The sequence below is a fragment of the Ranitomeya imitator genome, chromosome 4 (genome assembly GCF_032444005.1).
Source record: "Ranitomeya imitator isolate aRanImi1 chromosome 4, aRanImi1.pri, whole genome shotgun sequence".
Classification (NCBI taxonomy): Eukaryota; Metazoa; Chordata; class Amphibia; order Anura; family Dendrobatidae; genus Ranitomeya; species Ranitomeya imitator.
This window is the reverse complement of record NC_091285.1, coordinates 587,583,728-587,655,816: the sequence shown is the minus strand read 5'-3', so window position 1 is coordinate 587,655,816 and position 72,089 is coordinate 587,583,728. Positions and strand designations below refer to the sequence as shown.

The window sequence follows — 72,089 nt, the reverse complement described above, 5'->3', positions numbered from 1 at the left end:
ATTGTACTATGAGGGACCCAGTGGCAGTGCCGTCGACCAAAAACAGGCACACCCACCTCTTCAAACAAACGGCACTCTCACGGGTGCTTGCGCCAAGTGGCGAGACCACGGCCCCGAGGGGGGAGTTAGCCCATTTAGGGAGGTGTAAACATGTCGTATGCTGGACAAACAGCTGCTGCAAATTAAGAGATTGGAACAGTCAGTAAGACCAGTCCCCAAGCGAGACCTTTTTATAGGAAAGCTAGGAGTCAGCCGGGAAAGGTGGGGCAAAATAATTCGAAATCCATGAGTGGTTCATTTTAATGAAGGTTAGATCATCAACATTTTGGGTAGCCAGACGAGTCCTTTTTTCGGTCAATATTGAACCAGCAGCACTGAATACTCTTTCTGATAGCACACTAGCTGCTTGGAAAGCAAGCTCCTGCAATGCATATTCTGCCAATTCAGGCCAGGTGTCTATTTTGGATGTCCAGTAATCAAATGGGAATGACGGTTGAGGGAGAACATCGATAAGGGATGAAAAATAGTTAGTAACCATACTGGACAAATGTTGTCTCCTGTCACTTTGAATTGATGCTGCAGTACCTGTCCTGTCTGCGGTCATTGCGAAATCACTCCACAACCTGGTCAGAAAACCCCTCTGTCCAACGCCACTTCTGATTTGTGCACCTCTAACACCTCTGCCCTGTTGCCCCCTGCAGCTCGTGTGAGAACCATCACCGGCGCTATGTGCTGGGAATGCCTGAATCAAACGGTCTACCAGAGTTGCTTGTTTGGTTGCTAATATTTGTTCGAGGTTCTCATGTGGCATGATATTTTGCAATTTGCCTTTATTGCGAGGATCAAGGAGGCAGGCCAACCAGTAATCATCATCGGTCATCATTTTAATAATGCTTGGGTCCCTTTTGAGGATACATAAGGCATGTGGGCCAAAATTCCAGTTGTCAAATCTGCGGTTGTGCTGGGTTGAGGGGCAGTTTCAGGCAAATCTATGTCACTTGTCTCCCTCAAAAAACCTGGACCCGGCCTTGCAAAGCCACCAGTTTCTATTGGCCCCGGAGAAGCTTCCTCATTCAAAAAATACTCATCCCCATCATCCTCCTCGTCCTCCTCCTCTTCGCCCGCTACCTCGTCCTGTAGATTGCCCTGACCAGACAATGGCTGACTGTCATCAAGGCTATCCTCTTCCTCGGCTGCAGACGCCTGCTCCATTATGTGCGTCAAACTTTGCATCAGCAGACGCATTAGGGAGATGCTCATGCTTATTATGGCGTTGTCTGCACTAACCAGGCATGTGCATTCCTCAAAACACTGAAGGACTTGACACAGGTCTTGTACCTTCGACCACTGCACACCTGACAACTCCATGTCTGCCATCCAACTGCCTGCCCGTGTATGTGTATCCTCCCACAAATACATAACAGCACGCCTCTGTTCGCACAGTCTCTGAGGCATGTGCAGTGTGGAGTTCCACCTTGTTGCAACGTCGATGATTAGGCGATGCTGGGGAAGGTTCAAAGACCGCTGATGGTTCTGCATACGGCTGGAGTGTACGGGCGAACGGCGGATATGCGTGCAAAGTCTGCGCACTTTGAGGAGCAGGTCGGATAACCCCGGATAACTTTTCAGGAAGCACTGCACCACCAGGTTTAAGGTGTGAGCCAGGCAAGGAATGTGTTTCAGTTGGGAAAGGGCTATGGCAGCCATAAAATTCCTTCCGTTATCACTCACTACCTTGCCTGCCTCAAGATGTACAGTGCCCAGCCATGACTGAGTTTCTTTCTGCAAGAACTCAGACAGAACTTCCGCGGTGTGTCTGTTGTCGCCCAAACACTTCATTGCCAATACAGCCTGCTGACGCTTGCCACTAGCTGTCCCATAATGGGACACCTCGTGTGCAACAGTGGCAGCTGTGGATGGAGTGGTTGTGCGACTGCGGTCTGTGGACGAGCTCTCGCTTCTGCAGGAGGACGAGGAGGAGGAGGAGGGGGGGCGACGAACGCCTACAGCCATCTGTTTCCTAGACCATGGGCTAGGCAGAACTGTCCCAATATACAGTGGGGCAAAAAAGTATTTAGTCAGTCAGCAATAGTGCAAGTTCCACCACTTAAAAAGATGAGAGGCGTCTGTAATTTACATCATAGGTAGACCTCAACTATGGGAGACAAACTGAGAAAAAAAAATCCAGAAAATCACATTGTCTGTTTTTTTAACATTTTATTTGCATATTATGGTGGAAAATAAGTATTTGGTCAGAAACAAACAATCAAGATTTCTGGCTCTCACAGACCTGTAACTTCTTCTTTAAGAGTCTCCTCTTTCCTCCACTCATTACCTGTAGTAATGGCACCTGTTTAAACTTGTTGTCAGTATAAAAAGACACCTGTGCACACCCTCAAACAGTCTGACTCCAAACTCCACTATGGTGAAGACCAAAGAGCTGTCAAAGGACACCAGAAACAAAATTGTAGCCCTGCACCAGGCTGGGAAGACTGAATCTGCAATAGCCAACCAGCTTGGAGTGAAGAAATCAACAGTGGGAGCGATAATTAGAAAATGGAAGACATACAAGACCACTGATAATCTCCCTCGATCTGGGGCTCCACGCAAAATCCCATCCCGTGGGGTCAGAATGATCACAAGAACGGTGAGCAAAAATCCCAGAACCACGCGGGGGGACCTAGTGAATGAACTGCAGAGAGCTGGGACCAATGTAACAAGGCCTACCATAAGTAACACACTATGCCACCATGAACTCAGATCCTGCAGTGCCAGACGTGTCCCACTGATTAAGCCAGTACATGTTCGGGCCCGTCTGAAGTTTGCTAGAGAGCATTTGGATGATCCAGAGGAGTTTTGGGAGAATGTCCTATGGTCTGATGAAACCAAACTGGAACTGTTTGGTAGAAACACAACTTGTCGTGTTTGGAGGAAAAAGAATACTGAGTTGCATCCATCAAACACCATACTTACTGTAAAGCATGGTGGTGGAAACATCATGCTTTGGGGCTGTTTTTCTGCAAAGGGGCCAGGACGACTGATCCGGGTACATGAAAGAATGAATGGGGCCATGTATCGTGAGATTTTGAGTGCAAACCTCCTTCCATCAGCAAGGGCATTGAAGATGAAATGTGGCTGGGTCTTTCAACGTGACAATGATCCAAAGCACACCGCCAGGGCAACGAAGGAGTGGCTTCGTAAGAAGCATTTCAAGGTCCTGGAGTGGCCTAGCCAGTCTCCAGATCTCAACCCTATAGAAAACCTTTGGAGGGAGTTGAAAGTCCGTGTTGCCAAGCGAAAAGCCAAAAACATCACTGCTCTAGAGGAGATCTGCATGGAGGAATGGGCCAACATACCAACAACAGTGTGTGGTAACCTTGTGAAGACTTACAGAAAACGTTTGACCTCTGTCATTGCCAACAAAGGATATATTACAAAGTATTGAGATGAAATTTTGTTTCTGACCAAATACTTATTTTCCACCATAATATGCAAATAAAATGTTAAAAAAACAGACAATGTGATTTTCTGGATTTTTTTTTCTCAGTTTGTCTCCCATAGTTGAGGTCTACCTATGATGTAAATTACAGACGCCTCTCATCTTTTTAAGTGGTGAACTTGCACTATTGCTGACTGACTAAATACTTTTTTGCCCCACTGTAGCTGTCCCCTGTGGACCCTGCATCCACCACATTAACCCAGTGTGCCGTGATGGACACGTAATGTCCCTCGCCATGCCTGCTGGTCCATGCATCTGTTGTTAGGTGCACCTTTGTACTCACAGATTGCCTGAGTGCATGGACGATGCGGTCTTTTACATGCTGGTGGAGGGCTGGGATGGCTTTTCTCGAAAAGAAGTGTCGACTGGGTAGCTCGTAGCGTGGTACAGCATAGTCCATCAGGGCTTTGAAAGCTTCGCTTTCAACTAACCGGTAGGGCATCATCTCTAATGAGATTAGTCTAGCAATGTGGGCGTTCAAACCCTGTGTATGCGGATGCGAGGATGAGTACTTCCTTTTCCTAACGAGAGTCTCCTGTAGGGTGAGCTGGACTGGAGAGCTGCAGATCGTGGAACCAGCGGGGGTGCCGGTGGACATGGCAGACTGAGAGAGGGTTGGAGATGGTATTCTTGCTGGTGCCCTACATGCAGTGTTTCCTACTATGAAACTGGTGATTCCCTGACTGCTTTGGTCTGGCGACGAAACCTGCACATTTACTGCAGGTGGTGCGGGAAATGGTGGGCTTACAGTGAGGGAAGGGATGTAGCGTTGCTGACTAGCTTCATTGGCCGAGGGTGCAACAACCTTAAGGGACGTTTGGTAGTTAGTCCATGCTTGCAAATGCATGGTGGTTAAATGTCTATGCATGCATCTTGTATTTAGACTTTTAAGATTCTGACCTCTGTAGTTGAACATTTTTGACTGATGACTTTGCGCTGATCATTTAGATGTTGTTTAAAAAAATGCCAGACTGCACTCCTTCTACTATCAGATACCTTTTCAGACATTGCAGACTGAGCTTCTTTAACCGGATGGCCACGCTGTCCTACAACTGATTTTGGTTTTGCCACGCGTTTTTGGCCAGATACGGGCCTGGCAGATGGAACCTGTTGTGATGTTGATGCCTGCTGCGGCTCCTCCTCCCCCGCTTCAGAGCTACTGCTGCCTGCACCCTGTTCCCCCAATGGCTGCCAATCGGGGTCAACAACTGGGTCATCTATGACCTCCTCTTCTATCTTGTGTGCAACTTCGTCTGTGTCACCGTGTAAGCCGGTGGTATAGCGTTCGTGACGGGGCACCATAGTCTCATCAGGGTCTGATTCTGGATCAGTACACTGCGAGGGCAATGTTCTGGTCTGAGTCAAAGGAACAGCATAGTAATCTGGCTGTGGCTGTGCATCTGTGCACTCCATGTCCGATTCAACTTGTAATGGGCATGGCCTGTAAACTGTTTCACTTTCTAACCCAGGAACGGTATGTGTAAAGAGCTCCATGGAGTAACCCGTTGTGTCGCCTGATGCATCCTTCTCTGTTGTTCTTGGTGAAGAAGACAAGGAAGCGACTTGTCCCTGACCGTGAACATCCACTAACGACGCGCTGCTTTTACATTTAGCAGTTTCAGAAGAGGAGGCGAAAGAGCTAGAGGCTGAGACAGCAAGGAAAGCCAAAACTTGTTCTTGCTGCTCCGGCTTTAAAAGCAGTTTTCTGTTATGATTGGGTAATTCAGTACCACAATGGACATAGAAGTCAGAGCACATACAGTGACCTGACAATAACCCAAAAACATAGAACGAGCTCTGAGACGTGGGAACTCTGCTGACCGCAATCCCTAATCCTCTCCAACAACACTAGAGGCAGCCGTGGATTGCGCCTAACGCTCCCTATGCAACTCGGCACAGCCTGAGAAACTAGCTAGCCTGAAGATAGAAAATAAGCCTACCTTGCCTCAGAGAAATACCCCAAAGGAAAAGGCAGCCCCCACATATAATGACTGTGAGTTAAGATGAAAAGACAAACGTAGAGATGAAATAGATTTAGCAAAGTGAGGCCCGACTTTCTGAACAGAGCGAGGATAGGAAAGGTAACTTTGCGGTCTACACAAAACCCTACAAACAACAACGCAAAGGGGGCAAAAAGACCCTCCGTACCGACTAACGGCAAGGAGGTACACCCTCTGCGTCCCAGAGCTTCCAGCAAGCAAGAAAAACCAAATAAGCAAGCTGGACAGAAAAAAACAGCAAACAAAAATAACAAAAGCGGAACTTAGCTATGCAGAGCAGCAGGCCACAGGAATGATCCAGGAGGAAGCAAGTCCAATACTAGAACATTGACTGGAGGCCAGGATCAGAGCACTAGGTGGAGTTAAATAGAGCAGCACCTAACGACTTCACCACATCACCTGAGGAAGGAAACTCAGAAGCCGCAGTACCACTCTCCTCCACCAACGGAAGCTCATAGAGAGAATCAGCCGAAGTACCACTTGTGACCACAGGAGGGAGCTCTGCCACAGAATTCACAACAGTACCCCCCCTTGAGGAGTGGTCACCGAACCCTCACCAGAGCCCCCAGGACGACCAGGAGGAGCCATATGAAAGGCACGAACAAGATCGGGAGCATGGACATCAGAGGCAAAGACCCAGGAATTATCTTCCTGAGCATAACCCTTCCACTTAACCAGATACTGGAGTTTCCGTCTTGAAACACGAGAATCAAAAATCTTCACCACAATATACTCCAACTCCCCCTTCACCAAAACCGGGGCAGGAGGATCAACAGATGGAACCATAGGTGCCACGTATCTCCGCAACAATGACCTATGGAATACGTTATGGATGGAAAAAGAATCTGGAAGGGTCAAACGAAAAGACACAGGATTAAGAACCTCAGAAATCCTATACGGACCAATGAAACGAGGTTTAAACTTAGGAGAGGAAACCTTCATAGGAATATGACGAGAAGACAACCAAACCAAATCCCCAACACGAAGTCGGGGACCCACACAGCGTCTGCGATTAGCGAAACGTTGAGCCTTCTCCTGGGACAAGGTCAAATTGTCCACTACATGAGTCCAAATCTGCTGCAACCTGTCCACCACAGTATCCACACCAGGACAGTCCGAAAACTCAACCTGCCCTGAAGAGAAACGAGGATGGAACCCAGAGTTGCAGAAAAACGGCGAAACCAAGGTAGCCAAGCTGGCCCGATTATTAAGGGCGAACTCAGCCAAAGGCAAAAAGGACACCCAGTCATCCTGATCAGCAGAAACAAAGCATCTCAGATATGTTTCCAAGGTCTGATTGGTTCGTTCGGTCTGGCCATTAGTCTGAGGATGGAAAGCCGAGGAAAAAGACAAGTCAATGCCCATCCTTGCACAAAAGGCTCGCCAAAACCTCGAAACAAACTGGGAACCTCTGTCAGAAACGATATTCCCTGGAATGCAATGTAAACGAACCACATGCTGGAAGAACAATGGCACCAAATCAGAGGAGGAAGGTAATTTAGACAAGGGTACCAAATGGACCATCTTAGAGAAGCGATCACAAACCACCCAAATGACTGACATTTTTTGAGAGACGGGAAGATCTGAAATAAAATCCATAGAGATATGTGTCCAAGGCCTCTTCGGGACCAGCAAGGGCAAAAGCAACCCACTGGCACGAGAATAGCAGGGCTTAGCCCGAGCACAAATCCCACAGGACTGCACAAAAGAACGCACATCCCGCGACAGAGATGGCCACAAAAAGGATCTAGCCACTAACTCTCTGGTACCAAAGATTCCAGGATGACCAGCCAACACCGAACAATGAACCTCAGAGATAACTTTATTCGTCCACCTATCAGGGACAAACAGTTTCTCCGCTGGGCAACGATCAGTGTCATGATCCCAATGGCAGGGGATCACGAAAAGGACAAGCACAGATACAAACAAGCTCTAGGGCGATGGAACCTGAGCTGACCGCGACCCTGAACCTAACACACAAATAAAAGTAGCCGGGGAACGTGCCTACGATGATCCTAGACGTCTCGCTCCAGCCGAAGATCTAACTTCCCCTATCAGAAGAAACACAGACCTCTCTTGCCTCCAGAGAAATACCCCACAGCAAATAGCAGCCCCCCACATATAATGACGGTGAAATGAGAGGAAAGCACATACGTAGTATGAAAACAGTTTCAGCAAAATGAGGCCCGCTAAAGCTAGATAGCAGAGGATACAAAAGTGAACTGCGCGGTCAGCGAAAAACCCTTCAAAAAACCATCCTGAAATTACTTGAACTCATGTGCCAACTCATGGTACATGAAAAGCAATTTCAGCCCACTAGAGCAACCAGCAGCAGAGAATCACATATCTGCAGGCTGGACTATTATTATTATTATTATTATTATACATTTTTATAGCGCCATTTATTCCATGGCGCTTTACATGTGAATACGGGGCAAATATAGACAAATACAATAAACATGAGCAGATAACAAGGCACACGAGTACATAAGGAGGGAGGACCCTGCCCGCGAGGGCTCACAGTCTGCAGGGGGTGACTAAAAACCAAATTAAGCAAAACACAAAACAGGAAAATCCAAACTTAGCTTGTCCAGAAGGTTCTAGGAGCAGGGAGCAGAGGTAACAAGACACACTGGATACATTGATAACTGGTGAGGAAATGCCAGCAAAGCCAGGTTAAATAGGAAACTCCCATATGCTGATGGAACAGGTGGAACCCAGAAACCCAGGAAAGACAAGTCACCCAGTACCATCAGTAACCACCAGAGGGAGCCCAAAAACAGAACTCACAACAGTACCCCCCCCTTGAGGAGGGGTCACCGAACCCTCACGAGAACCACCAGGGCGACCAGGATGAGCCCTATGAAAAGCACGAACCAAATCATCAGCATGAACATCCGAGGCAACCACCCAAGAATTATCCTCCTGACCATAACCCTTCCACTTGACCAAATACTGGAGTTTCCGTCTGGAAACACGAGAATCCAAGATCTTCTCCACAACATACTCCAATTCTCCCTCCACCAGCACTGGAGCAGGAGGCTCAAGAGAAGGAACAACAGGTACCTCATACTTCCGCAACAACGACCGATGAAACACATTATGAATAGCAAACGATGCCGGGAGATCCAAACGAAACGACACAGGGTTAAGAATTTCCAAGATCCTATAGGGACCGATGAACCGAGGCTTGAACTTAGGAGAAGAGACCTTCATAGGAACAAAACGAGAAGACAACCACACCAAGTCACCAACAAGAAGTCGAGGACCCACGCGGCGACGGCGATTAGCAAACTGCTGAGCCTTCTCCTGGGACAACTTCAAATTGTCCACCACATGACTCCAAATCCGATGCAACCTATCCACCACCATGTCCACTCCAGGACAATCAGAAGGTTCCACCTGACCAGAGGAAAAACGAGGATGAAACCCCGAATTACAAAAGAAAGGAGAAACCAAGGTAGCAGAACTAGCCCGATTATTAAGCGCAAACTCGGCCAGCGGCAAAAAGGTAACCCAGTCATCCTGATCAGCAGAAACAAAACACCTTAAATAAGTTTCCAAGGTCTGATTAGTTCGTTCAGTCTGGCCATTCGTCTGAGGATGGAATGCAGACGAAAAGGACAAATCAATGCCCATCTTAGCACAGAAAGTCCGCCAAAATCTAGACACAAACTGGGATCCCCTGTCAGAAACGATGTTCTCAGGAATCCCATGCAAACGAACCACATTCTGAAAAAACAGAGGGACCAACTCAGAGGAGGAAGGCAACTTAGGCAAGGGTACCAGATGAACCATTTTAGAAAAGCGATCACACACAACCCAGATGACGGACATTTTTTGAGAGACAGGGAGATCCGAAATAAAGTCCATGGAAATGTGCGTCCAAGGCCTCTTCGGGATAGGCAAAGGTGACAACAATCCACTGGCCCGAGAACAGCAAGGCTTAGCCCGAGCACAAACCTCACAAGACTGCACAAAAGAACGCACATCCCTCGACAAGGAAGGCCACCAAAAAGATCTGGCCACCAAGTCTCTAGTACCAAATATTCCAGGATGACCTGCCAACGCAGAAGAATGGACCTCGGAGATGACTCTACTGGTCCAATTATCCGGAACAAACAGTCTCTCAGGCGGACAACGATCAGGTTTAGCCACCTGAAACTCCTGCAAAGCACGTCGCAAGTCTGGGGAGACAGCAGACAAAATCACCCCATCCCTAAGGATACCAGAGGGCTCAGAATTACCAAGGGAGTCAGGCACAAAACTCCTAGAAAGAGCATCCGCCTTCACATTCTTTGAACCTGGCAGGTATGAAACCACAAAATTGAAACGAGAGAAAAACAGTGACCAACGAGCCTGTCTAGGATTCAGACGCCTGGCAGACTCAAGGTAAATCAAATTTTTGTGATCAGTCAAGACCACCACACGATGTCTAGCACCCTCTAGCCAATGACGCCACTTCTCAAATGCCCACTTCATGGCCAAAAGTTCCCGATTACCAACATCATAATTCCGCTCAGCCGGCGAAAACTTTCTAGAAAAAAACGCGCATGGCTTCATCACTGAGCCATCCGGGCTTCTCTGTGACAAAACCGCCCCCGCTCCAATCTCGGAAGCATCAACCTCAACCTGAAAAGGGAGCGAAACATCTGGCTGACGCAACACAGGAGCAGAAGAAAACCGGCGCTTAAGTTCCCGAAAGGCCTCCACAGCCGCAGGAGACCAATTAGCAACATCAGCACCCTTCTTAGTCAAATCCGTCAAAGGCTTAACAACACTAGAGAAATTAGTTATAAAACGACGATAGAAATTAGCAAAGCCCAAGAACTTCTGTAGACTCTTAAGAGATGTAGGCTGCGTCCAGTCACAAATAGCCTGAACCTTGACGGGATCCATCTCAATAGTAGAAGGGGAAAAAATATACCCCAAGAAAGAAATCTTCTGGACTCCAAAGAGACACTTTGAGCCTTTTACAAACAAGGAATTGGCCCGCAGGACCTGAAACACCTTCCTGACCTGCTGAACATGAGACTCCCAGTCATCAGAAAAAACCAAAATATCATCCAAATACACAATCATAAATTTATCCAGATATTCACGGAAAATATCGTGCATAAAGGACTGGAAGACTGAAGGAGCATTAGAAAGTCCAAAAGGCATTACCAAATACTCAAAATGGCCCTCAGGCGTATTAAATGCGGTTTTCCACTCATCACATTGCTTTATTCGTATAAGATTATACGCACCCCGAAGATCAATCTTAGTGAACCATTTAGCCCCCTTAATGCGAGCAAACAAATCAGTCAACAATGGCAAAGGATACTGATATTTTACGGTAATCTTATTCAAAAGACGATAATCTATACAAGGCCTCAAGGAACCATCTTTCTTGGCCACGAAAAAAAAACCTGCTCCCAAAGGGGACAAAGATGGACGGATATGTCCCTTTTCCAAGGACTCCTTAACATAATCCCGCATAGCAGTATGCTCTGGCACTGACAGATTGAACAAACGACCTTTAGGAAATTTACTGCCCGGAATTAAATTTATAGCACAATCGCAATCCCTGTGAGGAGGAAGCGAACTGAGCTTAGGCTCCTCAAAAACATCCCGATAGTCAGACAAAAACACAGGAATCTCAGAAGGAGTAGATGAAGCGATAGAAATCGGAGGTGCATCATCATGAACCCCCTGACAACCCCAGCTTAACACAGACACTGATTTCCAGTCAAGGACTGGATTATGAGTTTGTAACCATGGCAGACCAAGTACTAGAACATCATGCAAATTATACAGTACCAGGAAGCGAATCACCTCCTGATGAACGGGAGTCATACGCATGGTCACTTGTGTCCAGTACTGAGGTTTATTCATAGCCAAAGGTGTAGAGTCAATTCCCTTCAAAGGAATAGGGACTTCCAGAGGCTCCAGACTAAACCCACAGCGATTGGCAAATGACCAATCCATAAGACTCAGGGCAGCGCCTGAATCCACATAGGCATCGACGGAAATGGATGATAATGAACAAATCAGAGTCACAGACAGAATGAACTTAGACTGTAAAGTACTAATGGCAACAGACTTATCAACCTTTTTTGTGCGTTTAGAGCATGCTGATATAACATGAGCTGAATCACCACAATAAAAGCACAACCCTTTTTTCCGCCTATACTTTTGCCGTTCACTTCTGGACTGAATTCTATCACATTGCATTATCTCAGGTGACGGTTCAGACGACACCGCCAAATGATGCACAGGTTTGCGCTCCCGTAAACGCCGATCAATCTGAACAGCCATAGTCATAGACTCATTCAGGCCAGCAGGCGCAGGGAACCCCACCATAACATCTTTAATGGCCTCAGAAAGGCCATCTCTAAACTTTGCAGCCAGAGCGCACTCATTCCACTGAGTAAGTACCGACCACTTCCGAAATTTTTGACAATAAATTTCTGCTTCATCTTGCCCCTGAGAGAGGGCCAACAAAGCTTTTTCAGCCTGAATCTCTTGGTTAGGTTCCTCATAGAGCAAACCCAATGCCAGAAAAAACGCATCTGCATTAAGCAACGCAGGGTCCCCTGGTGCCAATGCAAATGCCCAATCCTGAGGGTCACCCCGCAGGACAGATATAATTATCTTGACTTGCTGAGCAGGGTCTCCAGAGGAGCGAGATTTCAAAGAAAGAAACAACTTGCAATTGTTCCTAAAATTCAGAAAACGAGATCTATCTCCAGAAAAAAACTCTGGGACAGGAATTCTAGGTTCAGACATAGGAGCATGTACAACAAAATCCTGTATATTTTGAACCTTAGTGGCAAGATTATTCAGGCTGGAAGCCAAACTCTGGACGTCCATGATAAACAGCTGAGATCAGAGCCATTCAAAGATTAAGAGGAGGAGGAAGTAGCCAGGCTGCAATAAGGCTAGGCAGCAAACTCTGAGGGGAAAAAAAAAAAAAAAAAAAAAAAAAAAAAAAAACTTCCTCAGACTACTTATCCTCCTACTTCAGCCAATACAATTAACACTTTGTGGGCCGGTTATACTGTCATTATCCCAATGGCAGGGGATCACGAAAAGGACAAGCACAGATACAAACAAGCTCTAGGGCGATGGAACCTGAGCTGACCGCGACCCTGAACCTAACACACAAATAAAAGTAGCCGGGGAACGTGCCTACGATGATCCTAGACGTCTCGCTCCAGCCGAAGATCTAACTTCCCCTATCAGAAGAAACACAGACCTCTCTTGCCTCCAGAGAAATACCCCACAGCAAATAGCAGCCCCCCACATATAATGACGGTGAAATGAGAGGAAAGCACATACGTAGTATGAAAACAGTTTCAGCAAAATGAGGCCCGCTAAAGCTAGATAGCAGAGGATACAAAAGTGAACTGCGCGGTCAGCGAAAAACCCTTCAAAAAACCATCCTGAAATTACTTGAACTCATGTGCCAACTCATGGTACATGAAAAGCAATTTCAGCCCACTAGAGCAACCAGCAGCAGAGAATCACATATCTGCAGGCTGGACTAAAAACCAAATTAAGCAAAACACAAAACAGGAAAATCCAAACTTAGCTTGTCCAGAAGGTTCTAGGAGCAGGGAGCAGAGGTAACAAGACACACTGGATACATTGATAACCGGCGAGGAAATGCCAGCAAAGCCAGGTTAAATAGGAAACTCCCATATGCTGATGGAACAGGTGGAACCCAGAAACCCAGGAAAGACAAGTCACCCAGTACCATCAGTAACCACCAGAGGGAGCCCAAAAACAGAACTCACAACAGATCAGGTTTATTAGCCTGAAATTTTTGCAGCACCCGCCGCAAATCAGGGGAGATGGCAGACACAATTACTCCCTCTTTGAGAATACCCGCCGGCTCAGATAAACCCGGAGAGTTGGGCACAAAACTCCTAGACAGGGCATCCGCCTTCACATTTTTAGAACCCGGAAGGTACGAAACCACAAAGTCAAAACGGGCAAAAAACAGCGACCAACGAGCCTGTCTAGGATTCAACCGCTTGGCAGACTCGAGATAAGTCAAGTTCTTATGATCAGTCAAGACCACCACGCGATGCTTAGCTCCTTCAAGCCAATGATGCCACTCCTCGAATGCCCACTTCATGGCCAGCAACTCTCGATTGCCAACATCATAATTTTGCTCAGCTGGCGAAAACTTCCTGGAAAAGAAGGCGCATGGTTTCATCACCGAGCAATCAGAACTTCTCTGCGACAAAACAGCCCCTGCTCCAATCTCAGAAGCATCAACCTCGACCTGGAATGGAAGCGAAACATCTGGTTGACACAACATAGGGGCAGAAGAAAAACGACGCTTCAACTCTTCAATAGCTTCCACAGCAGCGGAAGACCAATTGACCAAATCAGCACCCTTCTTGGTCAAATCGGTCAATGGTTTAGCAATGCTAGAAAAATAGCAGATGAAGCGACGGTAAAAATTAGCAAAGCCCAGGAACTTTTGCAGACTTTTCAGAGATGTCGGCTGAGTCCAATCATGGATGGCTTGGACCTTAACAGGGTCCATCTCGATAGTAGAAGGGGAAAAAATGAACCCCAAAAATGAAACCTTCTGAACACCAAAGAGACACTTTGATCCCTTCACAAACAAAGAATTAGCACGCAGGACCTGAAACACCGTTCTGACCTGCTTCACATGAGACTCCCAATCATCCGAGAAGATCAAAATATCATCCAAGTATACAATCAGGAATTTATCCAGGTACTCTCGGAAGATGTCATGCATAAAGGACTGAAACACTGATGGAGCATTGGCAAGTACGAATGGCATTACTAGGTACTCAAAATGGCCCTCGGGCGTATTAAATGCAGTTTTCCATTCATCGCCTCGCTTAATACGCACAAGATTATACGCACCACGAAGATCTATCTTGGTGAACCAACTAGCTCCCTTAATCCGAGCAAACAAATCAGATAACAGCGGCAAGGGGTACTGAAATTTAACCGTGATCTTATTTAGAAGGCGGTAATCTATACAAGGTCTAAGCGAACCATCCTTCTTGGCCACAAAAAAGAACCCCGCTCCCAATGGCGACGATGACGGGCGAATATGCCCCTTCTCCAAGGACTCCTTCACGTAACTCCGCATAGCGGCGTGCTCAGGCACAGATAAATTAAACAGTCGACCTTTTGGGAATTTACTACCAGGAATCAAATCGATAGCACAATCACAATCCCTATGCGGAGGTAGGGTATCGGACTTGGGCTCATCAAATACATCCCGGTAATCAGACAAGAACTCTGGGACCTCAGAAGGGGTGGATGACGAAATAGACAGAAATGGGTCATCACCATGTACCCCCTGACAACCCCAGCTGGACACAGACATGGATTTCCAATCTAATACTGGATTATGGACTTGTAGCCATGGCATCCCAAACACGACCACATCATGCAGATTATGCAACACCAGAAAGCGAATAACCTCCTGATGTGCAGGAGCCATGCACATGGTCAGCTGGGTCCAGTACTGAGGCTTATTCTTGGCCAAAGGCGTAGCATCAATTCCTCTCAATGGAATAGGACACTGCAAGGGCTCCAAGAAAAACCCACAACGCCTAGCATACTCCAAGTCCATCAAATTCAGGGCAGCGCCTGAATCCACAAATGCCATGACAGAATAAGATGACAAAGAGCAGATCAAGGTAACGGACAAAAGAAATTTTGACTGTACCGTACCAATGGTGGCAGACCTAGCGAACCGCTTAGTGCGCTTAGGACAATCAGAGATAGCATGAGTGAAATCATCACAGTAGAAACACAGCCCATTCTGACGTCTGTGTTCTTGCCGTTCAACTCTGGTCAAAGTCCTATCGCACTGCATAGGCTCAGGTTTATGCTCAGATAATACCGCCAAATGGTGCACAGATTTACGCTCACGCAAGCGTCGACCGATCTGAATGGCCAAAGACATAGACTCATTCAGACCAGCAGGCATAGGAAATCCCACCATGACATCCTTAAGGGCTTCAGAGAGACCCTTTCTGAAAATAGCTGCGAGCGCACCTTCATTCCATTGAGTGAGCACGGACCACTTTCTAAATTTCTGACAATATACCTCAATCTCATCCTGACCCTGACACAGAGCCAGCAAATTTTTCTCTGCCTGATCCACTGAATTAGGTTCATCGTACAGCAATCCGAGCGCCAGGAAAAACGCATCAATATTACTTAATGCAGGATCTCCTGGCGCAAGAGAAAATGCCCAGTCCTGAGGGTCGCCACGTAAAAAAGAAATAATGATCCTAACTTGTTGAACTGGGTCACCAGAGGAGCGAGGTTTCAAAGCCAGAAATAGTTTACAATTATTTTTGAAACTCAGAAATTTAGTTCTATCTCCAAAAAACAAATCAGGAATAGGAATTCTTGGTTCTAACATAGAATTCTGAACCACAAAGTCTTGAATATTTTGTACTCTTGCCGTGAGCTGATCCACACATGAAGACAGACCTTTAATGTCCATCGCTACACCTGTGTCCTGAACCACCCAAATGTCTAGGGGAAAAAAAAGGCAAAACACAGTGAAGAGAAAAAAAAATGGTCTCAGAACTTCTTTTTTCCCTCTATTGAGAATCATTAGTACTTTGGGCCTCCAGTACTGTTATGATTAGGTAATTCAGTACCACAATGGACATAGAAGTCAGAGCACATACAGTGACCTGACAATAACCCAAAAACATAGAACGAGCTCTGAGACGTGGGAACTCTGCTGACCGCAATCCCTAATCCTCTCCAACAACACTAGAGGCAGCCGTGGATTGCGCATAACGCTCCCTATGCAACTCGGCACAGCCTGAGAAACTAGCTAGCCTGAAGATAGAAAATAAGCCTACCTTGCCTCAGAGAAATACCCCAAAGGAAAAGGCAGCCCCCACATATAATGACTGTGAGTTAAGATGAAAAGACAAACGTAGAGATGAAATAGATTTAGCAAAGTGAGGCCCGACTTTCTGAAAAGAGCGAGGATAGGAAAGGTAACTTTGCGGTCAACACAAAACCCTACAAACAACCACGCAAAGGGGGCAAAAAGACCCTCCGTACCGACTAACGGCACGGAGGTACACCCTCTGCGTCCCAGAGCTTCCAGCAAGCAAGAAAAACCAAATAAGCAAGCTGGACAGAAAAAAACAGCAAACAAAAATAACAAAAGCGGAACTTAGCTATGCAGAGCAGCAGGCCACAGGAACGATCCAGGAGGAAGCAAGTCCAATACTAGAACATTGACTGGAGGCCAGGATCAGAGCACTAGGTGGAGTTAAATAGAGCAGCACCTAACGACTTCACCACATCACCTGAGGAAGGAAACTCAGAAGCCGCAGTACCACTCTCCTCCACCAACGGAAGCTCATAGAGAGAATCAGCCAAAGTACCACTTGTGACCACAGGAGGGAGCTCTGCCACAGAATTCACAACAGTTTTCCTACTCCCAGAAAAGGGAGCGTTCGAGGCCTTGTGTAGCCAGACGACGAACCTGGCTCAACAACTCGAGACTTAGGTGCTATATTGCTTTTCCCACGACCACCTGATGCTCCACCACCACTACCATCATTACCAGCTGGCAATGACCGCCCACGGTCACGACCTCTTCCACCAGACTTCCTCATTGTTTGAAAAACGTAACCAACTAATGGTATTTGTTACTGTAAAACCAGTTACAAGGTGAACTCAAACTTCTGTTGGATTTATATATACCTTTATAGGTGGGTGAGACTGCAGGGAAAATCAGGCCCACTGTATAACAGTACACAGCTTAAGTGGCAGACAGATATGCCACTAACAGGACTGACGCAGATGCACACACTGCCAATAAAAATCAACCCCTTCTTATTTTTTCTGGGAGAATGGTGAATAAATCAGGCCCATTGTAATGCAGTATATTTTCTGTGGCAGAAAATGACAGACAGATGCCACAGACAGGACTGGCACAGATGCAGATTTGCCAATCTTAATCTCCCACTTTTTTATTTTTTCTGGGAGAATAGTGAATAAATCAGGCCCTCTGCAATACAGTATACTTTCTGTGGCAGAAAATGACAGACAGATGCCACAGACAGGACTGGCACAGATGCAGATTTGCCAATCTTAATCTCCCATTTGTATAACAGTACACAGCTTCAGTGGCAGACAGATATGCCACTAACAGGACTGATGCTGATGCAGACACTACCAATAAAAATCTCCCCCTTTTTATTTTTTCTGGGAGAATATTGAAGAAATGTGGCCCACTCTAATACAGTATATGTTCTGTGGCACAAAATTAGAGACAGATGCCACACACAGTACTGGCAATGAGGCAGAATTGCCAATCTTAATCTCCCACATTTTTTTTTCAGGGAGAATTGTCAAAAAATCTGGCCCAGTGTTACACACTAGGTTTAATGTGGCACAAAATTTGAGAAAGGTGGCACACACAGCACTGGCAATGAGGCAGAATTGCCAATCTTAATCTCCCACTATTTTTATTTTTTCAGGGAGAATTTAAAAGAAATCTGGCCCAGTATTACACACTAGGTTTAATGTGGTACAAAATTTGAGACAGGTGGCACACACAGGACTGGCACTGAAGCAGAAATGCCAATCTTAATCTCCCACTATTTTTTTTTCAGGGAGAATTTAAAAGAAATCTGGCCCAGTATTACACACTAGGTTTAATGTGGCACAAAATTTGAGACAGGTGGCACACACAGCACTGGCAATGAGGCAGAAATGCCAATCTTAATCTCCCACTATTTTTATTTTTTCAGGGAGAATTGAAAAGAAATCTGGTCCAGTATTACACACTAGGTTTAATGTGGCACAAAATTTGAGACAGGTGGCACACACAGCACTGGCAATGAGGCAGAAATGCCAATCTTAATCTCCCACTATTTTTTTTCAGGGAGAATTTAAAAGAAATCTGGCCCAGTATTACACACTAGGTTTAATGTGGCACAAAATGTGAGACAGGTGGCACACACACTAGTGGCACTGAAGCAGAAATTCAAATCTTAATCTCCCACTATTTTTTTTTCAGGGAGAATTGAAAAGAAATCTGGCCCAGTATTACACACTAGGTTTAATGTGGCACAAAATTAGAGACAGATGCCACACACAGCACTGGCACTGAGGCAAAATTGCCAATCTTAGTCTCCCACTATTTCTTTTTATTTATGGGAGAATTGGCAAGAAATCAGGCCCACTATTAGACTGTATGTTTTCTGTGCCAGAAAATGAGACACAGATGCGACACACAGGACTGCCACTGATACAGATTTGCCAATTTTAATCTGCACCCTTTTTTTTTTTTTTTCTTCAGGAAGATTAGTGAATAAATCTCGGCCACTGTATTAGAGTATATTTTTTGTGGCAGAAAGTGACTTGAAGAGATATAACGAAACAATAAAAAAAAGGGACTGTCCTACAATTATTATCTCCCTGCAGTAATCTCAGCAAAGTATGGCAGGCAGCAATAACAAGGAGTGGACTGCTGCACAAAAAAGTCAAAAGTGTGGACAAACAAACAAGATAGTTGTGCAGAAAGGAAGGAGCAACAGAATTTGTGCTTTGAAAAAAGCAGTTGGTTTGCACAGCGGTGTACAAACAGCAATGCAGCTATCAGGGAGCCTTCTAGGGCAGCCCAATGAGCTACAGCGCTGAGGGGAAAAAAATGTAGCCTCCACTGTCCCTGCAAACAAAAGGTGGTGTTGGACAGTGGAAATCGCTACAGCACAAGCGGTTTGGGGGTTAATGGACCCTGCCTAACGCTATCCCTGCTTCTGCCTACACGAGAAAATGGCAGCGGAAATCAGCTGCAGGGATTCGTCCACCACTTCCTTCCCTCGCTTCCTGTCTGACACAGCAGCGCTGGTGGATGGCTTCAGCATTCAGCGTGCGGCTGTGCCAGAGAGAAAGCTGCCAGAAATGAAGATGCTGTGCTTGCTGGGGAACACACAAAAAGGTTAGTTGTGTGTGTGTGTGTGTCTGTGAGTGAACATGCAGAAAGGTGAGTGATATTGTGTGTGCAGCAGCAGGGGAACATGCAGAGAGGTGAGTGTTGCAGAGAAGTGTGTGTGTGGTGCGGAGAGATGTGTGTGTATGTGTGTGTGTGTGTATGTATGTGGCTGCTGGGGAATGTGCAGCCACAGTGAGTGGTGCTGTGTGTGTGTGTGTGTGTGTGTGTGTGTGTATGTGTGTGCAGCTGTTACGGAACTGCAACACAGAGCTAGGATAGACGGGGGAAAACTGACCCTGCACTGAGACTAGGCTGATACTCTATGATGGAGTGGGTGACCCATTCCTTGCAAATAGACCCACCGACGATCCTAGGTTAATCTCAGCGAAGACCTATAGATAGGGGGAAGGAGGTCCCTGAAAGATCTAAAGACTGGGTATAAAAACAGGTCACCCCTAATAGAAAACACAGAGATGGCTGCAGAAACCAACTGAAAACAGAAACTAAAGATAGCAGAACCAGAGATTCTAGAACTGCACAATATCAAATACAGAAAGCTATCAAAACACCTAGCCAGAACACTAGCGGATTAACACTGTTGTCCAGCAAGGAATGGGAGGCAGGTGCTGGATAATAAAGGGTGATACAATCTCCAGACCTAAGGCAACCCAGCACCAGAGGAAAAAGACCAGCAGCCAGAAAAACACAACAAGATGGCGGATGGTAAAAAACAAAACAGATTCTAACAGCGGCTGCGGGGGAATGTGCAGAGAGGCAAGTGGTGCTGTGTGTGCAGGTAATGGAGGGGGCAATAATGTGGGTGGTGGGGAGAGAGCAATGATCGAGATGATGGAAAGGGCAATGATGGGGTGGTGGGGGGAAGGTAATGATGGAGGTGGTGGAAAGGGCAGTGATTGGGGTGGTGGGGGAGAATGCAGTGATGGAGGTTGTGGAAAGGGCAATGATGTGGGTGGTGAAGGAAAAGGTAATGATGGAGAGGGCAATGATGGGGTGATAGGGGAGAAGGCAATGATGGAGGGGGTGGAAAGGGCATTGATGGGGTGGTGTGTGAAAAGGCAATGATGGAGAGTGCAATGATGGGGTGGTGGTGGAGAAAACAATGAAAGAGGTGATGGAGAGGGCAATGATGAGGGTGGTGGGGGAGAAAGCAATGACAGAGGTCATGGAAAGGGCAATGATGGCGGTGGGGTGGGAGATAGCAATGATAGAGGTGGTGGAAAGGGAAATGATGGGGTGGTGGGTGAGAAGGCAATGATGGAGGTAATGGAAAGGGAAATGATAGGGTGGTGGGGGAGAAGGCAATGATGGAGTTTATGGAGAGGGCAATGATTTGCGTGGTGGGGAGAAAGCAATGATAGAGGTGGTGGAAAGGGCAATGATGGGGGTGGTTCGGGAGAAGGCAATGATGAAGATGGTGGAAAGGGCAATGATGGGGGTGGTGAAGGAGAAGGCAATGATGGATGATATGGAGAGGGCATTGATGGGGGTGATGGGGAAGAAGGCATTTATGGAGGTGATGAAGAAGCCAATGATGGGGTGGTGTGGGAGAAAGCAATAATAGAGGTGGTGGAAAGGGCAATGATGGGGTGGTAGGGAAGAAGGCATTGATGGAGGTGGTGGAGAGGACAATGATGGGGTGGAGGGGGAGAACAGTGATGGAGGTGGTGGGAAGGTAATGGTAGAGGTGGTAAAGAGGGCAATCATGGAGTTGTGTATGTTGCAGAGAGGTGTGTGTGTGTGATGCGGAGAGGTGTGTAGGGCAGAGAGATGTGTGTGTCGGGCAATGATTGGGATTGTGGAGAGGGCAATGATTGGGGTGGTGGAGAGGGCCACAATTGGGGTGGTGGAGAGGGCAATGATGGGATGGGGTGATGGAAAGGGCAAAGATGGGGTTGGTGTAGAAGGTAATGATGGAGGTGATGGAGAGGGCAATGATGGTGGTAGGGAGAGGACAATGATGGGATGCAGGGAGGAAGCAGGACAATGATGGAAGTGGGGAACTGGGATGGGAGGAAGGGCACTTATAATATACTTATGAGCAGGGAGAGGGGGAGGAAGACGTTGGATATGGATGTAAACTGAATTGGGTGATGGAGGAGGATGCTAGGCCCCTGATAGTGTCCTCCCCCATCTCACAATTCATTTTGATGTTATTGGGGACTTAACATTATTGGGGGAGTGGGAGAGGAGGCGATAAGGTGCCTAAGACCCTTTATAATGAACTGAAAGGTGGGAGAAGACGCTGTCAGGGACTTGTAATGAATTGGGAGGTGGTGGAGGATGCTCAGTACCTGATAGCATCTTCTCCCACTCCTCAAATTCATTATCATGTTATCAAGGACTTATAATGAATGGGGATATGCAGCAGAATTTTCTCCTACAAATCCTGATGTGTTGGTAGATAGAAATTTGCGTAAAATACAATTTTTTTCCACGTTTTTGCCATGCTTTTGTTACGTATTTTTCCCCATTAGTATGGATGAAATGCTCTGCAAGAATTTACATTATGCAGATTTTAATCTGCAAATCTGCAAGGAAAAAAAAAGCTACATGTGCATCAGACTTTAGAGATCTCATTCACTTCGCTTGTACAGTAAAACCTTGCATACGTTCAGCGTGCACATACCACACAGGTAATTGGGGAGATTCACAGACTGAATAATTTATATTATTGGGAGGTAGAGATTATAGTTAATGGGGGTCACATATCTGTATTTAGGGGGGAGACACAATTAGGTATACAATATACAGCTCTGGCAAAAATTAAGAAACCACTGCAAAATTTTCAGTTTGTCTGATTTTTCTCTTTATAGGTATATTTGAGTAAAACGTAAATTGTTTGTTTTATTCTATAAACTACTGACAACATGTCTCCGAAGTTTCAAGCAATACATTTTGTATGCATTTTCTGAAAATGAGAAATGGTCAAAATAACATTGCTTGCAGACCTCAAATAATGCAAAAAAACAAACAAGTTCATAATAATTTAGAAACAACAATAGTAATGTTTTAACCCCTTCATCCCGAAGCCTGTTTTCACCTAGGTGACAGGGCCAATTTTTATAATTCTGACCATTGTCACTTTATGAGGTAATAACTCTGAAACGCTTCAACGGATCCAGGTGATTCTGACACTGTTTTCTCATGACATATTGTACGTTATGATAGTGGCAAAATTTATTTGATATTATATTTAGCAACTGGATAAAATTGAACCTTTATTAGGTATATTCTAAAATGCTTATATGGCACATAAATATGAACCACAAAAAAACATATATAAACAAATGGGAACCTAGCGTGAAAAGTGCCCTATTACCTACACAGAAAGGGGAAAACAAGACAAGACTAACAATAAATACCAGACACTGAACAGCACTGACAATATATAATCACTGCCAATCTACATATGTTACCTTATGATCCAAGAAACATTTGTCTCCTTGGGATCACCAAATGTGGGCCAACAATAAGCAAGGTATGGGTATTAGACAACGGATGTGACCTTATGTTAGGTTAAACTCCTTGCAACCGTGTCTCTACAGTCCCAAAATGATTTGCCTTTGCTTACTGACTCAAATATGATAGGACCAAGAAGTACCTATACTATGTGTCCCGAATATTCCAAAGACACTTCACGTGTAAACACACAAGTAAACGCTCCACATTTAGATTGGCGTCAGTGCAGTGTAGCAGCCTATACAAAAAACATTTGCAGATACCACAGAAAATTTAAATACAACTACCCATCTATCTAACTGGGATACACATAGCTCATTTCGCAATATACATGAGTGTTCCCTGTGGGTAAAGCTGTGGCACATTACAGGGTTAAATGATGGTGGAGCACACGCTCAGAAACGCTGCAATATATGAGACCCAAAAACAATAGAAGAAAACCCATATGTTTGGGTGGATCTCACCGCATTTTCAATGCTGCCGTCACAAGCCGTTTCCCTCTCACCGTCCACCTCATGCCTGACCCTGGAGTTAAAATGTATTACTGCATGCGGCGTCTCCCGACGTGTTTCTTCCTCATAGATTCAACAGGGGAGAATGCTGCTGCCATTGCAGGACTCCCCTCTCTGTGTAATTTATACACTCAGCTCGGTGCCGCGCCGAAATTGGCTCCGCCCCATGGCGTGTGACGCGCACACCGGGCTTATCCCTATACTTCCGGGCAGCTGGAGACTTTCTCCTGCTTAACTATGCACTGAAGAACCCTGCTCGGCGGCGCATGCGCACCGCTGTGACACGGACACTTACAGCGATAGATGTATGAGCAGACTCCTGCCGGACATTAAAAGAAAAGGGAAATGGGACACAAATGCATGTATTCATGCTATTTTGTCCCCTACGGTGCTTCTTCTTACTGCAGCTTCAATTCAAATCATTATTATTATGCTGCATAAGTAATGGGCACCCTAGAAACAGGAACAATGGTGAAATCACCCATCCTGATCACCGATTGGCATGATTCATGGATCACTCAGTATTTTATATGACTAATGATCACGGAGGACACAGGTAAGTTGCCTGCTGAAAGAAACCACAAGGACTATAGTACCAAAGGGAAGAGCAAGGACGAGAGGGCAAATCCAAGCCCCATTAAAGTTCGTAACCAACAAATTGCATGGGGAGAAAAATACTTTAATGCAAATGAACTGTTACAGGGAAGGAATTTGCATGTACGGGACACCACCTACCACCACCTCCCCAAAAACGAGGGAAACAGTGACCCTATGGATACCCTACCATGGTATAACTACACTCCTTTCCCTACCTACCGCGGAGGTTGGCACCTTAAGAGAAACCTGCGCAAATGGCGCCCCCACTCGACGTCGACTGTCCCAATACTCCTTTCCCTATAAAACCCTCATACCCACAAAGGATAGCTGGAAAAAAGAAGAAATAAGAAGATGGAAATATTTAATTGCTGAAATATCTTAAAAGGGGCCAGGGTGGATAAGGGTTAGAGGAAATTGTCCCTGTAAACATAACCCTGCCTGTCGCGGGGGTTGGCACCCTAAAAACCTTCGCAGATGGCGCCCCCACTCCACGACGACTAGCCCTGATGCATGACCCTATCACATTTGACGCCCCAGGGGTGTGGAATATTATATCTGATACCGCACAACCATGTTTTACAAAAAGCAACTATATGATTGTGTCTCATTCAGCCCTGATGGCTGTACCGTCTTCAACATAAATATCCACCTAGTCTCCTTTTGAAGTATTAATCTATCCCAGTCACCCCCTCTTTGTGGAGGCACTATCCTGTCGATGCCCATGAAATAGATTTTTTTGAGGTTACATTGATGACACGCATTCATGTGGGTTGCCACTGGGGTCTCTCGCTTGTTAACAATGTCACGGAGGTGCTCACCAACCCTCCTACGAAATTCCCTTTTTGTCTTACCCACATATTCAAGGCCACATTCACATGTGGCCTTATAGATGGACGGTGAGAGGGAAACGGCTTGTGACGGCAGCATTGAAAATGCGGGGAGATCCACCCAAACATATGGGTTTTCTTCTATTGTTTTTGGGTCTCATATATTGCAGCGTTTCTGAGCGTGTGCTCCACCATCATTTAACCCTGTAATGTGCCACAGCTTTACCCACAGGGAACACTCATGTATATTGCGAAATGAGCTATGTGTATCCCAGTTAGATAGATGGGTAGTTGTATTTAAATTTTCTGTGGTATCTGCAAATGTTTTTTGTATAGACTGCTACGCTGCACTGATGCCAATCTAAATGTGGAGCGTTTACTTGTGTGTTTACACGTGAAGTGTCTTTGGAATATTTGGGACACATAGTATAGATACTTTTTTGTCCTATCATATTTGAGTCAGTAAGCAAAGGCAAATCATTTTGGGACTGTAGAGACACGGTTGCAAGGAGTTTAACCTAACATAAGGTCACATCCGTTGTCTAATACCCATACCTTGCTTATTGTTGGCCCACATTTGGTGATCCCAAGGAGACAAATGTTTCTGGGATCATAAGGTAACATATGTAGATTGGCAGTGATTATATATTGTCAGTGCTGTTCAGTGTCTGGTATTTATTGTTAGTCTTGTCTTGTTTTCCCCTTTCTGTGTAGGTAATAGGGCACTTTTCACGCTAGGTTCCCATATATATATATGTTTTTTTGTGGTTCATATTTATGTGCCATATAGGCATTTTAGAATATACCTAATAAAGGTTAAATTGTATCCAGTTGCTAAATACGGTATCAAATTTCATTTGGATAAGTACACCACGCTTATTATATATATTTATTTGATATTACTTGCGTTTATTTGTGAAAAAAATGGAAATTTGGTGAAAATATTGAAAATTTTGCAATTTTCAAGCTTTGAATTTTTATACGCTTGCATCAGAGACTCATATCACACAAATTAGTTAATAAATAACATTTCCAACATGTCTACTTTACATCAGCACAATTTTGGAGCCAAGTTTTTTTTTTGTTAGGGAGTTATAAGGGTTAAAAGTTAAACAGCAATTTCTCATTTTTTCAACAAACTTTACAAAACCATTTTTTTAGGGACCACATCACATTTGAAGTCACTTTGAGGGGCTTATATGATTTAAAATACCCAAAAGTGACACCATTCTAAAAACTACACCCCTCGAGGTACTCAAAACCACATTCAAGAAGTTTATTAACCCTTCAGGTGCTTCACAGGAATTAACGGAATGTGGAAGGAAAAAATGAACACTTAACTTTTTTTCACATAATGATCTATTAGCAACAATTTTTTTTATTTTCACAAGGGTAAAAGGAGAAAATGAACCACTAAAGTTGTTGTGCAATTTCTCCTGAATACACTGATACCACTGATATGTGGGGGAAAACCACTGTTTGGGCACACGGCAGGGCTCGGAGGGGAAGGAGCGCCGTTTGACTTTTTCAAACCAAAATTGGCTGGAATTGAGATTGAACGCCTTGTCGTGTTTGGAGAGCCCCTGATGTGCCTAAACAGTGGAAAACCACCACAAGTGATGCCATTTTGGAAACTAGACCCTTCAAGGAACTTATCTAGATGTGTGGTGAGCACTTTAAACCCCCAGGTGCTTCACAGAAGTTTAGAACGTAGGGGCGTGAAAATAAAAAATCACATTTTTCCCCCAAAATGATATTTTAGCAACAATTTTTTTATCTTCACAAGTGTAAAAGGAGAAAATGGACCACTAAAGTTGTTGTGCAATTTCTGCTGAATACACTGATACCCAATGTGTGGGGGGAAAACCACTGTTTGGGCGCACGGCAGGGCTCGGAAGGGAAGGAGCACCATTTGACTTTTTCAAACCAAAATTGGCTGGAATTAAGATCGGGCACCATGTCGTGTTTGGAGAGCCCCTGATGTACCTAAACAGTGGAAAACCACCACAAGTAAACCCATTTTTGAAACTAGACCTTTCAAGGAACTTATCTAGCTATGTGGTGAGTACTGTGAACCTCCAAGTGCCTTACCAAAAATTATAATGTTGAGTCGTGAAAAAAAATAAAACACATTTTTTCCACAAAAATGATCTTTCAGCTACGATTTTTTTATTTTCTTAAGGGTTATAGGAGAAAATAGACAGAAAAAGATGTTGTGCAATTTTTCACAAGTACGCCGATACCCCATATGTGGGGAAAAAACACTGTTTGGGCACACGTCGGGGCTCGGAATGGAATAAGTGATGTTTTGGATTGCAGATTTTGATGGAATGGTCTGCGGGCGTCATGTTGCATTTGCAGAGCCCCTGATTTGCCTCAACAGTGGAAATCTCCCACAAGTGACCCCATTTTGGAAACTGGACGTCCCAAAGAATTTATTTAGATATGTGGTGAGCACCGTAAACCTCCAAGTGCCTCACCAAAAATTATAACGTTGAGTTGTGAAAAAAAATAAAACACATTTGTTCCAGAAAAATGATCTTTTAGCTACGATTTTTTTATTTTCCCAAGAGTTATAGGAGAAAATAGACAGAAAAAGATGTGCAATTTTTCTCGAGTATGCTGATACCCCATATGTGGGGAAAAACACTGTTTGGGCACACGTCGGGGCTCGGAATGGAATAAGTGACGTTTTGGATTGCAGACTTTGATGGAATGGTCTGCGGGCGTCATGTTGCATTTGCAGAGCCCCTGATGTACCTAAAGAGTGGAAATCCTCCACAAGTGACCCCATTTTGGAAACTACACCCCTGAAGGAATTTATCTAGAGGCATAGTTTTATAGGATTGATTATAATTCTTTTGGTTTTACTGGTGTATGTATTTATAATGTGGCGGTATGTGTAAGATGTGCGGGGTACATCAGATAATAAAAGTGTGTTGTGTCAACAGGGTATAAACTAATTTTATTAATTTGTGGACGTGTGGTATGCTTTGAAGCAATCCTTAATGCAAAGGCCAGGTTTCCCAGGGCAGGTTTCACAATGGTAAATTGTGTCCTTTCGAATTCCCCTTTTGGAACATACTCTGCACCGTTTTTGTGATCATCCTGTCCTCGCTGTTTGGGGAACCTGTCCTGGGAAATGTTGACCTGGGACAATACGGGCACTATCAGATTCAGAAGTACTGGGGCCCTCACCTCCTTGAGTGCCAAACATTAGGGCCTTGATGACTACCTCCTGAAACTGAAGGAAGGTCCCCCCTGTATTGCCTGTAAATCGGAAGAGCACAAAAGCATTGTACCAGTGCCATCTGTACAATGTGCATGGATAATTTTTTGTACCATACATAATCTTTTCGCATGGCACTGTATGGTTGGAGGACCTGTTCTGAGAGGTCCACACCCACCATGTACCGATTGTAATCCAGGATACAATCTGGCTTTGGGACTTGTGTTAATAATAATAATAATAATAATAATCTTTATTTATATAGCGCCAACATATTCCGCAGCGCTTTACAGTTTAGTGTTGTGGTCCCACGAACAGTGAAAAGGGTGTTGTTGTCATGGTGTATGGTGGTCAGGATAAGGACATCCCTTTTGTCCTTATACTTGACCACCAGCATGTTGTCGCTGCATTGGGCTCTGCTTTCCCCTTTTCTCAGCATTTGCCCAATTAGCGGCTTAGGGAGGCCTCGCTGATTTTTTCGCACGGTGCCACATGCAGCTGTACCTCTGGCAGAGAGGACCTTGAAGAGTGGGATGCTGGTGTCAAAGTTGTCAATGTAGAGGTGATAACCCCTATCCAGCAGTGGGTGCAGCAATTCCCACACAATTTTCCCACTCACCCCCAGGATGGGGGGGCATTTAGGGGGTTAATCTGGGTGTTCTTCACCTCGTAGACCCTAAATCTGTGGGTGTACCCTGAGGTACTCTCGCACAGTTTGTACAGCTTCATTCCGTACCTGGACCTCTTACTGGACAGGTATTGTCGGAATTTTAGCCTCCCTTTGAATTGAACGAGAGATTCATCAATAGCGATGTCCCTCTGGGGTGTGTACGCCTCAGCAAATTTTCTGCTGAAGTGTTCAACCACTGGCCGAATTTTATATAGATGATCAAAGTTTGGATCATCTCCAGGACACTGTGCATTATCACTAAAATGCAAACATTTTTGGATCCCTTCAAATCGTGTCCTTTTCATGGCCATGCGGAATACCGGTGTACTGTAGAGAATGTCAGTACTCCAGTATTGCCGAAGCTTTGGCTTTTTGATTATGCCCATATGCAGCACAATTCCCCAAAATGTCATCATCTCTGCTGCATTTACGGGGGTCCATCTGGGGTGTGATGACGTGGGATTTTGGGTGAAAAATTGTTGGGCATACAGGTTCGTCTGGGCCACCATAAGATTTATTATTTCATCACTGAAAAAGAATTTGAAGAAGTCAATTTCAGTGAGGCCAGTCGTGTCAAACTGGATTCCTGAGCTGCTGCTGAAATCCGTAATGACGGGCTGAAAATTTTCACGGGGTGCAATCCATACAGCATCAATTGCTGCAGGAGTTGCCTGGGTCCTAGGGAGCCTTGTTGGGGGTCCTTCCTCACCAGATGAGAAGGAGGAGGAATAGAGGAATGTGGGATCTTCCTCACTGGCTGTATCCGTGTCGGATGCAAGGATGGCGTAAGCCTCCTCTGGTGAATAGTGCCTTATTGACAAATGGGCCATTTTTTTCCCCAAACTCTGGGGATGTGTGTGTAAGTGATGCTTTTACACGTGTAATGTGTGAGGCTTTTGTATAGGGTACTCTTTATTATAAAAATAAGAAAAAATGTAGAAGAAACAAGAAAAAGAGATGAAAAGAAAAATCAGATGTATAAAAATAAGTTTGTATAAAAAAAGTATAAATTTACCCTACGCAACTAAATCTTTTTTTTTGCAAAAGAAAAAATGAACGCCACTAACAGTGTGACGTACGCTCCCCTAATGAACGTGCTAAAAATTAGGCGACGCAACAAATTATTCTTTTTACAAAAGAAAAGTGAACGCCACTAACAGTGTGACGTATGTTCCCCTAATGCACTTGCTAAAAATTAGACGACGCAACTAATTATTCTTTTTACAAAAGAAAAAACGAACACCACTAACAGTGTGAGGTACGCTCCCCTAATGAACGCGCTAAAAATTAGACGACGCAACTATTCTTTTTGCTAAAAAAAAAGTCCTGTGGCGCAGTCTCTGATCAGCAGCGATACAGATCAGAGCACTGAGGACACAGGAAGAGCACGAATGCTCTGCGCGGGACACCACGCACAGGAAAAAAGCGCAAAAAATTGTGCAAAAAATTCAATTGGAGGGTGGGGGAGGGGGAGGAGGAGGGAGGGGGTACTGGAACAGGGATGGGGGGGATGGGAAAGGGGTGGGGGAGGTGCTGCTGCTGCTGCTGCTGTGAACACAGGCCTCACACAGCAGGCAGCAGAGAGCACAAGCACAGAGCTGGAGAGCAGCACAGCACAGGAGGGCAGGAGATCGCTGGGTTGATCACACAGGTCACCAATGGATTCCTTCACTCAGGTCAGACAGAGGGGCTTGGACAACCACCCTGCACGCCAAATCTGAGAGAAAGGTGGTGTGCAGGGCGGTGATCGGTATTTAAAATTAACCCCTTTGGCGCTGATTGGCTAGAAGCTATTGTTCAGCCAATCAGCGCCATAAGGGTTATTCAGGTGAGGTGACGTGGCGATCACCCCACCTACTGTGACAGCTGTGATTGGTGCGACGTCACAAAGCACCAATCACAGCCTGTCACATGCTTTTTAAAAAAAAAACTTTATTGTCATGTCGCTGTGATTGGCTGGTCAGAATTGACCAGCCAATCACAGCGATCGCCGATGCAGAGGGGGGGTTGAACAGCCACGCGGTGACCGGCAAATGGTGGCGCCGTACTAGTACTGCGGCTGGCACAAATGCAGGGCCCACAGCGCCGTACTAGTACGGCGCATGGCACGAAGGGGTTAACTCAGGAAGAGTTCAGAAATCAATATTTTGTGGAATAACCATGATTTTTAATCACAGCTTTCATGCGTCTTGGGCTTGGCATGCGTTCCACAAGTCTTTTACACTGCTTTTGGGTGACCTTATGCCACTCCTGGTACAAAAATGTAAGCAGTTCTTCTTTGTTTTATGCATATAATGAAGAGAAAAACACTTCCGCACTGCCGTTATTAGTTAGACCCTTATGCCTCTAAATTTTGCTTTTGCTGTAATGACTGCATACTACCTTTTTTACAAAAAAGTCCCACCTGGGTGCCGCTTCTGAAACAGTTCATTTAGAATAGCAAAAGAAGAAAAAAGTGGAGCGCACTAACCGGTTATGAACCGTCAAATTTATTCGGACATAACTATATACAACAGGGAGGGATATGAACACACATGGACGACGTGTGGCTGGGCGATCACAGGGGTCCGCTATTAAGTTAAAATAAATATTCACTATTCCCCATGCCCATAATCCCAGGCGTGGGGAGTTGTGAATATTCCTGCAGCTGACATCGGCATGTGGGGGCACATGGCAGTGACGTCATGCACTGCTTACATGCTGAAGACAACTGGCGGCATCAGAACAGGTGAGTGAAGGTGATTAGAATCTTTTTTTCTTATGTGTGCTGCTTGGTTGGCGGCCATATATACCAACCAGGATGGTAGTGCCAAATAAAACAGGATGAGGGTGCCATATATATCAGCCAGGATGGGATTGCCATATATACCAGCCAGGATGGAGGTGCCATATATACTAGCCAGGACAGGGTGCCATATATACCAGCAAATATGAGGGGTGCCATCTATACTAGGATGGTGGGGCCGTCTATACCAGAATTGGGGGCATTTATACTAGGATGGGGGGCATCTGTACCAGGATGGGGTGCCATATATACCAGCCAGGATGGGGGTGCCATATATACCAGCCAGGATTGGGGGGCCATATATTCCAGCCATGAAGGGGGTTCTATATATACCAGCCAGGATGGGGGTGCGATATATACCAGATTGGAGAGCCATCAATATCAGATTTGGGGGATTGAGGTGGGGTCATCTTTACCAGGATTGGCGAGCCATGTATACCAGCCAGAATGGGGTTGCCATATATACCAGACAGGATGGGGGCCATATATACCAACCATGATGGTAGGCCATATATACCAACTATGATGGGGGTGCCAGATATACCAGCCAGGATGGGGGTGCCATATATACCAGGATGGGAGGGCTATGTATACCAGGATGTTGGGGCCATGTATACCAGGATGGGGATCATATATACCTAGAAGGGGCCCAGGATGGGATACATTAGTACAATAGTACAATTGGGGGACATTACCCCTATAACAGAGTCAGCAGCAGATCCTCCCCATGGTATAGGCCATTGTTCATAAGGGGTGGACAGTATAGCGGCTATAGCTGATAATGAGTGTGGCAGGTGTAGCTCATTAAGGCAGACATTATGGAGGCCATATACTATAGGAGGCTTACGTGGATTAAAATATGGACAGATATGTTTTATTTAGAGGGCATATAATATGATGATTGCAAAATATTAAAAGGGATATCTGGGACATTCTGAAAAAAAAAATTGTGCCTAAGCACTAACGGGCACTGTAATGAGTGGCGCAGACAGAGTTAGTAGGCCCAAAATAAAAAAGTAGGCTAAAAGCAGTTCAAAATTGGTAACAGGAGTACACAGGCAGCATAGCTAGGTACTGGGGTGGGCTCCTCTGCTGAGCAGCAGAGAGTGGTAGTAGGCGCAAAGTATTAACTGGTCTAAATGGAGGCCAGGGCCCCTGAATATTTTAACTATCATCTAATATTTCAACAAATTTGTATTGGCAGTGCCATTGAAGGATTTAACAGCACAGACTACACAGTGGTGGAGCAGGGAGAGGTAAGTATTGCAAGTGGTAGAGCACTGTTCGAGCTGGGGGGGAACACTCTCTCGTGGGCGGTGGTACTGGCACAGGGCCCCTAATATTACGACGGTGTGTCTGACTTTGGTTGTGCACCACCACCGTCAGAGACACTTCATTGTACTATGAGGGACCCTGTGCCAGTGCCGTCGCCCAAAAGTGGGCACACCCACCTGTCCAGGCGAATGGCACTCGCACGGGTGCTTGCGCTAGGTGGTGACCACGGCCCTGTGGGGGGAGTCAGCCCATTTAGGGAGGTATAAAAATGGCCTATGGTGGACATTCAGCAGCTGCAAATGGAGGAATTGGAGAAGTCAGTAAGACGAGGCCAAAAGCAAGACATTTTTCTGGCAAGCTATGTGTCAGCAGGAGAACGTGGGGCAAAATAATTTGACCTCCAGCCTTAGGTGCTATTGTGCTTTGCCACTATGAGATGAACATACTGGGATATGTATATTGAGATGTATATATTGGGTTTTGTCTATATGTTTGTGTTATTGGGGATGTCTTGTTTTTTGTTTTTTGGTTAGGTGGTATAGTTTAACTAATTGGTGACTGTACATGCGGACTGCTTTTTGTGTATTTTTTTCGGTCTGGTTGCCATTTGGCAGTATTAGGGCGTATCAGGGCCAGACGACGAGAGCGGGGGCGCCATTTGCGCAGGATTATAGGGTGCCAACCCCCGCAGGCAGGTAGCATGTATCTAGGTACAGTCTAATCCTATATCAAGGCTATAGGCCGTACGGGGATAAGTGCAATTTTCTGCTTGATATGTGCTAATCTTTTATAGCATATGTGCACTTACTGTTTTTTGCATCTCCAATTGCATTTTTTGTTTGTTTGTCTGTTTGTATGGTCTGCTGGTTGTCTATCTTCCTCACTTGAGGGTGTTCCAGGGTGAGTTAGGGCGAGTCTTCGGTGAGCGGGGGCGCCATTGCGCAGGACTTTTAGGGTGACAACCTCCGCGGCAAGGTAGGGTAAGATGGTTATTTAATAGGTTCTGAGTGCACCCTGTATCTTTTTGTCAGCCTAATAGTAGACGTTTTTAGGTTGTGAGTGTTGTCATTTTTATCAGTAAGATTAATAAATGGTACGTTTTATTGTGTATTGTATTTATTTGTTTATGTAATGCTTTAGTCGGTGATTATGCTTTGCCACTACCACCAGATGCACCACCACCTCCACCACCATCAGTACCAGCTGGCAACCACCGCCCATGGGCTCTTCCACCAGACATCCTAATTTTTTGGAAAATCTAACCAAAATAACAACCGTTATATGGTACTGTAAAAAAAGGTAGAAGGTGTATGTAAATTTGTTAAGAATTTTAAATCTCCCTTTTTTTGGGGAGACTGAACCAAAACTCAGGCCCAGTGTATATAACAACGCAATCTAAGTGGCAGAAAGTGGCTGGCTGATATATGTCAAACTAAGAGGACTGCAGTAGATCCACTTTGTGAGAATTTGAATCTCACTTTTTTGGGGGGAGACTGAACCAAAACTCAGGCCCAGTGTATAAAACAACACAATGTAAGTGGCAGAACGTGGCTGGAAGATATATGAAAAAATATAAGGACTGTAGTACAATTTCAATCTCCCTACAATGATCTCAGGAAAAGTATGGCAGCAATAAAAAGGACTGCTGCACACAAAAATGTGGACAAATAAACAAGATAACTGTGCAGAAAGGAGCAACAGGATTTTTGCTTTTAAAAAAAGCAGTTGGTTTGCACAGCAGCGTGCAAACAGCAATGCAGCTATCAGGGAGCCTTATAAGGCAGCCTAATAGGCTACAGAGCTGATGCACAAAAATATAGCCTCCACTGTCCCTGCAAAATAATTGTGGTGTTGGACAGTGGAAATCGCTACAGCACAAGCAGTTTCGGGGCTTAATCTTCCCTCCCTAACTATAGCCCCTCTTCTGATGAAGCTACAGCAACCTCTCCCTATGCTACGATCGGCAGAAGTAAGATGGCGGTCTGCGTTCATGCCCCTTTATAGCGCCTGTGACGCCGCAGAAAGCAAGCCAATCACTGTCATGCCCTTCTCTAAGATGGTGGGGACCGAGACCTATGTCATCACGCTGCCCACACTCTGTGTCCTCCTTCATTGGCTGAAAAATGGCGCTGAAAGCGTCATATGAAACGCGACTTTGGCGCGAGGATCGCCGACCTCATGGCCGATCCCACACAAGGATCGGGTCGGGTTTCATGAAACCCGACTTTGCCGAAAGTCGACGATTTTTTAATTTGTCCGATCCGTTTTGCTCAACCCTAGTCAGAAATTAATAGATTTCTTTGCCAATTAGGCTTAACTAAGCGGAACTTAACTCCTCAAGAAGTTCTTCTATCGTTACCCACGAACGAGTTTAAGCCCAAGAAACATGATCTACTCCCTCTTTTGCTAGCGGCAGCAAAGCACCTAATTTCCATACATTGGAGACAGCCCTCCCCACTACAATTGCTGAGTGGATCGCTAAGGTTCAGGATATTTACAGAATGGAGGAGCAGTCAAGTTGGGATTCGCGCACTCATGGTAAATTTATATCAATTTGGCTTCCGTGGATAAATAAACCCAACTTTCTACTTTTTTCCTGGCTACACACTCCCCTTTCCCTTTTCCCAGTCCTGCTTTCTGCTGCCGAGATTCTGTACTCTTCCACTGCCGAAGTGAAAGAGCCCGACCTCAAATTACATCAATTAATAACAAATATTTTCTAACTCATATACTGTAGATCTCATAACTCATTTTTTGACTTATCTTAAGTATCTTCTTTTATCTGCATTTCTTACTCCTAGTGTCTCATTTTTGCAAGTTTCCAGAGGATACGACTTTGTTCTTTTGGGAACTGTTATTATACCTACTAAGTTGCTAATACCTGATATTCGTTCTTTTTTATTGTTTCCCTTGTTCTATGGTCTCTGCCAACACGGCTTCATATAGATATAACCGATACTCTATCTAGATTTAATATATTGCTTTGGTTACTGTTTGAGCAAACATTTTCTGCTCTATGGAGCATATATTGATGGTTAAGTGGCTGAGCCATTAAGTTCTTGTATTGTATGTTAATTAAAATTTCCTTAAATAAAGAATGACAAAAAAAGATACAAAACACAGTTTTACTTTTTTATTGAAAAATAAACAGTTATACTCACCTAACGCCTAATTTCACCGAAGCCCTAGTTCTCCTGTAATAAAGCTAAAATAAAAAAACAACAAAATACCATACTTGTCAGTCATTCTGTCCCACACCATAATCCATGTCTGGGGGATAAATACTTTTCAACCTGGACGGTGCCAAGATGTGACCTTCCAGGCTGAAAACCACTGGTGACAGATCTGCTGCGAGCACAGCGTCAGTGACCGCGGTGACATCATCGAGGTTCACAGTCGGGCTGAACTGCGGTGACCTCTGGACCATGGGAAAATGCCAGTGATGATGTCACCACAGTTCAAGCTCAGTGTCTTCACAGCAGATCACTGTGAGAATTGGACCACACAGATGGCATCCATGTGAGTTCTCCATCTGCACGTTTGCAGGACGTTTTGAGTCCGGTGGTGGCGGTAAAAAATTGACATATCTACGTGTGGGGTACATGGACACACGGTCCGTGGAAACACACTGACATGTGCACAGACCCATTCATTTAAATGGGTCTATGTGTGTGTCATTGTCTCCGGTACGTGTAAAAACTGTCACTACATGTACCGGAGACACAGATGTGAGAAAGTGGCCTAAGCCTGTAATATTGACTTGTAAGTTGACAATTTGCTGTAACACATTGTGCTCTTATCCTGGATTACTAGTGATGTTTGCCGGTATGCTGATTACACATTGTTCAGGCCAGCCAGTTTGTTGACTTTAAAAATAGAGGAGGGACAACTATGCCAATAGATTAAATAATTAAACACTGCAAATTTATCTCATCACCAATCCTCCTCTTGACCTCTGGATATTGGTTTAAAGATCCTTTGTAACTATAAAAAGAGGTTACATGCCTTTGTACGAAACAGCCAGAGATTCAACATCCAAACATACAAACATCCACAGACTGTCTACAGGACAGCAGCTAAGACATCATGGCTCCATCCCGAGGGACACAGATTTATCATTCTACACAATGCCAGCATAGTGGACCATGGCCCCTGCTGGAAGAATACATATCTGCTCCATTGACCATCGCTAAACCATGGATACTGTTATGAAAGGTAATTCAGTACCACAATGGACATAGAGGTCAGCGCACATACAGTGACCTGGCAATAACCCAAAAAACAAGAACGAGCTCTGAGACGTGGGAACTCTGTTGACCGCAATCCCTAATCCTCTCCAACCACACTAAAGGCAGCCGTGGATTGCGCCTAACGCTGCCTATGCAACTCGGCACGGCCTGAGAAACTAGCTAGCCTGAAGATAGAAAATAACCCTACCTTGCCTCAGAGAAATACCCCAAAGGAAAAGGCAGCCCCCACATATAATGACTGTGAGTTAAGATGAAAAGACAAACGTAGAGATGAAATAGATTTAGCAAAGTGAGGCCCAACTTTCTGAACAGAGCGAGGATAGGAAAGGTAACTTTGCGGTCAACACAAAACCCTACAAAAACCATGCAAAGGGGGCAAAAAGACCCTCCGTACCGAACTAACGGCACGGAGGTACACCCTCTGTGTCCCAGAGCTTCCAGCAAGCAGAAAAAAATAAATTGACAAGCTGGACAGAAAAAAACAGCAAACAAATAGCAAAGAGGAACTTAGCTATGCAGAGCAGCAGGCCACAGGAACGATCAAGGAGGAAACAGGTCCAATACTAGAACATTGACTGGAAGCCAGGATCAAAGCACTAGGTGGAGTTAAATAGAGAAGCACCTAACGACTTCACCACATCACCTGAGGAAGGAAACTCAGAAGCCGCAGTACCACTTTCCTCCACCAACGGAAGCTCACAGAGAGAACCAGCCGAAGTACCACTTGTGACCACAGCAGGGAGCTCTGCCACAGAATTCACAACAGTACCCCCCCCTTGAGGAGGGGTCACCGAACCCTCACCAGAGCTCCCAGGATGAGCCATATGAAAGGCACGAACAAGATCGGGAGCATGGACATCAGAGGCAAAGACCCAGGAATTATCTTCCTGAGCATAACCCTTCCACTTAACCAGATACTGGAGTTTCCGCCTTGAAACACGAGAATCCAAAATCTTCTCCACAATATACTGCAACTCCCCCTCCACCAAAACCGGGGCAGGAGGATCAACAGATGGAACCATAGGTGCCACGTATCTCCGCAACAATGACCTATGGAGTACGTTATGTATGGAAAATGAATCTGGAAGGGTCAGACGAAAAGACACAGGATTAAGAACCTCAGAAATCCTATACGGACCAATAAAACGAGGTTTAAACTTAGGAGAGGAAACCTTCATAGGAATATGACGAGAAGATAACCAAACCAAGTCCCCAACCCGAAGTCGGGGACCCACACAACGTCTGCGATTAGCGAAACGTTGAGCTTTCTCCTGGGACAAAGTCAAATTGTCCACCACATGAGTCCAAATCTGCTGCAACCTGTCCACCACAGTATCCACACCAGGACAGTCCGAAGACTCAACCTGCTCTGAAGAGAAACAAGGATGGAACCCAGAGTTGCAGAAAAACGGTCAAACCAAGGTAGCCGAGCTGGCCCGATTATTAAGGGCGAACTCAGCCAAAGGCAAAAAGGACACCCAGTCATCCTGATCAGCAGAAACAAAGCATCTCAGATATGTTTCCAAGGTCTGATTGGTTCGTTCGGTCTGGCCATTAGTCTGAGGATGGAAAGCCGAGGAAAAAGACAAGTCAATGCCCATCCTACCACAAAAGGCTCGCCAAAACCTCGAAACAAACTGGGAACCTCTGTCAGAAACGATATTCTCTGGAATGCCATGCAAACGAACCACATGCTGGAAAAACAATGGCACCAAATCAGAGGAGGAAGGCAATTTAGACAAGAGTACCAAATGGACCATCTTAGAGAAGCAATCACAGACCACCTAAATGGCTGACATCTTTTGAGAGACGGGAAGATCTGAAATAAAATCCATAAAGATATGTGTCCAAGGCCTCTTCGGGACCGGCAAGGGCAAAAGCAACCCACTGGCACGAGAACAGCAGGGCTTAGCCCGAGCACAAATCCCACAGGACTGCACAAAAGTACGCACATCCCGCGACAGAGATGGCCACCAAAAGGATCTAGCCACCAACTCTCTGGTACCAAAGATTCCAGGATGACCAGCCAACACCGAACAATGAACCTCAGAGATAACTTTATTCTTCCACCTATCAGGGACAAACAGTTTCTCTGCTGGGCAACGATCAGGTTTATTAGCCTGAAATTTTTGCAGCACCCGCCGCAAATCAGGGGAGATGGCAGACACAATTACTCCCTCTTTGAGGATACCCGCCGGCTCAGGCAAACCCGGAGAGTCGGGCACAAAACTCCTAGACAGAGCATCCGCCTTCACATTTTTAGAGCCCGGAAGGTATGAAATCACAAAGTCAAAACGGGCAAAAAACAACGACCAACGAGCTTGTCTAGGATTCAACCGCTTGGTGGACTCGAGATAAGTCAAGTTCTTATGATCAGTCAAGACCACCACGCGATGCTTAGCTCCTTCAAGCCAATGACGCCACTCCTCGAATGCCCACTTCATGGCCAGCAACTCTCGATTGCCCACATCATAATTACGCTCAGCAGGCGAAAACTTCATGGAAAAGAAGGCGCATGGTTTCATCCCCGAGCAATCAGAACTTCTCTGCGACAAAACAGCCCCTGCTCCAATCTCAGAAGCATCAACCTCGACCTGGAACGGAAGCGAAACATCTGGTTGACACAACACAGGGGCAGAAGAAAAACGACGCTTCAACTCTTGAAAAGCTTCCACAGCAGCAGAAGACCAATTGACCAAATCAGCACCTTTCTTGGTCAAATCGGTGAATGGTTTAGCAATACTAGAAAAATTGCAGATGAAGCGACGATAAAAATTAGCAAAGCCCAGGAACTTTTGCAGACTTTTCAGAGATGTCGGCTGAGTCCAATTATGGATGGCTTGGACCTTAACAGGATCCATCTAGATAGTAGAAGGGGAAAAGATGAACCCCAAAAATGAAACCTTCTGAACACCAAAGAAACACTTTGATCCCTTCACAAACAAAGAATTAGCACGCAGGACCTGAAACACCGTTCTGACGTGCTTCACATGAGACTCCCAATCATCCGAGAAGATCAAAATGTCATCTAAGTACACAATCAGGAATTTATCCAGGTACTCTCGGAAGATGTCATGCATAAAGGACTGAAACACTGATGGAGCATTGGCAAGTCCGAATGGCATTACTAGATATTCAAAATGGCCCTCGGGCATATTAAATGCAGTTTTCCACTCATCGCCTCGCTTAATACGCACAAGATTATATGCACCACGAAGATCTATCTTGGTGAACCAACTAGCCCCCTTAATACGAGCAAACAAATCAGATAACAGCGGCAAGGGGTACTGAAATTTAACCGTGATCTTATTAAGAAGGCGGTAATCTATACAAGGTCTCAGTGAACCATCCTTTTTGGCTACAAAAAAGAACCCTGCTCCCAATGGCGACGATGATGGGCGAATATGCCCCTTCTCCAAAGACTCCTTCACATAACTCCGCATAGCGGCGTGCTCAGGCACAGATAAATTAAACAGTCGACCTTTTGGGAATTTACTACCAGGAATCAAATCGATAGCACAATCACAATCCCTATGCGGAGGTAGGGTATCGGACTTGGGCTCATCAAATAAATCCCGGTAATCAGACAAGAACTCAGGAACCTCAGAAGGGGTGGATGACGAAATAGTCAGAAATGGGACATCACCATGTACCCCCTGACAACCCCAGCTGGACACAGACATGGATTTCCAATCTAAAACTGGATTATGGACTTGTAGCCATGGCAACCCCAACACGACCACATCATGCAGATTATGCAACACCAGAAAGCGAATAACCTCCTGATGTGCAGGAGCCATGCACATGGTCAGCTGGGTCCAGTACTGAGGCTTATTCTTGGCCAAAGGCATAGCATCAATTCCTCTCAATGGAATAGGACACTGCAAGGGCTCCAAGACAAACCCACAACGCCTAGCATACTCCAAGTCCATCAAATTCAGAGCAGCGCCTGAGTCCACAAATGCCATGACAGAATACGATGACAAAGAGCAGATCAAGGTAACGGACAGAAGAAATTTTGACTGTACCGTACCAATGGTGGCAGACCTAGCGAACCGCTTAGTGCGCTTAGGACAATCAGAGATAGCATGAGTGGAATCACCACAGTAGAAACACAGCCCATTCAGACGTCTGTGTTCTTGCCGTTCAACTCTGGTCAAAGTCCTATCGCACTGCATAGGCTCAGGTTTAAGCTCAGGCAATACCGCCAAATGGTGCACAGATTTACGCTCGCGCAAGCGTCGGCCGATCTGAATGGCCAAAGACATAGACTCATTCAGACCAGCAGGCATAGGAAATCCCACCATGACATCTTTAAGGGCTTCAGAGAGACCTTTTCTGAAAATAGCTGCGAGCGCACCTTCATTCCACTGAGTGAGTACGGACCACTTTCTAAATTTCTGACAATATACCTCTATTTCATCCTGACCCTGACACAGAGCCAGCAAATTCTTCTCTGCCTGATCCACAGAATTAGGCTCACCGTACAGCAATCCGAGCGCCAGGAAAAATGCATCGATATTACTTAATGCAGGATCCCCTTGCGCAAGGGAAAATGCCCAGTCCTGAGGATCGCCACGCAAAAAAGAAATAACGATCCTAACTTGTTGAACTGGGTCACCAGAGGAGCGAGGTTTCAAAGCCAGAAATAGTTTACAATTATTTTTGAAACTCAGAAATTTAGTTCTATCTCCAAAAAACAAATCAGGAATAGGGATTCTCGGTTCTAACATAGAATTCTGAACCACAAAGTCTTGAATACTTTGCACTCTTGCCGTGAGCTGATCCACACATGAAGACAGACTTTTAATGTCCATTGCTACACCTGTGACCTGAACCACCCAAATGTCTAGGGGAAAAAAAAGGCAAAACACAGTGCAAAGAAAAAAAAATGGTCTCAGAACTTCTTTTTTCCCTCTATTGAGAATCATTAGTACTTTGGCTTCCAGTACTGTTATGAAAGGTAATTCAGTACCACAATGGACATAGAGGTCAGCGCACATACAGTGACCTGGCAATAACCCAAAAAACAAGAACGAGCTCTGAGACGTGGGAACTCTGTTGACCGCAATCCCTAATCCTCTCCAACCACACTAAAGGCAGCCGTGGATTGCGCCTAACGCTGCCTATGCAACTCGGCACGGCCTGAGAAACTAGCTAGCCTGAAGATAGAAAATAAGCCTACCTTGCCTCAGAGAAATACCCCAAAGGAAAAGGCAGCCCCCACATATAATGACTGTGAGTTAAGATGAAAAGACAAACGTAGAGATGAAATAGATTTAGCAAAGTGAGGCCCAACTTTCTGAACAGAGCGAGGATAGGAAAGGTAATTTTGCGGTCAACACAAAACCCTACAAAAACTACGCAAAGGGGGCAAAAAGACCCTCCGTACCGAACTAACGGCACGGAGGTACACCCTCTGCGTCCCAGAGCTTCCAGCAAGCAGAAAAAAACAAATTGACAAGCTGGACAGAAAAAAACAGCAAACAAATAGCAAAGAGGAACTTAGCTATGCAGAGCAGCAGGCCACAGGAACGATCCAGGAGGATACAGGTCCAATACTAGAACATTGACTGGAAGCCAGGATCAAAGCACTAGGTGGAGTTAAATAGAGAAGCACCTAACGACTTCACCACATCACCTGAGGAAGGAAACTCAGAAGCCGCAGTACCACTTTCCTCCACCAACGGAAGCTCACAGAGAGAGCCAGCTGAAGTACCACTTGTGACCACAGGAGGGAGCTCTGCCACAGAATTCACAACAGGATACATTTGGGGAAACCAGGTTGGAACCATCAAATCACCTGACTCAATTGGATATGTTTGGAGAATCCAGGTTGTATCAAAGCAGGGTGTGACTAATATCTAAAAATTAACTTTTAATAGGTAATACTAAAAGTGGTATAATCATCCACATAAAAATAGACACAAAGGACTCACAAAACAAATTCCCATGTATATGGGGAATCAACAAATCACCAAATCCCTAAGACTGTCCACATAGATGCCTCAGTGTCAGTCTGCAAAGGGAAGTGAAACAACTCCTAACAGGGGAGCATATGGTGTGTATAAGTAATATATTCGCACTGCATATAATGTGTTCCCATCAATGTCGTGGGAATGCAGTAGGAAAGCATATGTCCTGTCTCTGTCACTCCTACAGAGACATACACAGTGTGAGAAAATGGAACGATCTCACCTCTGGACTTCTTATCTTGTAGTGGTAAGACCACTCATATCTGCAGCATCTGGGGGGGGGGGTCCACCGTTTTGACCACACATGCACCCATCCACGCTGTCCGGAATATCATTTAACCCCAAAATACCAAACACATTTTTCCCAGGTTGGGACCATTCGGTCAGCTGACACCATAAATACATTTGGGGAAACCAGGTTGGTACCATCTGGTTACCTGGCCTTTTACCTGAATAGACTGTCATCTTCCTAAGCTTGTTGTTACCTCCTCTCTGTGCGATCCACAGGTGGGGTAGTCGGTCCCGGAAGCTCTGAAGTAACAGCTGCTCTTATTCGATTGAGTCAGCGAAAGAGTTAGACTCTGTAATGTGCACTATCTTGGGGTATTTTGCTTGGACTGTTGTACTTGTTATCTGCCTGTTTTGTGGTTCAACAAAGTATTGACACATTGTTTTACCCTAACCCTGTGTTGTCATAGTAGCGTTACACCCATGGTGAAAGAAGAGTGGGCGTTTGTTGGGACAATCCCTGGTCCATGCGGTTTGTGGCTAGCGGACAAGGGTGCCCACTGACCTCCTGTGTCGCCACACCATCCTTTTTTCAACTTCAGCTTTTTTACAGATGGTGCTATGTTTGCAACAATAGTTTGTTGAAATTTCATTGACACTCAGGTTTCACTACCAGGAGTGGTGCCTGAACCCCTCCCAGTATTTAATCCTCTTAATGCTGTAATCAATATCAATTGTAGCATTTAGAAGGCAGGCAGAGAGAGGGAGCCCTCCGATTGATGCCACCTCGGCATTGCTTAGGCTTCCAAACATGCTACATGCTGACATCGGGCACAGTTCAAGCAATGCATGCACTTTAATGCTGCCTTTGCTTAGACTCACTGGAATTTGTAGTCCTCCAGACAGCACAGGTAAATCTGTGTTATCATTGACTTTAGACCTTTTAACATCATTTCATCTTTAACTTGCTTAACTGTTCATATTAACAGTAATTTTGACCAGGGGTGCCCAAACTTTTATGTGTCACTGAATTATGACACATACACATCAATTATGCCCTTATTGAGCCCCTTAATATTCTCACCCACATTATCATTTTCATGGCCATTATATAGTATGATGTTGTCAAAAATGCACCACCCATGCAAACAGAGTATGGTATCCCCATATTGACTACATAAGAATGAATGGCCCCAAAGTACACACGGAGGACCGCATATAGATAAGTAGAACGAAAGAGACAAACTCCTCCAATACCAATAAACTTTAAATATAAGTAAATTTTTATTGAAATTCAAAAATAATTTTTAAAAACAGTTAAAAGTGGGAAATGCCAGTAAACCATACATGTGATGGAAAAAACGCAAACGCTAGACGTTAAAGTAATCAGATTATGCTGTAAATAGGACGATGTATATATATATATATATATATATATATATATATATATATATACAGTGGGGCAAAAAAGTATTTAGTCAGTCAGCAATAGTGCAAGTTCCACCACTTAAAAAGATGAGAGGCGTCTGTAATTTACATCATAGGTAGACCGAAACTATGGGAGACAAACTGAGAAAAAAAAATCCAGAAAATCACATTGTCTGTTTTTTTAACATTTTATTTGCATATTATGGTGGAAAATAAGTATTTGGTCAGAAACAAACAATCAAGATTTCTGGCTCTCACAGACCTGTAACTTCTTCTTTATGAGTCTCCTCTTTCCTCCACTCATTACCTGTAGTAATGGCACCTGTTTAAACTTGTTATCAGTATAAAAAGACACCTGTGCACACCCTCAAACAGTCTGACTCCAAACTCCACTATGGTGAAGACTAAAGAGCTGTCAAAGGACACCAGAAACAAAACTGTAGCCCTGCACCAGGCTGGGAAGACTGAATCTGCAATAGCCAACCAGCTTGGAGTGAAGAAATCAACAGTGGGAGCAATAATTAGAAAATGGAAGACATACAAGACCACTGATAATCTCCCTCGATCTGGGGCTCCACGCAAAATCCCACCCCGTGGGTTCAGAATGATCACAAGAACGGTGAGCAAAAATCCCAGAACCATGCGGGGGGGACCTAGTGAATGAACTGCAGAGAGCTGGGACCAATGTAACAAGGCCTACCATAAGTAACACACTACGCCACCATGGACTCAGATCCTGCAGTGCCAGACGTGTCCCACTGCTTAAGCCAGTACATGTCCGGGCCCGTCTGAAGTTTGCTAGAGAGCATTTGGATGATCCAGAGGAGTTTTGGGAGAATGTCCTATGGTCTGATGAAACCAAACTGGAACTGTTTGGTAGAAACACAACTTGTCGTGTTTGGAGGAAAAAGAATACTGAGTTGCATCCATCAAACACCATACCTACTGTAAAGCATGGTGGTGGAAACATCATGCTTTGGGGCTGTTTCTCTGCAAAGGGGCCAGGACGACTGATCCGGGTACATGAAAGAATGAATGGGGCCATGTATCGTGAGATTTTGAGTGCAAACCTCCTTCCATCAGCAAGGGCATTGAAGATGAAACGTGGCTGGGTCTTTCAACATGACAATGATCCAAAGCACACCGCCAGGGCAACGAAGGAGTGGCTTCGTAAGAAGCATTTCAAGGTCCTGGAGTGGCCTAGCCAGTCTCCAGATCTCAAGCCTATAGAAAACCTTTGGAGGGAGTTGAAAGTCCGTGTTGCCAAGCGAAAAGCCAAAAACATCACTGCTCTAGAGGAGATCTGCATGGAGGAATGGGCCAACATACCAACAACAGTGTGTGGCAACCTTGTGAAGACTTACAGAAAACGTTTGACCTCTGTCATTGCCAACAAAGGATATATTACAAAGTATTGAGATGAAATTTTGTTTCTGACCAAATACTTATTTTCCACCATAATATGCAAATAAAATGTTAAAAAAACAGACAATGTGATTTTCTGGATTTTTTTTTCTCAGTTTGTCTCCCATAGTTTCGGTCTACCTATGATGTAAATTACAGACGCCTCTCATCTTTTTAAGTGGTGGAACTTGCACTATTGCTGACTGACTAAATACTTTTTTGCCCCACTGTATATATGGTATGCCATATATAAGATAAACCACAAGTTAATATAAATCAAGATATGGATAAAATTAAGTACAAAATATAAAGTGCATAGTGCAGAAATAACTGAATTAATTCATGTGGCTATAATATATCTAAAGGCATAAAGCAATACACATTAAGTCAATACCATTATGACTAAAATATCAGGCTACATAGCCAATAGTACTAATGTGCACACCATAACTTTGAAGTACCAAAATATAAGAATGGAAGTATCAGACATAAAATATACATTGTTATTATAATTACCTTATAAGAGTGCAAAACCAGCGTACCCCTTAATGCGTGTTTTGATCTTATAACCGCTGTCAAGAAGCTAGGAGCACACGGAAGGACATAGGGCCACGAGCACTTGTGGGCACAAATAATCATTAGGCACAGAGTGGCGGCAGGAAGCGGTTTACATACTAGCGCAAAGAGCACTTCCGGGTAACAGTCCTCCAGGATGATAGAGAGGGCCAGAAGGAGCACCAGCAGGAAGATTAGAGGTGCGCCCACGCAGTGCTGAATCTGGCGTGCACGCACACCCGATGAGCTTCAGAGGCTGTGAGCGAGCGCAGAGAGGAAGACACCGCAGGAGAGGAGGCGTGCCAGAACGCCGAAGACAGGTGAGTATGAATGGGCGTGGGAGGCGGCAGCGGCATAACAGAGTCAAATTACCGTAATTGCTATTCATTTCTTCTGTTTCTGTTTGATTCATAAACAATTCGTCATTTAAAAATCTTTTTCAACAGTTAGGCTTTGCATGAATTTGTTTACGTCCATTGTAGTAGAAAAAAATGTTAAATCGTTGAGTGCGAACATAGTTCAAACCTTTTCTAAGAAGTTTTTCCTTCTCGTGTTACTATAGTAGCAGGAAGATTAAGGATGGTAAAGTCTTTTATTCATAATTCCTGGATTGGTACTTGTGAGCACACTCTTCAGTGCTTTTTCCTACTCTCTGTAGGTGTTTCTTTTTCTTTGCTTCCACATTGTTGGTTTTGTCATGTTTTTTGATCGATAGTATTAAACAGAGAAACTCCAGTGTTGTCACTATTATAATCCGAAACATCTGTGGTAGCATCTGTAGTTTCATGGTTTGATGAGAAAAAATTGACCCTATGTCCAGAGTTAGATCTAGTAAATCTGTCATGTTTTAAAATGGACTTTTGCTTATCTGATCATTTTTTCTATGCATATGCCAAGTAGAGACCTCGTTATTTTCATAATCCGCCATATCCCTCTCAAACTTAGATTTCTTAGTAGTGGTTATAATGTCATCCAATTTATTTAAATTCTCATTGATCTTATTTTTTATTCTAAATCCACGATGGATAATATTCCTTGTAAAATATGTTTGTAGTGTGGTATAATCATACCAAATTCGGAGTCTCATGGTCATGGTTTAGCCCTGTTTTATCAGAAATATTGGCAGAGATCCTAGTAGAAAGAAGATTAGTTGCTTTAATTCATCTTGTCGAAATGTTAACATTAAAAAACTCATCATCATTAAAAGGAGTCGTGAAATCCATATTGATTTTTGAAATGATCCATAATATAAATAAAAACAGAAGGGACCATAGAAAACCAACAATGAGTACAATTGTAAGGCCGGGGCAAGGCCGCCATCAGGGCCCGCTCTCTTCTGCTCACCAGGCCCCAGCAGCAAGATTCTGTCGGTGCAGTAACTGGTCCTGTACCGAGATGCAGGTTCAGTTAAACTCTATTGCCGTGCTGACCCACACGGCAATAGTTAAAAGCCACCAGCCAATATGAGGCTGGCAGCTGACCTCAACACGCCCGTCGCCGGCATATGACGTCATTCTCATTCACTGGCGAGTATGCTCTTGAAATAACTGGGGTGGACGTCAGCGCTGGACCGTGCCAGGTAAGGAGAAAGTGTTTTTTTTTTTCATTGAAAGCGGCAAGCCACAATATGTTTGGGCTGCAGGATGGAATCCTGCTCCATCTGTCTCCTTCCTGCCTCATGATCCTGCACCATGTAACATAGTGCAGGATGGAGACACATGGTTCAGGATCATGGGGCCAGATGGAGACAGATGGGGCATGATGGAGACACATGGTGCAGGATGGTGATATGGGGCAGGATAGAGACAAATGGGGCAGGAACATAGGAACGGATGAAGACAGATGTGTCAGACCATGGGGCAGGATGGAGACAGATGGGGCAGGATGAAGACAGATGGAGCAGGATCATTGGCAGGATGTAGACATGGGGCAGGATGGAGACAAAAGAGGCAGGAACATAGGAAAGGATGAAGACAGATGTGTCAGACCATGGGGCAGGATGGAGACAGATGGGGCAGGATGAAGACAGATGGGGCAGGATCATGGGACCGGATGGAGACAGATGGGGTAGGATGGAGAGAGATGGGGCAGGATCATGGGGCAGGATGGAGACAGACAGGGCAGGATTACGGGGCAGGATGGAGACAGATGGTGCAGGAAAATGAGGCAGGGTGGAGACACATGGTGCAGGATAATGGGCAGGATGAATACGATGGAGAAAGATGGGGCAGGATCATGGCACAGATAAGGCAGGATCAAGGGACAGATGGGGCAGGATCATGGGACAGATGGGGTAGGATCATGGGACAGATGGTGCAGGATGGAGACAGATGGGGCAGGATCATGGGGCAGATGGAGCAGGATCATGGGCCAGATGGGGTAGGATCATGAGACAGATGGGGCAGGATGGAGACAGATGCAGGATCATGGGGCAGGATGAATACGATGGAGAAAGATGGGGTAGGGTGGGTCATGGCACAGATAAGGCAGGATTAAGGGACAGATGGGGCAGGATCATGGAACAGATGGAGCAGGATCATGAGACAGATGAAGCAGGATCATGGGACAGATGGGGTAGGATCATGAGACAGATGGGGCAGGATCATGGGGCAGGATGGAGACAGATGGTGCAGGATCATGGGGCAGGACGGAGACAGATGGGGCAGGATCATGGGGCAGGATGGAGACAGACGAGGCAGGATGGAGACAGATGGGGCAGGATCATGGGTCAGGATGGAGACCGATGATGCAGGATCATGGGGCAGGATGGAGACAGATGAGGCAGGATCATGGGGCAGGATGAATACGAGGGAGAGAGATGGGACAGGATCATGGCGAAGATAAGGCAGGATCATGAGACAGATGGGGCAGGATGGAGACAGATGGGGCAGGATGGAGAGAGAAGGGGCAGTATGTAGAATGATGAGAGAGGATGGGGAGATCATATGGGTCAGGATGGGACATCACATGGGGAGAATGGATACTCATGAGGGCAAGATGGGAGAACATTTGACTGGAGCCAGGAATGAGACACAAGGGGGCTAGGATGGGGATATTATTACCCTAGGGGTTAATTAAGTGATATCATTACTGTAATCATGTATTTTATTTTTTGAGGATACTGTTTTCACTGGGGGTTCCTGTTACTGTGCAGAGTGACACTATGTTGCTTTCCTTTCCTATATCTGGTGTAGTGTAGAAGTTGGGAAAAAATTAAATACTGTGCTCTGCAAGCGATGCTCTAGATAACTGTGTTATTTCCTGCAGAAATTAGCTCTGACTGGAAGAAGGAATGGTGGGTTGTGCTGGATGAACATGAAATGTGAAGATGAAGAACTTCACCTAGAGACGTCACTGGTGAGTGTGTTACCTGTACACTGACACTATACACTGTGTACTTTATACAGTCGTCCTGTGTACAATGTCATCAGTGATCACTGTATTACCTTTATACTGAGACAGTATACAGAGCTACTGTATACAGAGCTACTGTGTACAATGTCACCAGAGATCACTGTATTACCTGTACACTGACACTATATACAGAGCTCCTGTGCATAATGTCACTGCTCACTGTATTACCTGTACATGGACACTGCATACTAAGTAGAGATCCCATGTGTATAATGGCACTTGGTGATTTCAGTATTGCGTTTTTTTGTTAATGATCAGTATTGTAGTATTCGGTCACTATGTGGTGGTATGGTAATATATGGTCCGGCCATGGTGTGGTCTATTTATTCCGTGTATGTGGTATTATTTGGTCACTGTAGTGGTAATATATTTTCTGGTCATGGTGTGGCAGTATTTATTCCTTGTATTATTCAGTCACTATGGTGGTAATATGTGTTAGGGGTCGAGTTCCCGCTTCTGCACAGGGGGAATCTCGAGCCGCCTCCGCTGCGGTCTCCCATTCTTGTCCAGCCGCAGTGGAGTCTGCTCAGCAAAGACGTCAGTCCCAGCGTCTTGCTCATCCTCACTCTGTTCTGAGAGTTACTGCTGCTTCTCCAGTCTCTGCCATTAAAGTCAATGCTGGTCAGCAGCGAGCGGACTTCCCTGGGACTAAGTCCTTGTCTGCACGTACTGAGCATGCCCAGCATAAGGTCTCCCGTTGGAGATCGAGGGTCATGTGCTCAGGCTCTGCAGCACATTCCATTGGTCCTCTTTGCAGGCCCTGGAAGGGCAAAGGTGCTGTGGCCTCTTCCTGTGCTGCTGCTATATAAACTGCGCATGACCGCACGGCCATGTGCTAGTATTATCTGACAATTGCTTATGTGTGTATGTTGTGAGTGCAAGTCGTCCTTGGAAACCCCTACCCTATTGAATGTCTGTTCGCGGAAGGTGTATGGCTGCTATCTAGCGCCCGACTTAGCCTACAGCACTAAACACACATCTCAGCGTCCTGTAGCTGTGCCTGCCAGTACGGCGCCGTGCGCCTGCCTTGCGCTTTCCATACCCGAGTCTGGGTGGTTAGTGGCGTCCGTTAGTGCGGCATCGCTTGCACTCTTGTGCACTTATATTTCTTAAGGTTCTCTACACACCCAGTTGCGGTGTTACGCCAGCAAGGGTCTAATCGGGCTTCAATCCCTTCTGGGGTTAAGTCCGCTGACCACTTGCTCGCGCACTAGTGCGGTACTGCAGTCCTGTGAATGAACAGGATCGCTTTCTTCACGCTGGGTGAGGTTTAACCCACGCGTGTATACTTTAGTGTACCGCCATATTGTCTGCAAATTGCTAGCAGCAGGTTCTCACCTGCACGGTGGACCCCGGACTGCGAACGCACCTTTATCATCTGTCTAGGTGCGTTCCGCCAGTCCTAACAGAATACTAGCGCCAGGGTCTGGCTAGTAAAAATGGCGGACGACCAGCGTTTACAGCGGTACATCCAGCAGCTGGAGGGAAGGTTGGCGGCTCTTGAGCGTACAACCTCAGCTGTGGATGTCACTGCTGTAGCTGTGCAGGCTGCAAGTGTAGCCGCAGCCAGTTTGTCCACTGCCACCCCTGCTCCGACTTTATCCCGTCTCCCACTACCTGACAAGTTTGCTGGCGACAGCAAACATTGTCGTGGATTCGTGAGTCAGTGCTCTATACATCTTGAGCTCCTGGCGTCACGTTTTCCTACGGAGCGGGCGAGAGTGGGATTTATCCTATCTCTCTTGTCGGGCAGGGCGTTGGAGTGGGCAACGCCACTCTGGGAGCGAGATGATCGTGTGGTACAGAGTGCTCCTCTCTTCTTGGACACTCTGAAGCAGGTCTTTTTAGGGCCTCGGGTTACCCACGACACCGCACTCCAATTGTTGTCCATTACACAGGGTACCTCCGTGGTCAGCCAGTTTGCCATTCAGTTCCGGACTCTAGCTTCAGAGTTAGAGTGGCCAGACAAAGTTCTTATTCCGGTGTTCTGGAGGGGACTGGCAGACCACGTGAAAGACGCCTTGGCCACTAGGGAGATACCGGCCACACTGGAGGAACTTATTTCCGTGTCTACCCGCATCGACCTCCGTTTTCACGAGCGGAGGTTGGAGCGGACCCAGTGTAGGCAGAGGTTTCGGCTGGCTCCAACTTTCGCCAGACCTCTGGAATCTCCTGTCTTGGCGTCAGATTCTCATGAGGCCATGGAGGTTTCTCGAGCGGGACCTAAATCTCTAGCCGCTCGAGTACCCGTAGTTTGTAATAACTGTCGACAACATGGACATTACGCCAATAAATGTCCGCGGTGGTCGGGAAACGATCGCGTCTAGTGGCCATTGGGGGAGGTTCACTAGACACAGCAGCATTCTCCTCCAAACTGTCCTTTAAAGGGACAATCCTGTTAGGCTCCTCCACTCTTACAGTCGACCTTTGTGTGGATTCAGGAGCAGAGGGAAGTTTCATGTCCTCTGCTTTTGCTACACGTCATGCTATACCACTGGTCATGCTCGCCAAACCAATAACGGTTAGAGTTGTGAATGGGGCAACACTCCCACTGCAAATCACGCACCAGACAGTCCCGTTATCGCTGTCCATGTCTCCTTCCCACCAGGAGATTATTTCCCTTCTTGTCCTTCCTGAGGGAATGGATGAGATTTTGCTGGGAATACCCTGGCTCCGTTTCCACTCGCCACATATTGAGTGGTCCTCAGGGAAAATATTGGGCTGGAGTAAGTCATGTTTGGGCAGATGTGTGAGTGAGTGTGTACAGGTCTCTACTACCCAGGTACCCGCAGATCTCTCGTCGCTTCCCAGGTATTATTGGTGTTATGCAGACGTGTTCTCTAAAAAGGCTGCTGAGACTCTACCGCCCCATCGCCCTTACGACTGTCCTATCGACCTCTTGCCGGGAGCTGAACCTCCTAGGGGAAGGGTATTTCCCCTCTCTCTCCCTGAGACGGAGGCTATGTCTCAATACATTCAGGAGAATTTAGCAAGAGGATTTATAAGGAAGTCAGTGTCTCCGGCAGGGGCGGGATTCTTCTTCGTGCAGAAGAAGAACGGAGAGTTACGTCCTTGCATCGATTACAGGGGTCTCAATGCTATCACCATTAAGAATAAATACCCGTTGCCCCTGATATCGGAGCTCTTTGACAGGTTAAGGGGAGCTAAAATATTCACCAAGTTAGATCTGCGGGGTGCCTACAATCTGATTCGTATCCGTGAGGGGGACGAGTGGAAGACGGCTTTCAATACCAGGGATGGGCACTATGAGTACCTGGTGATGCCTTTCGGGCTCTGTAATGCCCCAGCCGTTTTTCAGGACTTCGTCAACGATATCTTCCGGGATATGCTTTCTACCTCGGTCGTAGTCTATCTGGATGATATTCTCATCTTTTCTCCAGATATTGACTCCCACCGGAGAGATGTTGGCAGAGTCTTCGAACTCTTACGGGCAAATTCCTTGTATGCAAAGTTGGAGAAGTGTGTGTTTGAACAGGAGTCCTTGCCTTTCCTGGGCTATATTGTCTCGGCCCAGGGATTGGCTATGGATCCTGCCAAACTACAAGCAGTGATGGACTGGCAGGAACCCCATTCTCTTAAAGCGGTGCAGCGCTTTATGGGGTTCATAAATTACTATCGCCAGTTCATTCCCCACTTTTCAACTTTGGTAGCTCCCTTGGTATCCCTCACCAAGAAGGGAGCGAATCCCAAATTGTGGTCCGAAGGGGTCTCCAAGGCCTTCTCTTCTATAAAGACCCATTTTGCCAGCGCTCCTATCTTACATCGTCCCGATGTGGGTAAGCCATTCCTTTTGGAAGTGGATGCCTCATCCGTTGGTGCTGGAGCAGTCCTCTATCAAAAGGATGCTCAGGGTCGGAAGCATCCATGCTTCTTTTTCTCTAAGACCTTCACACCAGCGGAGAGAAATTACTCCATCGGGGATAGAGAGTTGTTGGCAATGAAGTTGGCCTTTTCTGAGTGGAGACATCTCTTGGAGGGTGCCCGATTCCCATTCCAGGTTTTCACGGATCACAAGAATTTGGTCTATTTACAAACAGCCCAGCGGCTGAATTCTCGTCAGGCCAGATGGTCCTTGTTTTTCTCCCGGTTCCACTTTACCCTACATTATCTCGCCGGGGAGAAGAACATTCGTGCCGACGCTCTCTCTCGCTCCTTCGTGTCAGCTGAGGAGGAGGAGGACGAGCCTCGGCTCATTGTCCCTTCGGAGAGTCTGAGAACTGTAGCTCCGGTTTCGCTGGAGTCTGTGCCCCCGGGCAAGACTTTTGTTCCCATCAATTTGCGTCCGGAGGTTCTCTCTTGGGCTCATTCGTCCAGAGTGGGTGGACACTTTGGGGCTAAAAGGACCTCTGAGCTACTGGCGAGGACGTACTGGTGGCCACATATGGTTCGTGACGTCGGAGACTACGTTCGGGCATGTGTCTCTTGTGCCAAGAATAAGTCTTCCCGACAACGGCCAGCTGGTTTGTTATACCCTCTGCCGGTGGCAGACAGGCCCTGGGAAATGGTCGGGATGGATTTTGTTGTGGGTTTGCCCAAGTCTCGTGGCTGTACCATTATTTGGGTAATCACCGACCATTTTTCTAAAATGGTGCATTTGGTGCCACTTCCCCGGTTACCTTCTGCACGGGCCTTGGCAGCGTTGTTTGTCAAACACATCTTTCGTCTTCACGGTATGCCAGACAAAATTGTCAGTGACCGAGGTCCCCAGTTTGCGTCTCGGTTCTGGAGAGAGCTTTGTCGTCTTCTCAGTATCGAGTTGAATCTCTCTTCGGCTTATCATCCCGAGACGAATGGGTTGGTAGAGAGAGCCAACCAGACCTTGGTCACATATCTGCGACATTTTGTTTCTGCTAAGCAGGATGACTGGGCATCTTTGCTACCGTGGGCGGAGTTTGCTCTTAACAATGCTGTCGCTGATTCCACTGGACAGACTCCATTCCTCCTTAACTATGGTCAGCATCCGAGGGTACCTGTGCCCATGCCCGTGTCTTCCGCCGATTCCAGGGTGGCAGACTGGGCTGTGGAGGCACGGGACATTTGGGATCGCACTCAGGATGCTATTCAGGCTTCCAAGGAGAGAATGAGGTCCTCCGCCGATGCACATCGGCGCCCCGCTCCAACCTTTGCTCCTGGCGACTTAGTGTGGCTCTCCGCCCGTAACATCAGGCTGCGAGTTGAGTCCACCAAGTTTGCACCTCGCTACTTAGGTCCTTTTAAGGTCCTCGAACAGGTTAATCCTGTGGTTTACCGTCTGGCCCTTCCTCCACGCCTGGGTATCACCGACACCTTTCACGTGTCCCTCCTTAAGCCCGTCTACATGTCCCGGTTTTCTGAGTCATCTACTGAGACGTCGGGTTCGTCTACGGACGATTACGAGGTGAACGCGATCTTGGGGTACAAGGTGGTTCGTGGCAAAAAATTTTATTTAGTGGACTGGAGGGGTTACGGCCCTGAGGATAGATCCTGGGAGCCTGCTGAGCACATTCGGGCTCCGCAGCTCATTGCTGCCTTCGAACGTAGCGAGGCCCAAGGAGGGGGGGGCCCTAGGAGGGGGGGTAATGTTAGGGGTCGAGTTCCCGCTTCTGCACAGGGGGAATCTTGAGCCGCCTCCGCTGCGGTCTCCCATTCTTGTCCAGCCGCAGTGGAGTCTGCTCAGCAAAGACGTCGGTCCCAGCGTCTTGCTCATCCTCACTCTGTTCTGAGAGTTACTGCTGCTTCTCCAGTCTCTGCCATTAAAGTCAATGCTGGTCAGCAGCGAGCGGACTTCCCTGGGACTAAGTCCTTGTCTGCACGTACTGAGCATGCCCAGCATAAGGTCTCCCGTTGGAGATCGAGGGTCATGTGCTCAGGCTCTGCAGCACATTCCATTGGTCCTCTTTGCAGGCCCTGGAAGGGCAAAGGTGCTGTGGCCTCTTCCTGTGCTGCTGCTATATAAACTGCGCATGACCGCACGGCCATGCGCTAGTATTATCTGACAATTGCTTATGTGTGTATGTTGTGAGTGCAAGTCGTCCTTGGAAACCCCTACCCTATTGAATGTCTGTTCGCGGAAGGTGTATGGCTGCTATCTAGCGCCCGACTTAGCCTACAGCACTAAACACACATCTCAGCGTCCTGTAGCTGTGCCTGCCAGTACGGCGCCGTGCGCCTGCCTTGCGCTTTCCATACCCGAGTCTGGGTGGTTAGTGGCGTCCGTTAGTGCGGCATCGCTTGCACTCTTGTGCACTTATATTTCTTAAGGTTCTCTACACACCCAGTTGCGGTGTTACGCCAGCAAGGGTCTAATCGGGCTTCAATCCCTTCTGGGGTTAAGTCCGCTGACCACTTGCTCGCGCACTAGTGCGGTACTGCAGTCCTGTGAATTAACAGGATCGCTTTCTTCACGCTGGGTGAGGTTTAACCCACGCGTGTATACTTTAGTGTACCGCCATATTGTCTGCAAATTGCTAGCAGCAGGTTCTCACCTGCACGGTGGACCCCGGACTGCGAACGCACCTTTATCATCTGTCTAGGTGCGTTCCGCCAGTCCTAACAATATGTTGTCTGGTCGTGATGGGGTGATATTTGTCCCTTGTATGTGGTATTTTTGGTTACCATGTAGTGGTAATATGTGATTCGGTCATGGTATGATGGTATTTGTACCTTGTATGTGATATTATTGGTTATTTTAAACATTGAAAAATAAATAAAAATAGACCTAAATTGTATTGGATATTTTAACAAATGATTAATAGAACAGAGTAGAGTAGGACTCGGACAAAAGAGTCTAATTTGGTGGCAGATTAAAACATCTTTTGGCCAAAACAAAAGCTGCTATGTATGTGATCTGGTGATGGGAACTGTTAATGTGTGATTGGTGAGGACGTGGTGCAGAAATGGGGGTTTTCCAAGTGAAGGCAGTGGGACTGTGGACAGTTCGAGGGGTGGAGGCGGGGCTGTTTTGGAGCCTGGGTGGAGTCTCAAGGGGGGTCCAGAAAATTTTGCCAGTATGGGGCTCTGAAATTCCTAGTGGCAGCCCTGGCCGGGGTCACACACTAGCGTAGAATACAGACGAGTGCTATGCAAGAAAACATTGCTTAGCACTCGGACCAGTGTTAATTTATGGGGCAGATCACATCTGCGATTATTTTCACATGCCAAATAAGCATGTGAGAACAATCGCAGCATGCTGCAATTGACACCGAGACTACGCCGAGTCTCGGCTCACTCGCACCCATATAAATCTATGGGTGCGAGCGACACAACGCACATCACTCAGATATCATCCGAGTGATGTGCGATATACGCTGACGCCGGCAGTGGAGGAGATGGAGAAATTATTTTCTCCACCTCCTGCGCAGCTGTGCGAGAGAATCGAACTACAGTAGTATGAGACTCAGCTCCCGCTCGCAGCGGACCAGGAGCCGTGGGTCATTAGCATATTGAATCCAATGCTCTCACATCGGGTGCCATATGCTAGTGTGACCCCGGCCTAAAGAGAAAAGTACAGTTCCCCTAAGTTCAATTAAGCTTGTGGAGTTAATCTTGGGTGGTGCCCCGGCTCAATACACACAAAGGTTACAAAAAACGGTTTTCCTGTTTTGTAGAACTTAAACTGGGCCTTATGGTGTCACCCCCACATGCCACACCTGTGACTTAATACCACCACACCATGACCAGGCCACATAGTGACCGAATAATACTACATACAAGGGACAAATACCACAACACCATTTCCAGACCACATATTACCACCACATAGTGACTGAATACTACAATACTGATCAGTAATAAAAAAAAACCCACAATACTATCACCATAAGTGCCAGTATTCACAGGAGATCTGTACTTAGTATGCAGTGTCTGTGTAGAGGTAATACAGAGATCACTGGTGACATTATACACAGGACCTCTATATAGTATACAGTGTATAGTGTCAGTGTATAGGTAACACTGACTCACCAGTGACGTCTCTAGGTGAAGTCCTTCATCTTTCAGCCAGCACAGACCGCCATCATTCCTTCCAGCCAGGACTCGTTTCTGCAGGAAATAACACAGTTATCTCGAGCTCCGCTTGCAGAACACATTACTTAATTTTTCACAACTTCTACATTATATCACATGAAGAAAAAAAGGTGATATAGTGTCACTCTGCACAGTAACAGGACCGCCCCCCCATTTAAAACAGTATACTCAAAAAATAAAATAAATACATCACTGCAGTAATAATATCCCTTAATTAGCCCCTATGGTAATAATATTCCCCACCCTGGCCCCGTTTCTCATTCCTGGCTCCAGCCATATGTTCTCGCATCCTGCCCTCATGAGTATCCATTCTACCCCATATGATCTCCACATCCTGCCCCACCAGCCTCCATCGTATCCGTCCTGCCCCATGATCCAATCCTGCCCCGTGTCTCCAATCATGCCCCGTATCTACATTCTGCCCATGCCTCAAGTCCTGCCCCCAGTGTGTCCAGCATATTACCCCCATGTTGTCCAGCAATCTGCCCCAGTGTGTCCAGCATATTACCCCCATGTTGTCCAGCAATCTGCCCCAGTGTGTCCAGCATATTACCCCCAGTGTGTCCAGCAATCTGCCCCAGTATGTCCAGCACTGCCCCCAGTGTGTCCAGCAATCTGCCCCAGTGTCCAGCCTTTCCCCAGTGTGTCCAGCAGTCTGCCCCAGTGTGTCCAGCATATTACCCCCAGTGTCCAGCATTGCCCCAGTGTGTCCAGCATATTACCCCCAGTGTGTCCAGCAATCTGCCCCAGTGTCCAGCATTGCCCCAGTGTGTCCAGAAGTCTGCCCCAGGGTCTCCAGCATTGCCTCAATGTGTCCAGAAATCTGCCCCAGGGTCTCCAGTATTGCCCCAGTGTGTCCAGCAATCTGCCCCATGGTCTCCTGTATTGCCCCAGTGTGTCCAGCATTCTGCCCCATGGTCTCCAGTATTGCCCCAGTGTGTCCAGCATTCTGCCCCATGGTCTCCAGTATTGCCCCGGTGTGTCCAGCAATCTGCCCCATGGTCTCCAGTATTGCCCCAGTATGTACAGAAGTCTGCCCAGGGTCTCCAGCATTGCCTCAATGTGTCCTGAAATCTGCCCCATGGTCTCCAGTATTCAGTGTGTCCAGCAATCTGCCCGATAGTCTCCTGTATTGCCCCAGTGTGTCCAGCATTCTGCCCCATGGTCTCCAGTATTTCCCCAGTGTGTCCAGCATTCTGCCCCATGGTCTCCAGTATTGCCCCAGTGTGTCCAGCAATCTGCCCCATGGTCTCCTGTATTGCCCCAGTGTGTCCAGCATTCTGCCACATTGTCTCCTGTATTGCCCCAGTGTGTCCAGCAATCTGCCCCATGGTCTCCTGTATTGCCCCAGTGTGTCCAGCATTCTGCCACATGGTCTCCTGTATTGCCCCAGTGTGTCCAGCATTCTGCCCCATGGTCTCCAGTATTGCCCCAGTGTCCAGCAATCTGCCCCATGGTCTCCTGTATTGCCCCAGTGTGTCCAGCATTCTGCCACATGGTCTCCTGTATTGCCCCAGTGTGTCCAGCAATCTGCCCCATGGTCTCCAGTATTGCCCCAGTGTGTCCAGCAATCTGCCCCATAGTCTCCTGTATTGCCCCAGTGTGTCCAGCAATCTGCCCCATGGTCTCATGTATTGCCCCAGTGTGTCCAGCAATCTGCCCCATGGTCTCATGTATTGCCCCAGTGTGTCCAGCAATCTGCCCCATGGTCTCCTGTATTGCCCCAGTGTGTCCAGCAATCTGCCCCATAGTCTCCTGTACTGCCCCAGTGTGTCCAGCATTCTGCCCCATAGTCTCCTGTATTGCCCCAGTGTGTCCAGCAATCTGCCCCATGGTCTCCAGTACTGCCCCAGTGTGTCCAGCAATCTGCCCCATGGTCTCCAGTATTGCCCCAGTGTGTCCAGCATTGCCCCAGCCCCAGACAGTCAGACATAAACAAAAAAAAAAAAAGTAAAATCCTCACCTCTCCCGTTCCTAGCGCAGGTCCGATGCAGCCAGTCAGCGTCTCTCCGGCTCTGCGACGCTCAGGACAGAGAGGCAGAGCGGCGCGCACAGTAGTGACGTCATCGCGCCCTCTGCTCTGAGACGTCGCAGAGCAGAGGACGCTGCAGCTGCCGGCGCCGCAGGAACCAGGAGAGGTGAGTATAGAGCGGGGGGCGGGGTCCGGTGGTGGGGGGAGCTGGCCCTGGTCGTGGCGGCGGACGGCGCCGCACGAAGATTTAAAGGGGCGTCTTTTTTTTTTCTTCTGCAGCGCCGGCCGCCCCCTGCATTGTGCCGCCCGGGGCGGACCGCCCCCCCCGCACCCCCCTTCCTACGCCACTGCACATGACTTAATTTTATAAACAAAAGAGAAAAAAGAGAGAAAATGGCATAGCTGCATTTGGAAATGCAAATATAATCTTATATACATAGTCACTTTCAGTATATATACATCAATCAGTCTTAATGTTCATTCCTATGGAGGTTCTAGTACCCAGATTCAAAATTCAGAAAGCTTCTTTAATCTTTATATTTCAATATTTTGCTTCTATCACCACCTCATTTAGCTTGAGACACCATGTTAATGGCATTAACCATTAGCAAACTTACATTCCCACTATGAGTATAGAGAAAGTGTTGAGAAGCACCTGAAAGGAATAACCTCATTCACAAAAAAATGGCTTCACCATACCCACTAACCATGAGTAGAGCTAAAGTGGGGTATGCAAACTTTTGAGCACAACTGTATATATACAGTTAGGTCCATATATATTTGGACAGAGACAACATTTTTCTCATTTTGGTTATAGACATTAAAATTAATTGTGATAAACAAAACAATTTAGATGCAGGTGAAGTTCAGACTTTAAGCTTTCATTTGAGGTTATCCACATCAAAATTGGATGAAGGGTTTAGGAGTTCCAGCTCCTTAACATGTGCCACCCTGTTTTTAAAGGGACCAAAAGTAATTGGACAGATTAAATAATTTAAAATAAAATGTTCATTTCTAATACTTGGTTGACAACCCTTTATTGGCAATGACTGCCTGAAGTCTTGAACTCATGGACATCACCAGACGCTGTGTTTTCTCCTTTTTGATGCTCTGCCAGGCCTTCACTGCGGTGATTTTCAGTTGCTGTTTGTTTGTGGGCCTTTCTGTCTGAAGTTTAGTCTTTAACAAGTGAAATGCATGCTCAATTGGGTTGAGATCAGGTGACTGACTTGGCCATTCAAGAATATTCTGCTTCTTTGCTTTAATAAACTCCTGGGTTGCTTTGACTTTATGTTTTGGGTCATTGTTCATCTGTAGTATAAAACGACGATCAATCAGTTTGGCTGCATTTGGCTGGATCTGAGCACACAGTATGGCTCTGAATACCTCAGAATTCATTCGGCTGCTTCTGTCCTGTGTCACATCATCAAGAAACACTAGTGACCCAGTGCCACTGGCAGCCATGCATGCCCAAGCCATCACACTGCCTCCGCCGTGTTTTACAGATGATGTGGTATGCTTTGGATCATGAGCTGTACCACGCCTTCGCCATACTTTTCTCTTTCCATCATTCTTGTAGAGGTTGTTCTTGGTTTCATCTGTCCAAAGAACGTTCTTCCAGAACTGTGCTGGCTTTTTTAGATGTTTTTTAGCAAAGTCTAGTCTAGCCTTTTTATTCTTGATGCTTATGAGTGGCTTGCACCGTGCAGTGAACCCTCTGTATTTATTTTCATGCAGTCTTCTCTTTATGGTAGATTTGGATATTGATACGCCTACCTCCTGGAGAGTGTTGTTCACTTGGTTGGCTGTTGTGAAGGGGTTTCTCTTCACCATGGAGATTATTCTGCGATCATCCATCACTGTTGTCTTCCGTGGGCGCCCAGGTCTTTTTGCATTGATGAGTTCACCAGTGCTTTCTTTCTTTCTCAGGATGTACCAAACTGTAGATTGTTCCACTCCTAATATTGTAGCAATTTCTCGGATGGGTTTTTTCTGTTTTCGCAGCTTAAGGATGGCTTGTTTCACCTGTATGGATAGCTCCTTTGACCGCATGTTTACTTCACAGCAAAACCTTCCAAATGCAGGCACCACACCTCAAATCAACTCCAGGCCTTTTATCTGCTTAATTGAGAATGACATAACGAAGGGATTGCCCACACCTGTCCATGAAATAGCTTTGGAGTCAATTGTCCAATTACTTTTGGTCCTTTTTAAAACAGGGTGGCACATGTTAAGGAGCTGAAACTCCTAAACCCTTCATCCAATTTTAATGTGGATACCCTCAAATGAAAGCTGAAAGTCTGAACTTCAACTGCATCTGAATTGTTTTGTTTAAAATTCATTGTGGCAATGTCTATAACCAAAATTAGAAAAATGTTGTCTCTGTCCAAATATATATGGACCTAACTGTATATATACACACATATATATATATATGTATATATATATATATATATGAGCCTACACATAGCCTCTTATAAGCGGCATTAGCCCCATATATCCTACCTATATACAACGCCCCACATAGCCTCCAATATTCAGCATGAGCCCCACATAACCTCCTGTATACAATGTGAGCTCCACTTGGACTCCCTATATACAGCTTCAACCCCACATAGCCACCCTGTATACAACGTGAGCCCCACATAGCCTCCAATATACAGCATGAGCACCACATATCCTTCCTATATATAGCTTGAGCTCCACATAGCGTCCCTATATACAGCATGAACCCCACATAGCCTCCCATATACAGAGTGAGTCTAGCAAAGCTTCTCATATACAGCATGAACCCCCAATTACAGCATGAGCCCCACATAGTCTCCCATATACAGTGTGAGCCCCACATAGCCTCCAATATACAGCAGAAGCACCATATAGCCTCCAATATGCAGCGTGAGCCCCACGTAGCCTTCCTATATATAGCTTGAGCATCACATAGTGTCCCTATATACAGCATGAACCACACATAGCCTCCCATATATACAGCGTGATCCCCACATAGCCTCCCATATACAGCATGAGCCCCCATTTGCAGCATGAGCCCCACATAGCCTCCCATATACAGTGTGAGCCCCACATAGCCTCCCATTTGCAGCATGAGCCCCATATAGCCTCCCATATACAGTGTGAGCCCCACATAGCCTCCCATTTGCAGCATGAGCCCCATATAGCCTTCCACATACAGCATGAGCTCCACATAGCTTCTAACATACAGCATGAGCCCCACATAGCCTCCAATATACAGTATGAGCCCCACAAAGCCTTCCATATACAGTATGAGCTCCACATAGCCTCCCATATACAGCATGAGCAGCACATAGCCTCCTATGTACATTCAAACATCCCATACACATGACAAAAACACCACATACTCACCTCACTCCCGCTCTCCTGGCGGACTACTCCTGTCTATGGTGCACTGACTCTCTGCAGTACCCAGCTGACATGATGAAATTACGTTATCGTTTCACACACGTGTCGTCGCGGCCTGGCTGCGCACCCTTCAGAGCCCACTGCACACCCACCTTGCCTCTGTGACCGCCAGTGGGAAACTGCACGACGCTGCACACGCTTTCACTTATATATCCACACCCCCAGCTTCCGGGTCAGATCCCCGTCCAGTCCTTTTTGTCTTCCCCCGGGAAAGAAGGGATGCAGCCTCAGCAGTTCCGGACGCAGCTCAATACAGGTACTTGCAGCCTGGTCTTCCTCCTAACATCGACAGCGGCGGTGGCCGAAGGACAGCGGAGAGGCCAAGGTGCGGCCCATGGGCCACTGTTTCAGGTCTTCAGCTGTCTTGGTCTGCAGACAGAATTGGAACAGTTAGAGTGCCAGATGTGACCCGCGGGCCGTACTTTTCCCAGGCCTGGGCTGAACCATTTTGCAAAGATGAATGTAGGAAAATTGAAGTATTCACCTCAGGAAAACTGATAGAAACAAGTGCACACCAAGTAGTTAGCGACTACTTGAATTGAAGGGCACAAGTTATTAGGTATGCATAGTTGAAGGTCAAATTTTACTTTCTGTTGATCAGTTTCAAAACTAATTGTTATTATGCTGCACAGTGGGGAGAACATTAGAATGCAGAGAATGAGAAGTAGAAAATACTGTAAATACATTTATTCTATTTCTGCATTTGCATTATAATTTGAGGAATTTAAATAAATCCTTTGATTTTCATAATGCACTTCAGCATAAGACATCAGTGTTTCATCTATATTTAGCAGTTCTTTTAATGGCAGTTTAGAGGCATTTGGTATAATTGCAGGCTGCTTTGAGAGGGTTCTCATTTTCCTCTGCTGATGTGACCTTTTCATTACATAAAGGGTAACCATACTTTCAAGTCAAAACTCTGTTCAAAACTCAAGGAGACATGTCTGTTCTTTTCCGGTATCATAGATGAGAAGTGCCAATAAGGCCACTTTCACACATTCAGTATTTGTCATTGTTTTATATCAGGATTTGTAAAACAAAACCAGGAAAGAAATAGAGGAAAAGTAAAATAGAAACATGTGCACCACTTCTGGTTTTGGCTTAAAAATACTGATATAAAATACTGACCAAACAATCAATGCGTGAACGAGGCCTTGGACTGTGGACATACAAAAAGAGGTGCAAATACAGTAGAATAATGAATTGTGTGCAGGCAAAAAAAATGTGCCGAACATAAAACTAGACAAACAGATGCAAAGGCAAGGATGAATTGGGGCCTAAATTTCCTTCTGGTAGCAACTTTTCAAGCAATCCAACCAAATATGTTTAAAATGCTATTTACCTGCAGATTACCACTATAGAGTGGCATGCAAAAGTTTGGGCACCCCTGGTCAAAATTACTGTTATCGTGAACAGTTAAGAAAGTTGAGAAGAAAGATTAAATGAACTCTAAAAGGCCTAAAGCTAAATATAACATATTTCCTTTGTATTGTAGGCCAAAAAAAAAATCACATTTTAAAAAATACAGAAAGAAAAATGGGCCTATGAAAAAGTTTGGGTTTCGTTGGAGATTTGTTTGCTCAGATAATTTTCGCCAAGGTTTCATACCTTAATTAGCCTGTTCGGGTTATGGTTTGTTCACTATCATCGTTAGGAAAGGCAAAGTGAAGCAAACTTCCCAGCTTTATAAAAACCCAGCCTTCTCTAATCTTGTGCCAAAAAAACGGCACCCATAGGTTCTTCTAAGCAGCTGAAAATGAAAATGGTGGATGCCCACAAAACAGGAGAAGGCTATAAGAAGATAGCAAAGCACTTTCAAATTGCCCTTTCCTCAGGTTGAAATCTAATTATTAAATGTCAGTTAACGAGAACAGTGGTGGTCAAGATAAGGTCTGGAAGACCAAGCAAAATTTCAGTGAGACTTGCTCGTATGATTGTGTAAGGGTATGTGTCCACGTTTAGGATTGCATCAGGATTTGATCAGGATTTGACGCAGGTAAAATCTGCACCAAATCTGCACCTGAGGTCACTGGCAGGTCATCTGCGTTTTTCATGCGTTTTTGACGATTTTTTTCGTGCGGATTTGTGTGTTTTTGTAAGCTCAATAAAGTTATACCCAAAAAAGGGTGATGTCATTTCTTGTCTAACCTCTTACACACACAGACAGATAGATGATAGATAACAGATATATCCATCTATAAATATATCTATAGATAGATTATCCATCTATCTATATAATCATTTAAGGGGTACTTCCTTCTGTTTGTCTGTCTGTTTTTCTGTCTGTAACGGAAATCCCGAGTCGCTGATTGGTCGCGGCCGACAGTCCGGCCGCAAATTGGCCCCTCCCTAGTCCCCATCCCGGACGAACTTTTTTACTATTGATGCTGGCTATGCAGCATCAATAATGAAAATATATAATGGTAAAAGTAATAAAAAAATAAAAAATCATGCTATTCTGACCTTCCGTCGCCTCCACAGCTTTCCCGCTCCTCCCAATGCTCTCGGCAGCTTCCGTTCCCAGAGATGCATTGCAAAATTACACAGATGACTTAGCGGTCTCTGGCAAAGACTGCTTGCTAAGTCATCTGGGTAATTTTGCAATGCATCTCTCGGAACGGAAGCTGCTGGCCGCATCGCTAGGAGCGGAACAGCTTCGGTGGACGACGGAAGGTGAGTATATAACTATTTTTTATTTTAATTATTTTTGTGGGCTATGTTATTTACTACGTGGCTGCTATATACTACGTGGCTGCTATATACTTCGTGGCTGCGCTATCTACTGTGTTGGCTGTGCTATATACTACGTGGCTGTGCTATCTACTGCATGGGCTGTGCTATCTACTACATGGGCTGTGTTATATACTACATCGCTGTGCTATATACTACGTGGCTGTGCTATATACTACATGGCTATGCTATATACTACGTGGCTGCTATATACTACGTGGCTGTGCTATCTACTGCGTGGGCTGTTATATACTACGTGGGCTGTGTTATATACTACATCACTGTGCTATATACTACATCGCTGTGCTATATACTACATCGCTGTGCTATATACTACATCGCTGTGCTATATACTACGTGGCCGGCCGCGACCAATCAGCGATATTGGCGCGGAATTTAACCCCCACTCACAGCGCGACGTACATACATACATACAGTTATATGAAAAAGTTTGAGCACCCCTATTAATCTTAAGCTTAATGTTTTAAAAAAATTGTTTTTTTTGCAACAGCTATTTCAGTTTCATGTATCTAATAACTGTTGGCCACAGTAATGTTTCGGCCTTGAAATGAGGTTTATTGTACTAACAGAAAATGTGCAATCTGCATTCAAACAAAATTTGACAGGTGCATAAGTATGGGCACCCCACCAGAAAAGTGACATTAATATTTAGTAGATCCTCCTTTTGCAAAAATAACAGCCTATAGTCACTTCCTGTAGCTTTTAATGAGTTCCTGGATCCTGGATGAAGGTATTTTTGACCATTCCTCTTTACAAAACAATTCCAGTTCAGCTAAGTTTGATGGTCGCCGAGCATGGACAGCCCTCTTCAAATGATCCCACAGATGTTCAATGATATTCAGGTCTGGGGACTGGGATGGCCATTCCAGAACGGTGTAATTGTTCCTCTGCATGAATGCCTGAGTAGATTTGGAGCGGTGTTTTGGATCATTGTCTTGCTGAAAGATCCATCCCCTGCGTAACTTCAACTTTGTCAGTGATTCATGAACATTATTGTCAAGAATTTGCTGATACTGAGAGGAACCCATGCGTCCCTCAACTTTAACAAGATTCCCGGTGCCGGCATTGGCCACACAGCCCCAAAGCATGATGGAGCCTCCACCAAATTTTACTGTGGGTAGCAAGTGTTTTTCTTGGAATGCTGTGTTTTTTGGCCGCCATGCATAACGCCTTTTTGTATGACCAAACAACTCAATCTTGGTTTCATCAGTCCACAGGACCTTCTTCCAAAAAGAAATTGGCTTCTCAAAATGTGCTTTTGCATACCTCAGCCGACTCTGTTTGTTGCATGCTTGCAGAAGCGGCTTATTTTGCATCATTCTCCCATACAGCTTCTCCTTGTGCAAAGTGCGTTGTATAGTTGACCGATGCACAGTGAGACCATCTGCAGCAAGTTGATGCTGCAGCTCTCTGGAGGTGGTCTGTGGATTGTCCTTGACTGATCTCACCATTCTTCTCTGCCTTTCTGATGTTTTTCTTGGCCTGCCACTTCTGGCCTTAACAAGAACTGTACCTGTGTTCTTCCATTTCCTTAGTATGTTCCTCACAGTGGAAATTGACAGGTTAAATCTCTAAGACAGCTTTTTGTATCCTTCCCCTGAACAACTATGTTGAATAATCTTTGTTTTCAGATCATTAGACAGTTGTTTTGAGGAGCCCATCATGCCACTCTTCAGAGGAGATTCAAACAGGAGAACAACTTGCAAGTGGCCACTTTAAGTAGCTTTTCTCATGATTGCATACACCTGGCTATGAAGATCAAAGCTCAATGAGGTTAGAAAACCCAAAAAAAGTGCTTTATTAAGTCAGTAAAAAGTAGGTAGGAGTATTTAAAACAAGAAAATAATAAGGGTGCCCATACTTATGCACCTGTCAAATTTTGTTTGAATGCAGATTGCACATTTTCTGTTAGTACAATAAACCTCATTTTAAGGCAGAAACATTACTGTGTCCAACAGTTATTAGATATATGAAACTGAAATAGCTGTTGCAAAAAAAACAATTTTTATAAAACATTATGCTTAAGATTAATAGGGGTGCCCAAACTTTATCATATAAATGTATTATGGTAAGTGCCATATAGATAGGAAGCGAGAGGAGACAAATAGTAAAATAAAACAATTTCTTTATTGAATAACAATCGTATAAAAATTGGTTAAAAAGACAGGGCAAAATGGAGCCTCCAAACTGGTGGGGAACAGAAGCAGCAGCAGGTATTAAAGTGCACAGTGAACTAGAATGTAATTTAAGGCACCCCTATTAGAGAACAATAAGGCTTAAATGTAGTCTTTAAATCCAAGGGTTGGCAGAAAAAAAGACAGGGGAATGGAAAACGGGGAAGGGAGAGGGAGAATACCCTCAACTGGCAATAAATGCTTTTATATGGCACTTACCATAATAGATTTTGTTGATGATTATTCAGCAGCACAGGTTGAATTTAGGTATTTTGGCAGGAATTTGAATTTCAACAGTTTTGCTCATCATTGTAACACTTCACTAGAAAGGATGTAAATGTGACTTAATGTTGGCTACGAAATGAAATGGAATTTCATGCTCCTGTCTATTTCTTTCTGTCTTTGTGGAAAGAACAAGGAGATACTGCATCTATCAAAACATCACACTTCCCTTTTAATTTTTCTGTCAACCAAAAGAGACATCTCTTTAATGAAAAACCTTACACATTTCCGCCATCAAATGTATGCAAAGTTAAAATTATGGTAATCTCAGTATTGGAAAACTTAACTACATTTTGGTCCAATTGTGCAAGCAGAGCCTTAAGTCAAAACAAACTTAACATCATAGAATAAATCATTTTCTAATAATTAATCTTGAGTTATTCTTTTCTCAATATCCTTTTTTTCACTTCTCGGCATGTTAGTAATTCATTATATAGTAACAGGTAATCTGTATGATTTCCAATTTAATGGATATGACTGCATGACTGCATGCGGACTGACATAATAGATTTCTTGTCTTTGAATTCTCAGTTCTGTAACTCCAAGCGAAATTGAAAGTCGATTTAAGATGAGAAATTATTTTTTCAGATCTGAATAAAATATGATTATTATTTAATAATTATTTAACTTTTGTAGTGGAGACCTTACAAGCCCAAAACTTCTTTTTCCATCACACTTTATTGACATATTCAAAATTTAACATACAGTTTTTGGCAGGGAGGGGGGGATGCGGAGTCCAATAGTTTCCCACTACCTATGGAAAAAAACAGTGGGAAGGAACCCATAACTTCTGAGCCTCAAATGAAGCACCTTGAAAGCGATGCTCTTCACCTGGCTAAGACGTGTGGCCAAAACTTTTACGCCACATTCAGACGTCAGTGATTTTTCTCCTACGTGAAAAAATTATGGCTTTTCATCACTGTTTTTTATCAGTATTTTCGCAATGATTTCCTCAAATGCCCCCCCCCCCCAAATGTTTTGTAAAGCTTCTCTTACACATTACAGTGATAAAAATGGACAGCTAAGAGATAGTGACCATGTGCTGTTCCCTATGCTGCTTTTCATGAACTCATAGACTTGAAAGGCTAAGGTATTATTTTCAGTCCAAGTGCTGTCCATGAAAAAACAAGCTCTTGTATAGAGTTGAGTGAATTTGTTCGGATCCCCACTTATTCGGCAAGCTATAGCACTTACCAAGTAAGCTGCAGAGGGAACCCGGATACATGGAGCTCTCCGGCTGATCAGCATGTGTCACAGCTGTATCATAGTCACAACACCTTCATGGAGAGCCTGTGTGTGTGTGTTGGGCTCTCCATGCATGTTCTGTGACTGTGACACAGTCCCGACACATGCAGCTGCGGTGCCGATCAGCTGATCAGCCGCCACGTTCCATATATCCGGGTTCCCTCTGGAGCTTATTTGGTAAGTGCTATAACATGCTGAGTAAGTGGGGAACCGAACAAAAACAAATTCGCTCAATTCTACTCTTGTACAACTGCTCAGAGGACCCAATGCAGACAGATGTAATACAAATGAAAAATTAGCTGTTTTTTTCTGAATGAAAATTGCGCAACTTTTTACGATCATATGAATTTATCCTCTGGAGCATGACACTTTCTCTATTTGTTACGCAGCATACATTGCCCTGGTGAGATGATGCTCTCTCTCACTTCCCGGTCCCGGCTCACTTTCCAAAGATGCATTTCCGGTGAGACGCTCTGTGCCACCAGATGCATAATTAGAGGACATGACAGCTAGACCACTCTTCACACTATTTCACACCTCTCACTATGTTCTTCTGATTCAGGTAACTACCTCCATTGAAAGATTAACCGTTGTTTTAATTTGTATTTCATGAATCAATAGTACACATAAAAATGAGAAACTTTTTAATATACTGTATATTAACAGAGAAATTATCTTCTCTCACTGTTTAATCAATTAACTAAATGCAAATTGAATGAAATCTAATCAATATTTATGTGATCACCTTTGTCTTCAAAACAGTATCAAAGCATCAGTTCTTCTAAGTACACTTGCACACAAGTTTTGGAGAAAATCGGCAGGGAGGTTGTTCCAAACATCTTGGAGAAGTAACCACAGATCTTCTGTGGATGTAGGTTTCTGCAAATCCTTTCTTTTCATGTAATTCGAAACAAACTCAATGATGTTGAGATCAGGACTCTGTGAGGGCCATATCATCACTCACAGTGCTCCATGTCCTGCAGATAGTTCTTAAAGAAATTGGCTGAATGTTTGGGTTTGTTGTCCAGCTGCAAAATATATTTAAGCCCAATCAAACCCCTCCATTTAAGTATTGCATGATGGATAAAAGGTGTATTTTACACAATAAATCTTTGTGGCAAAGCACAAAGGAAATCATCAATCTGCTTCAAACTGGTCAACAACATTTCGTTTTGTTCAAAATGGAGAAGGAGATTACCCATATGTTGAGCTGCAATGTGTGCTACACGTTTACAGACTTGCCAGAGGAAAAGATAAACTATGCATGCTAGAAATGTAAATTCGTTATTCAGTTAGAGGAAAAGGGGTAAAGTCTTCAGGAGAGAATAGCTACGCTGAAGCTCATCAAGCTGATGAGGATTTCCTTGACAGAGCATAAGAATCAGTTCTGAATGTTGCAAAAGAAGAAAGTTTCAGTGGTCCTGCAGAAGCTAATGACAGAGCACAAGTAACTATTCAAAATGTTCAAAGAGAAGCACTTTTCAATGTACCTGCAGAAGAAGAGAAATAGAAACATGTGACCAAAAGAAGCAAGAGGATGAGGAGGCAGTCAGCACCCATATCGCTGAAGAACTGTTACCACACTGTTTTGCCCATTAATGTGTAGCAAGTTAATTCACAATGTAGTACCAGTTGTCACCATTAGAGGTCATTAGGTACACATTTATCCTGTTCCTGTATTCAGGATCATTTCGCTTTAAGCCCTGTGTTCTGACTAGAACCGCCCCCCTGGTTTCCCGGGCTAGAAGGTTGTAGCCATTTTCATCCGGACCTTTGAGTCTTACACACGTGTTCCTGGCTCTCTTTTCTTGCAGATCATTGCTCTTGATAAGCAGAGTCTGGTGAGGCACAAATGTACCTTCATGGTTGTGTTAGAACTAGTGTTGAGCATTCCGATACCGCAAGTATCGGGTATCGGCCGATACTTGCGGTATCGGAATTCCGATACCGAGATCCGATACTTTTGTGGTATCGGGTATCGGTATCGGATACATAGAGATGTGTAAAATAAAGAATTAAAATAAAAAATATTGATATATTTACCTCTCCGGCGGCCCCTGGACTCAGCGCGGGTAACCGGCAGGCTTCGTTGTTCAAAATCAGCGCTTTTA

General features: G+C 45.3%; 1 long non-coding RNA gene across 1 annotated transcript; it reads left to right on the top strand.

Moving 5' to 3' along the window:
• Positions 1 to 19,414: 19,414 nt before the first annotated feature.
• LOC138674271 (uncharacterized) lies at positions 19,415 to 71,830 on the top strand. The gene is made up of 3 exons (XR_011320564.1): positions 19,415 to 19,471; positions 70,368 to 70,540; positions 70,741 to 71,830. It is a non-coding gene; the product is annotated as an uncharacterized lncRNA (long non-coding RNA).
• The last annotated feature ends 259 nt before the right edge of the window (positions 71,831 to 72,089 follow it).